Source organism: Nesoenas mayeri (genome assembly GCF_963082525.1).
Source record: "Nesoenas mayeri genome assembly, chromosome: 5".
NCBI lineage: Eukaryota > Metazoa > Chordata > Aves > Columbiformes > Columbidae > Nesoenas > Nesoenas mayeri.
The window spans coordinates 69,228,351-69,284,847 of record NC_137548.1 but is presented as its reverse complement, the minus strand read 5'-3'; the positions used below and the strand labels follow the sequence as shown (position 1 = coordinate 69,284,847).

The 56,497-nt window shown below is 57.8% G+C and overlaps 4 protein-coding genes across 8 annotated transcripts; 1 reads left to right on the top strand and 3 right to left on the bottom strand.

The window, feature by feature from the left end:
- Positions 1–9,496: 9,496 nt before the first annotated feature.
- On the bottom strand, positions 9,497–30,659 carry DTX4 (deltex E3 ubiquitin ligase 4). Of its 4 annotated transcripts, XM_080345545.1 has the most exons (12): positions 30,357–30,659; positions 26,408–27,122; positions 25,425–25,486; positions 25,115–25,276; positions 24,915–24,976; positions 24,440–24,592; positions 23,527–23,715; positions 23,080–23,169; positions 22,623–22,692; positions 11,140–11,207; positions 10,390–10,489; positions 9,497–9,587 (listed from the first exon to the last, which is right to left on the bottom strand). In XM_080345545.1, exons 1-11 carry the CDS (start codon positions 30,565–30,567, stop codon positions 10,439–10,441), a joined length of 1,833 nt encoding a protein of 610 aa, XP_080201671.1. In that variant the 5' UTR covers positions 30,568–30,659; the 3' UTR covers positions 9,497–9,587; positions 10,390–10,438. The 4 variants fall into 4 exon arrangements, with proteins under 4 accessions (XP_080201671.1, XP_080201672.1, XP_080201669.1 ...); XM_080345546.1 differs by lacking the exon at positions 10,390–10,489 and having other exon boundaries at positions 9,504–9,587; XM_080345543.1 differs by lacking the exons at positions 9,497–9,587; positions 10,390–10,489; positions 11,140–11,207 and having other exon boundaries at positions 21,731–22,692.
- MPEG1 (macrophage expressed 1) lies at positions 17,473–19,623 on the top strand (the record flags this gene model as incomplete). Its single annotated transcript, XM_080345131.1, has 1 exon — positions 17,473–19,623. The coding sequence occupies one exon, from the start codon at positions 17,473–17,475 to the stop codon at positions 19,621–19,623; it is 2,151 nt and encodes a 716-aa protein (XP_080201257.1).
- Positions 30,660–34,397: 3,738 nt separating the features above from the next.
- Positions 34,398–38,077, bottom strand: CNTF (ciliary neurotrophic factor; the record flags this gene model as incomplete). The annotated part of the gene is made up of 3 exons (XM_080344891.1): positions 38,009–38,077; positions 35,187–35,470; positions 34,398–34,871 (listed from the first exon to the last, which is right to left on the bottom strand). Exons 2-3 carry the CDS (start codon positions 35,298–35,300, stop codon positions 34,398–34,400), a joined length of 588 nt encoding a protein of 195 aa, XP_080201017.1. The 5' UTR covers positions 35,301–35,470; positions 38,009–38,077.
- Positions 35,894–54,968, bottom strand: ZFP91 (ZFP91 zinc finger protein, atypical E3 ubiquitin ligase). 2 transcript variants are annotated; one of them, XR_013922160.1, is made up of 12 exons: positions 54,567–54,968; positions 53,852–53,877; positions 44,957–45,163; positions 44,836–44,872; positions 44,317–44,403; positions 43,837–43,959; positions 41,663–41,713; positions 41,111–41,189; positions 40,740–40,854; positions 39,810–39,909; positions 38,333–39,474; positions 35,894–38,092 (listed from the first exon to the last, which is right to left on the bottom strand). XR_013922160.1 is itself a non-coding variant. In XM_080344890.1 (11 exons), exons 1-11 carry the CDS (start codon positions 54,899–54,901, stop codon positions 38,964–38,966), a joined length of 1,671 nt encoding a protein of 556 aa, XP_080201016.1. In that variant the 5' UTR covers positions 54,902–54,968; the 3' UTR covers positions 35,894–38,963. The 2 variants fall into 2 exon arrangements, 1 of the variants encoding a protein (XP_080201016.1); XM_080344890.1 differs by having other exon boundaries at positions 35,894–39,474.
- Between the last annotated feature and the right edge of the window lie 1,529 nt (positions 54,969–56,497).

The window sequence follows — 56,497 nt, the reverse complement described above, 5'->3', positions numbered from 1 at the left end:
CCTCGCAGCGGGGCTGCCCCGGGGGAGCCGGGGGCCTCTTTGTTTCCCGGCCGCTCATCCGACCGCTGCCCCCCCCGCTTTCTGACCGGCACGACTCCGCCCGCATCGGCAGCGCCCCCTCGTCCCCCCGGCACGGGCACAGGGCGCCGCTCCCCAGCTGCAGTACCGCGCTGTGGCCACCAGGCGGCAGCACCGAGCGCGGTCCCGCAGCGCCCCCCGGGCCCGCAGCGCGGGCGCTGTTTCCTGACCCGCGGGCAGCCGGGGTCCCTGAACGCGCTTTCCCGGAGCCGCGGGCACGGCAGACACGCTGATAAAAGATAAGACCCCGACGTTTATAAAGTATTATTTTTCCTCAAGATGTCTTCTGGCCTAATAAAATACATTGCCTCTGCCTGTGTCTCGTCTGCAGCAATAACTCGGCTCCTCCCCTGCGGCAGCTCTGGGGCTGTTACGGGGTCCGTTCCAGCCCTTCCCCACGGCTGAGCAGCAGCCGGGCAGGTGTTGCTGTTCTGGGCGCTTCGCATCCTTCAGGAACGGTTCTCAAACGACCCTGCGCAACGATGCCCAGCGCCGGGACAGCCCGCGGCGGCGGGACAGGAGGCACGGCCAGGGCCGTCCCGGCTCGGGCTGTTCCGTGAGCTGCAACCAGCCTCCTGGTGCCCCGGCCCCTTGTCCCCGGCTTTCCCGGGCAGCTCATGGGCTGGGTCACACAGACTGTTCTCTGCCGGCACCACCCACCGGGTCACCTGTGTCTGTGGTTCTGGGGACACCCCGCGGGCTCCCTGAAAACGGCCATCACAGCACTGAGAGGGGGCGTTCAGGAGCCTCTGCGCTTTGGGGTTGGTTTGTGTGGGGTTTTTTGCCTCTTTTGTTGTTTTTATCATTATCTTCTTGTTGTTGGTTGGTTTGTTTTTAAGCTGTTACTCTACATAGCTCATCGATGGTGCTTATAGAGTATGGATAAATCTACCCTGGTTCCCACAGGAGACGAGCATCTTGCTTTACAACAGGTGACTGAATCTGCTACAGAAAAGTTCAACCACCTCTTGCACAGCAAAGGATAAAAGAAAGTACGGATTTTTGTTGCATCTAATCCATAATGCAAGTACCAATTAACAATACTTTACCAGTGGGCTCCTTCAAATATTCACTGTGAAGGCAGTTCCTGGCACGATTATATCAGCGTTCTTACTATTTTACAGAGAAGCACAGGGCACGGCTGATTTTGCCCACGTGCAGCGCAATGATCACACGAGTGCGGTGAACCGGGGGAAAGGCCCTAGAGAAGGAAAATCAGGCTCCGTGTGCTACAAAGGGTATAAAGCAGAAAAAAGAGCGGTGAATGTGCATAATGACACAATTAGATGGTTTTTCAGTTCCATGATGTGCTCTTTTACCAACAGTGTCTGCTGCAGTGGGTATCCTGGACACGAACAGGCGGGTTCTGGTGCTGTGCCCGTGGTGATTCATCCGCTGTGGCCGTGGGTGTCAGGCCCTGATACAACAGACACAAAACCTTGGGAGGGAGGTGATCACAGTGAAACGCTTAAAGATAATGAGCTAGCAGACTTGATTTAGTCTTTATTTAAACATACACATGGCTGCTGTCTTTTCTCCAGTTTAGCTAGCATGGGCTTCAAGATCTCTATTAATTCTAATTACAATATGTGACAAAAATTAAGGGGGGAAAGCTTTATTTTTACAATGGTGTTTAAATCGCAATTTGGGAAACAGATAAAGGGGTGTAGCACAGACTCTCTTTAAGATGCAAAGAGACATTTAATACAAACTCAGGTTTGCATTTGAAACATCGCGGACCTCTGTCCCTGATGTACCGATCCTGTATCAATCCCTGTCCCTGATGTACCAATCCCGTATCAATCCCTGTCCCTGATGTACCGACCCCGTATCAGTCCCTCTGTCCCTGATGGTTCATGTCCCACACAGTCTTTGCTGCTTGTTGTTCCACCAGCGCTTGTTCTCACACTGTGACTCCTGCAGTTTCTCAGGCCTGATGTCACAACCCTGCCACATCTCCCCTTCTTGTTTAACAATTGCAGCCACAGCAGCGTGTAACTGCACAGCCATTGCACCATTAAAGCTTTTTCAACCATTTGTTGTGCACAAGAGAAGACACATGGTACACAATCAATAAGTACAGACTCCACATACAAACATTCTAAGCAGCGGGTTAAAGGGCCGTGTTTTGCAATTTTTGTGGCACCCATAAATGTTACAGAATCGCTACTTAATATTCCCTGCATAGTGTTTAACACAGAATAATGAGCTCCCAGTCAACTAAGAATTCTCATTCTCTGTTCTCCAAGTCAGGATCTATATTAATATATTACTGAGCTGTCGGTTTAAGACGGTGTAAAAACTCAGTGGGAGACTCCTCACGATCCTGTTTAATCTCAGAAGGTTTTGGTGTATTTACAGCTTTAGGTGCAGCGTGTCTAACCCCGTATAAAATGCACTGGCGATACCAATGGAGCCTGTGCCCCGATATAAGGATATCAGGATCCCACCCTGGACTGACCGAGGGACAATTCTGATCTCATGTTCTCTGTGTACTCTACACCAATAGCTGTTCTTCAACAAACCTTGTACTGGTTTCCATTTCTGATTATCCTTTTTCAAAACAAATGGATCTGACGGGGATAAATACAGTGCATATGTAACATTATGTATTGTGTAATACACATTATGTAATAAGCAATATATGATTTAAAATATATATCTTATTATATATTACATGTAGTGCAGTACTATACTACACATCCCAAAGTATACCCACCTAGACCTGTGCAGCATATAAATATTATTTACAGTGGGCACCATTAATTACAATATTTAATCAGATTCCCCCCGGTTGCTGTTCCCCAGAGAGTCAAACGATCCTTTTCCAATGTCACGAAATACAACCCGGGGGGGATTTCTTCCAAATCCCTCCTGTCAATTGTACCACCACCTACTTCACAATCACAGTAACAGACAATTGGTGAACCGTAAGTATTGGACTATAAAATCACCCAAGACACGAGTAACAACAACAACAGGTCACTGAAGACACAATCATACAATTGCTAAGGCAAAAACAGCAAAATCCCTAAAGGCAGCTTTACCAAATTCCTGTTCCCTCGTTTTTCTCTTTTATTTATTGTTTTCTCATTTTCCTCTTTAATTTTTCATTTCTTTTTAAGTTTCCCAGTTCACCAAAATGCGCAGACGCGAATGCGCAGACCCCACGCGCCGGTGTCGCCCACGTCTCGCGCAGGCAGCGTCACAACCCAGCCAGACAACGAAAGTGCCTGATCTCACTGATGGGGCTTTACCCGCGTCCCGAGCTGGTCCGAGGAGCTGTGGTCCCTTCCGGGAATTCCCCGGTGCCGGCACAAGGTCCCAGAGATCCTGGGATCCACGGGAGGTCAGGCAGATTATCCATCCTCGTTGCCAGAAAATTATACCAAAAAGTCGGCAAACAGACTCTAACACTGTTTAGAAAGTGTTAAACAGCAGGCACTTTTACTACAGCGCGCTGGGGGATCGCTCCTCTAATCGAGTGTGCGTTCCGCTTTCCTCTGGTTTTACAGACCGTGGAACTCCTCAAACAGCAAAACATGCCAACCAATGTTACAGACGTCTCGTGCTCTTTCACCAGCACGAGCAGCAGCAACGAGAAATCTGGAATGAGCGTCTACAGAAACACGTACGTATTTACCCAATTCAGAACAATGCGTTACATCCGCTGGCCGTACTTCATTGGCAGTAACCCCTCCTGGATTAACACCCTCTGTGGATGGCGCGGGTGCCAACTGTTGGCAATCGGGGCAGGACACAAGAACGCTCCTGGCCTGATCCACTGTCATTTGAAGTTGTCGTTTTAACGCCTTTGCACTCTGGTGAAAGAATTTATGTGATAATTTAGCTTGCTCCAAGGCTTTAGGCACAGTGAGCGGCACAGCTCGTGCATCGGCCCTCCTACTGCCTTCCGCAAGTGGTCCTGGAAGGGCCGTGCGAGAGCGAGTGTGCATTGCATAATAACCATGACGTCTACGATTTATTAGAAACCATAGCATTCTCAATTCAGCCATCGAAAAAGGATTATCCTCTTCCTTAAGAAGCTTCCAGGCGGTTAAGTATGCCAGCCGCATAATATGAGGCAGTGACAACATTCAAAGGTTTGTTACAGAACACCTCAAAGCGATCCTAACAGCTGGCAGCTCAATAACTTGTTTGACCCTTGGTCTCTTTTTCTACCTTGTGTTTGCAGCACTGGGTATCTGAGTTTAGCCACGTCATTACAACTTTACATGAGCGACCAGAGGCATCAGTAAATACAGTCTTGTTGCTTACTGGTCATTGCTGACAGCAGCATTTGCTGCACAACGGTAAATTACCAATTTCAGCCCACAGTTTATGTTGAGGGTAATAAACTGGTACGTTCCCTGCGTATGTTGCCAATGCAATCTGGAAATTCACATCCTCAGTTAATTACCATTGCGAATTCTCCTTTGTTGTAGGAATAAATATACCTTCAGGTCTATCCCATACATAGCATATAAACATCCTCTGCCTTTACTTATCGGTTTTGCATCCATTTCTTTTATTATCCAAACTGTTTTCATTGGTGTGTGAGCTAGAAAAACCCATATGGCCACAGTCACCTTTCTCCCTCCTTGAGCTCTCCTGACCTGCGGTTCCACCACCGGTGTCTTCCTCCCTGATCCCTCCTGCCTGGCAGGTGCGCTCCAACCCTCTTTATCCATCACTGTTCCTCATGGGTTCGCCTCCTTCCTTGCTTTTCCTTTGCACGCTGCTCCACCTGAAGAGAAACACACGGAGGACTGAGCTACACCAGCAGGGACAGATTATGATAGACAGAAGATGCGTTATTGGCAGTAACTTTGGTGGGAACACAAAATACTTCGCTTATGTAATGTCTAACTTAGCTAATCAGCAAATGCTTGAGCAAGCATCATAGCGAGTATAAATGCAAACCTGAGTTTGTAATTACTGCCTCTCACGGCACCTTACCGTGAGTCACGCCAGACTCGCTACACTCTTCCTCACAGGCTCACCACCTTCCTCTGCTTCCTTTTTCCTTTGCACGCTGCTCCACCTGAAGAGAAACACACGGAGGACTGAGCTACACCAGCCCAAGGGCACTACAGTCAGACAGGGGACAAGTCTGGGGGCTGACACCTCCCCACACCCCACAGCGCGCCCACCTTGCCTTGGCCCCGGCCCCTGCACATGCCTTAGAGATGTCACAGCTCAGTACAAATGCCCACGGTTCTCACCTGCTCTTTGGTACTTGCTGGACCCCAGTGTCACGGGTTAGAGATGTCACAGCTCAGTACAAATGCCCACGGTCCTCACCTGCTCTTTGGTACTTGCTGGACCCCAGTGTCACGGGTTAGAGATGTCACAGCTCAGTACAAATGCCCACGGTTCTCACCTGCTCTTTGGTACTTGCGGAGGGTCACGTCGCTGTGCCCCAGGGCACTGGCCTGCACGGCCCTGCCCGGCAGCGGGAGCGGCTGGAGCTGCCGGCTGGTTCTCCAGCTTTAGGGTCACCCGCAGCAGCCCGCTCTCCTCAGCTCTGCACACCCAGCCAGTTGCGCCGCCCAGGCAAAGTCAGCTTCACCCTCTGCCCTACACCTCACCTGCAAACAGCCAACTCTTCAGCTGACAACCGCCCAAAACCCACCGACAAACCCTCCAAATCTCAGCCTTTCGCTTTCAACTGCTGCCTCTAGTGCATCTCACAGACAAGCCTCCAAAATCCCCTCATCCTGCAATAATGCTCCAGCACTCATCGCCTGCGGGAACAACCGCCACAATACCATGCAAACACCAATCAGTTCTGGCACGGAAATATCGCTTTCTCCTCCAGATCCCACCTACACCAACTGCTGACAAACACACGCTGTCCTCACCAAAGCCAAACGCTGCAACAACCAGCGACAACTCAAATGTGCGTGTGCGGCGCAAAACCGCAGGTGTGAGCTAACGCAGAGCTGGGCTTGACAGCTGCACAGTGTGCACCCTGTGGCTTAACGTGGCCAGTCACTGCCATTCCGCCTTCTCCCTGGGAGAAGTGCATGAGCACAGGCTGCTTCAAGGCACGATGGGAACGGTTTGGATCTCCGGGTCTCTGAGGGCGAGAGCGATAAATGTGATCTGTGTGTGGCGCAGGAACTTCCCGTCCACTTGCTCCTCCATTCAGTCAGGTGCTGCAAGAGAGGGACAGAGAAAGAAACAGTTAGGACCGGATTAACAACCTCGTCATCCCTGTCCCCAAACCTGCAGGCGTCCTAGGAGGCCTGATCTAAGTTTGGCTCTTCTCCTGCTCTTTGCTGGAATACTTCACTGCACAAATTTCTGTCATGAACACTCTCTTAACCAGTCTGATGTGTTCATAGCTCCCAGCCCAGCGTCCATTCCTCAAGGTACCTCAGCATTTCCCTTTGAAACCAGACCTGAGTGCCATCCCGTCCTGAGCTCCCTCAGCATTGCCCCCTGCAGCCTCCCCGACGCCATCTCCTCCCCGAGCTCCCTCAGCCTTTCCCGCCAAAGCCTCCCCGATGTCACCCCCTCCCTGAGGTCCCTCAGCCTTTCCCGCCAAAGCCCCCCCCCGATGTCACCCCCCCCGAGCTCCCTCAGCCTTTCCCGCCAAAGCCCCCCCCGATGTCACCCCCTCCCCGAGGTCCCTCAGCCTTTCCCGCCAAAGCCCCCCCCGATGTCACCCCCTCCCCGAGGTCCCTCAGCCTTTCCCACCAAAGCCCCCCCGATGTCACCCCCTCCCCGAGGTCCCTCAGCCTTTCCCACCAAAGCCCCCCCGATGTCACCCCCTCCCTGAGGTCCCTCAGCCTTTCCCACCAAAGCCCCCCTGATGTCACCCCCTCCCCGAGGTCCCTCAGCCTTTCCCGCCAAAGCCCCCCCGATGTCACCCCCTCCCTGAGGTCCCTCAGCCTTTCCCGCCCAAGCTGCTTCCCCGCCGTCCCGCCCTCAGGCTCCTCCGCCGCTCCCCCCGTTCCCGGCCCCTCCCGACCCGGCTTTGCCCCCTCCCGCTCGCCTTCCTCCCTCTGCCCTGTGGCACCACGGGCTGCCCCCTCCGCCCCACGGCCCCGCCCGAGCCCCGCGCAGCGCTCAGCCCGGGGCTCCCTTCCCTCACAGCCCCCGCGTGTTTCCCCCTCGCCCCTTGCTCGGCCCGGGCCGGGGCCGCGCTGTTGCGGCTGCCTGCCCCTCGCCTTCCTCCTGCCCAAACCAGCCCGTCCCTCCCCCTCCAGCCTCCCCCCTCAGCCGGGACCGGGGCGGCCCCGTCCGGTCTCCCCGGTGTCCGCCCGCCCCTCGCTCACCGCCGGCCCCGCCGCTCCTCGCGCGCTCCTCCCGCCGCCGCACCGGCGGCACGCGCTCCTCCGCCCCCGCACTTACGCGGCGTGGCCCCGCCCATCCGGCGCAGGAGCCAATCCCGTCCGCGCCCGCCACCGGGCCCCGCCCCCCGGCCCGGCCCCGGCGGGTCAGCGGCAGCGGGGCCGGGAGCGCCCGCCCCGCCGAGGGACCGAGGGCTCCGCCGCCTGCCCGGGACGGCCCGGGACCGAGGGCTCCGCCGCTGCAGCCCGTTTCGTGCCGGTTGCACCCCCGGTTTACACGGCTGCAGCCTGCCTGCTGCTTTAGCTCACACATCTTTCTTCCTTCCAACTGCACAGCAGTTCACACTCAAAAACGTTCCGTGCTCGTTGGCATAAGAATATCTGCAGAAGAATTTACAAACATTACAAAGATAGACCACGGACCACAGCTTCCTGAGCTTTCAAGTTAAAGTTCCTGTAAATATCCATGTTTCAATAAAACAGGCGATACCAGTAGAGCTGCTGCCTCTGCCGTCTTTGTTCAGAAAGAAGTGACAACGCTAGAAAACACATTGGCAGCCGGTGCTTTGAACAGTGAAGGTGGGATCTACAAAAGTCTGATTAAACCAAACAGCCTGAGGTCTTTATCAAGCTGCAGATCTGCCAGGAATGCCAAAATGCAAGAGTTTACTCCTGCAATATTCCACAATGGAACAGCCACTTAATATCAAATATAATCTTAAAGTTCCAAACCAGTATATTAAAAAGCTACCACTAAGTATTAGAAGACCACTGCAAGGTCTTATTGCTTTTTGAGTTAAATAATAATTTCTCAATAAACCAAAGCCCAAACCATTTCTGCAGTCCATTGTTCATCCTCCTGTTCATTCATTAGCACTGCAGCAATCAGTTTTTATACAACATGTCAACAGAGGTGTTTAAAAAACCCCAAACAAAACTTATTCAAGTCCACGGACCCCCCCGCCCTCCCTGCCCCCCCCACCCTGAGCCCCACGATCAGCACTTGGTGCGGGACAGGAGCACAGCTCGACAGACAGAACCAGAAATCCCACTGCGGGGAGAAGGAAACACCAAGGTAGTTACAGCTTCCTTAACATCCCAAATCTGATGTCTTCCAAAACAAAGCACATAACCCTCTTCATTTAAAAGCCAAAGTTGCTTTGTACGTGTCTGATCCTCACACAGCTGAGCGATTCCCAAGTCCGCTGAGCTCCCTGTGCAGCCGCCCCCGCGTCTGTGTCCCCTTGTCTGAGTCCCCGGTCGCGGGACAGTGAGTGGGGTTGGGCTCCAGTCATAGAGAAAAACACAAAGAGTCAAACTGGAAAAGTAATTAAAACAGAAAACCTGAAAGCCAGTTTAATTTTAATAACTTATTTTTACACTGCTATAAGCACATGAAGTACAGGGGTCACGAACTCTGTTACTACCACATATGTGCCTTATTACATAAGCACAAGAAACAAGGAAGTAGCATTCCTTCTATTTTTGATGTAATGATGAGCTAATCCATCTCCTGAGATGGCTTCCAGACCTGATTTAGTATCTACACCGTGTTGTACTGCAGATAAATACCTCAGGTCAGCATTAATCGAAGACAATGTGCAGAAGGAGCAATATGCAGGGAAGCACGAGATCCTGGATTCCTTACACGAGTCTACTTCTAAAATCGTCTAAAAATGCTACAGAAATTGTAGCAGATAAACAACAGTAGCCACATTTTGTTCTATGGCATTTACATAATGTTGATCCACCTGTATTAACTTGTGCCCTTTCGGACCAGAGCTGTAAACTCAGTGTGTTCAAAGACTTCTTTCTTTGAATAGAACACACTTGAACTGGCTGTTTTGAAAAGAGCGGCTGTGCAGACCTGCAGCAGCTGAATGGAGGATGTAATTCCAGTGAACGGAGACAGAAAGAAGATCAGCACAAAACCAGCAATGACAGACCAGACACTCACCTAAAGCCTACGGAGACCAAAAAAAGAAGTTGTGTGGGCTTAGCAGTTGGGGAACCGGACCAAACAGCCTGGATGTTCTCCAACAGGAGGGTCTTTATCTGGCCATAATCATGTAATCAATGGAGAAACTTACCATGATCAGACAGTGCAGGCGTGGGCAATGAGAGCAGCAGATCCCGCACCGACAGAGTCAGAGCTTGTACAGACCATGAACACGCTCACGGGCCTTGTTCAGTAGTTTACACACTATTCTGAGATGAGACACCCATTTAATCGTTGCACAGTACATACTGTCACTTTACACAACTTGGAGAAATAAAGCAAGCTCATAATGTTCATACTCCATACATCAGGATAGGAAGCTACTCATAAAATGCAATAATCTCTGCCAGATACAAGCTAATGTATACATTTATTTGAAGCAAATTCCTATCTTATACTGTCATCTCAGGTCAAAATCTGCTATTAGACACAGGACACACAGCTCAAATGCCAACAGCTCATAAGAAAGCTGCACAAGAGAATGAACTAAAAATACAGCTATGGAATCAAGTGTGTTTTATCAATATGTCAATGCAATTTCCTTCTCTTTCTTTCCTTCTCTTTTCCTTTCCTATATCCCTCTTTCTTTGGCTCTCCCTCTATGAGCAGTATAACCTAAGGCTTACAGCCACAAAACTCCTTTCTGTAAATCCTTTTGCTGTTAAACTGTTCACCAATTTGGCTTAAGTAGTGTGAATCTTCCTGCAACCCTGGGCCAAGCTGCAAAATAAAAGGTGTTGGGGTTTGTTTGTTTACGGTCCTTGAGTACCCCATATACTCTTTTCTAAGGGGGCCGTGAATCTGGGTCACCTCCCCACACACAGCTCTGGCGGGACGTGACAGCTGGGGACGTTCTGCAATGAAAACTCGTCTGGACAGTGGAACATACTGAATAGGTCAATCCAGCATTTAATAAAAGCAACGGAGTTAGCACTTGAATTAACAGTCTGTTGCATGAATAACATGCTCTGCTGTATTGCGGCCAGTTGCGAGTGAAAACAGCGCAGTTACCAGTTTGGTGTGCACGGTCCTCTGTATACACGAAGACATCCAGCCAGCTTTAGTCACACACCTGATCCTCCCTTCGTGTTACAGATCTCTGCAGTGAAAGCTGGGAGCAACAAACACTCAGCTTTCTGACGTGTCATTAAAGAGATTTTTCTGCATTTACCACAATCCTGCTGGAGCCTGTACCTGGTCGCTTTAACTGGCATTACACAAATCATTTACTAAGCAGGTACATCAGCCTGCGAGGAGACACGGAGCGGTGACAGCTCTAAGTCCCTATGATGCTGGCACACCAGCATAAAAGCTAAAGAATTATTTAATTTCTAGTAAGAAAGATGCCTAATTTTCTTTTGGCTATTAAAAATTGTATTAACCTCCAAAAATAAGAGAGTAAATGTCTGTTAACACACTTTTTCCTTTTATGCTGATGTGAAGAAAATTCCTCTCTCATCCTGGTATTGTCAAACAGGATGAACATTTACAGAGAATGAGAGTGGGGAGTGATGAAAAAGTCAACAGGTTTTGCAGTCAGTTTGTATAAATTAAGATATACGTGATATTGAAGCAAACGCAAATGTTTCTAACGTTCTCCTATAGAATCCCCTGCTGCTGTACAATAAGATATACTCTCAGACTGACAACATTAGTCTGTGTCTTTGTAAGGCGCAGCCTTTTTCCTGCCATATCATGCATAGGTACCACATTTATATATAGCCAGGTAACTGCTCATCTAAGGTGCATTTCAAAACATACCGTATCCTGCTTGGGAACTTGTGCCGAAATGGAAAGTAGTTGTTCTGTATCCAGGAATTTTGAGATAACTGTAAAACAAAAGTAAAGAGATCAGAAATTGAATGGAAATTGTAACAAAATCTATTTTTTTTAATGAACACAATTACTTGGTGAAACTTTTGCTCATCTTTTTCATTCATTCTATCTCTACAAATTATTTACCAGGAAAAAAAACAGGTTAAAAATTGCTGCTATCTAAATTATGTTGTCATAACTACACAGACTGTACCGAAGCATGCAGTGATTATTTTACAGGTGGACATATATCAATTCAGCGATATTCTTTTAGTCTGATTGAATCACACGTCTCTTGTGATAAAGATCAAGATGACACGATCCGGCTCCAGGTGCACTGACTCACACTCTGCTATTGTGTTTTGTTGAGTTTGTCTGGACCACTATGAAGCAACAGGAAAAAATATCCATACACAACAAGTATAACATCAGTGATGCCTTTATTTGTTTTTAATGTATACATTATGTACACTCAAATACTTTCAACTAGTCATAGAGGTAGAGACAAACTCACATTCTTTGAAAAAGGTATTGGCTGACTTCTACCCATTTTATTTGAGAAATTCACTTTTCTTAGCAAAATCCTTGAGAAAAACATCACTATTATAATAAAGATTATTTCCACTACGTGTCACCTGGCAAATCGTTACAATTCAAACATACTGAGTCACATTGCATACTTTCACAGATTAGAAAAAAAAAGTTTTAAAATAAATTTAATACGATGCATTAAAAATAAACTACTACCTAGTTGAATACACTCAGAAAACCAAAGAGTAAATATCAAATGAGGTTTCTAGGTAAGAGTATCCTACAGATTTGAGGCGCGCTTTAGGGACACCCAGCGCCTCCTGTTCACTGTATATTATATGAACTACAGCAGTTGAGACCCTGGGATGTGTAACATGCAAAATCCATGAACATTAAAATAATACTTATAAATCACAAGCATGTTATTTGGCTCCTCTATTGACTTAAAGTGACAGGAGTGAAGCATCTAAATGTGATTTGTCCCACATTCGTTCTTCACCACTCTGCAGCTGTTGCAGCAGAAGCTTCACAGATGTTTTCCACCATTTAAGAGTTTAGATGCCAAAATATCCCAATAAGAACCATAATGCTTGTTTACGTCTAGAATTGTCTTAAATATACGCCCTCCTGTGCATGTTATAGAACACTGTAACTCTGCTTTGTGTATTAGCATGTAATGCACGCCACTAAAACCGTTTCAATTAACGGACTAGACAAAGTTTTCTGTGGAATTTAACACGTGCATTAAGCCCCCTCCAAACCGAAGCCCAGCTCTACCAGGCAGCCCCGCAAGCGCAGGGCTTGAGCTCCGGTTTGAGCCCGATGCCGCACGCCCCGCGCCGGGCTGCAGTACCGCGCTGCGGCCACCGGGCGGCAGCACCAGCGACAGCCGGCGGGCGGCGCACGGGGTAGCACCGGGGCGCCACCGCGCATGCGCGGAGCGGAAGCTGAACGGCATGTGCCGGAGTGTGTGCCGGGGCGTGTGCGGGGGTGACCTGCACCGGGGTGACCTGCACCGGGGTGACCTGCACTGGGGTGACCACCCGGGAACAGCCACAGCAAACGAGTCACCCGGGACAACCCGCAACAGAGAATTCGTTCTGGAGAACCACCCCACCCACAGAACCCTCCTCGGCGGAACCTCCCGGCAGCCCATTCGAGCTCCCTAGTGCTCCATTTGCGTACCCACTCCTCTGATTTGCATTTCCCCGCCCCATACTCGCCCCGCCTGTCGTGTCCATGCGCCCCGCCCCTCCTCTTACGTGTCGCAATCTGATTGGCAGGCTTCGAATCTCACTTTGCATTCTCTCCGCCCACCCGCCTCTCTGCCCAAGCCCCGAGGAGATTCGCGTATCCGGCACGGCGCTCCGTTCTGTTCTATTTCTATTCGACCTCATCTGTTTCTATCTATTATTTCTATTAATTCTCGTTCTATTTCTTTTCCTCTTTTCTGTTTCTTTCCCTGCGAAGTACAAACCACACCTGATCTCACAGATGTTCAGTGTAACCTGTAGCTGCTTTTGGTAAATATGAGCAGAACTTCACAGCGCACGGCTTTCCCAGCGACAGGAAGCAGAGAGTGTATATAAAACAAAAAAGAAGACACACAGCCTTATAAGTCTATGTGATTAATTCTATTGAGTACGCTTTTACTTAAGTTAGACTACATGAAAACTAAATTGGGCTCATGCAGTGACCTGTGAGCAGTAAAGCCATCACCGCACGGTCACTCAGCAGCCCCGCAGCAGCTCCCCCGGCTGCCGCAGGTACGGAACAGAGCGTTTGGCTCGCACACGGACCACAGCAGCCCCGCAGCAGCTCCCCCGGCTGCCGCAGGTACGGAACAGAGCGTTTGGCTCGCACACGGACCACAGCAGCCCCGCAGCAGCTCCCCCGGCTGCCGCAGGTACGGAACAGAGCGTTTGGCTCGCACACGGACCACAGCAGCCCCGCTCCCACCGCGGACCGGGCGCGGGGGCCGTTCTGCTCCCCGGGGGCAGCTCAGGCCTTTCCCTCCTGCGGAGCCTGAACCGCTGCTGCTTTGGCTGGGGGGGTCGAGTGCACCCGCCAGAGACATTTCCAGGTGAGGATGAGTTTCTTAATCCTTTCTATAAACAGGATTTCTTTGCATTTCAAAAACCTTATACATCACTGACATTTACTCCTATGTCTCTTTTTACACATACATATGTATTTAGGGAATATACTTGTTTCATATATATCATCTATTTCCACTGTAATATATATCTACTTAGACATCTACACACTTGCATACGTATTTACACATATATATATACTTAAACTTATACAGAATATCTGTTTATATATCAACACATTTATATATCTGCTTATATATCAACACATTACCTAGAATATCTCTTTATACTTATGCACCTGTTTAGCCTTTTCTTTGGACACAAATATATTTTTAGACTTGCAAATGTTGGCACATTATTACAATCATAGTATTACAATTATGTATATTTAGACAGAGATATCGATTCACACTTGGCGTGTGACACGACGAGCAGTGACACGTGGCCAGCTGCACGGCCCAAGCAAGAGGAACAGCCCTGACCTGCCAGGGAAACGCGCCACTGAAACCAGACAGAAATAAAGTACGTCAGAGCACTCTGCCGAATCTTGGGAAAAAGAACTCGCAGCATTCAGTTGCCTGTCTTTTTAAGTGTCTAGAACAAATACCCATCTGCTCAAGGACACCTAAGAAATTATATGCTGCACCTACTCAGCAATTACACTTTTAACTATGGAAGTCAACATGTAAATTAGACCATTTTATTTTTTTAAGTTTCATTTATGATAGGAAAATCAGTGAGACAGAAGACATGGGTTTACTTAAAAATAAATAAATATCCCCATTCCTGCCGTACAGCACAAGGCTGCGAAAAAGGAGTGTCAGACTCGCTGACACTTTTGGCTGCACTGCAGCACACAGGGGGACACGTTTCTGTGACAGCTCGACTGCCACAACCGGGAACCCAAAGCCCAGCGGTGCCACCAACCTTTGCCAGGCCTGCTGTGCTGGGCTCTCTGGAAGGAAATGGACTTGGGTTGGTTGTTTCAAAGAAAATGAACAGTCCTGTTGCTGATGAGGCCACTGCCGATTACATCACCTGGGATGATCCACTCGGAGGGCAGGTTCACAAAACGCAACTTATTGGAATGAGGAATACTGCCGTTTTGGACGATTTCTTACCAACTGAAGTCAGAACTACACATTGTACGTTAAGAAAAACAAGTCATTATTGAAACAATAACTCACCCAAACCACACCAGGACTCACTGCCACTAGTTACGAGGCTGAAAGTGCTTCTTGGGAACACCTGGCAAACACGCAGAACAAAACCGATCTGCCCAGGTGCCTGTATCTCAGTCAGCTTTTTGAGTACTGTTCTAAGCTATTTTAAAAACCTGTTGACTGAAAAAGCACGAAGCATTTGTCATTGAAGCAGGCTGTTTCTGCCGGACACCTGAGCTCTTACAAACACCTCCTTCCCTCTTTTAGTACAGAGTCATTCCCACTGTATCATTTAACAGTAAGCTCACAGAAACAGAAGATTACGCTTTCAGGAAGAGAAAATAAACGGAGGGAGGTGAGCTCTGCACTGGCGTACCATGCTCCAGAACAGACCTTATTTCTAGTATTTGTGATAAAACATTTCGTATTAGAGACACAGAAGGGGAGTCAGTGCATTCTTAACGTTAAAGTCCACTCCACAAGTGCCTCAGGAAAAGCGCAGACGCACCTTGTACGGGCAGAGCCCTCGGGACTCCCCCCGCCTCCGTTTTCAGGGTAGAAAAATCCTTCCATGATTCTTTCCTGGTGGAAGAAAGGGCGACCACAACGAAATGGTGGGAGCCAACGTCGCCGCACTTCGCGCCCACGGCCCCGCACCGCCCGGTGCGGCTGCGCCCCGCTCGGAACACCGCCCCGCCGCCCGGCCGGCGTCACGCATGCGCCCCGCGCCCGGCCCCGCCCACGCCCGCTCCCGGCCCCGCCCACGCCCGCCCCGGCCCCGCCCACGCCCGCTCCCCACTAAAATTCAATGAAGTGATGGGGAACAAGAGAGAGGGCTACAAAGAGAAATATAAGACAAGGGAGAAGACTGAGGATCTGAGAGAGAAAGGTCGAAAGAAAAGGTGAGAGAGGTGGAGGAAAACAATCGGGGTGAAGAGCCTGCAGAGAGATGCAGCAAGAAAACAGAGTCAGGGAGCAGGACGGAGGGAGAGCAGGACGGACGGAAGGAGGACCACATTAAAGACTGTTTTCTACACCTTCGGTGACAGAGGTTGCACGGGCAACATGGGACAGAAAGAGGAAAAAAACAGTGGGTTTAAATGATATTAATTGAAGAGCAACTCAAAGCACCGGCCAGCATCAGATGAGGCAGGGAAGAGGAATAACCAAAGCTGGCTTTGAGTGCGCAGAGGTCAGGCAGGATGCGCTTGCTCCTCCCGTCCAGCCTTGTCATCTCTGAGCGTGTGGTGGCCATCGCCGGTCCGGTGGTGCAGTGTAACTGTCTCCAGGGCCCCCCTGGGCTCCTCGCTGTGCTGGTGAATGAGCTGGCCCTGTCAAGATGGTTTACAGAGCCCTAAAAACTTCAGGTCATCCTTTCCCACCCCACTCCCAGCATTACCCTGGCAAAATCACACACACATATCTATAGTTGTCCCCCCTCCATCGCAGCTCTCACTTCAGCCTTCTCATCTGCCAGAACCATCCTGGGAGGAGGAACTAACCAGCAAAAATAGGGGAAGTGATCCCATCCATATGGAAAGAGTCACAGCTTTCACAGCAGAAGCTGCTTTAATGGTTTATTCCCCAAAACACACAGCAGCTGCCCTGTGCCACTGAACGTGGGTCCAGCCGCACACCAGCATCCCTAGGCTCGGTGCCACCAGAACCACCGATCCTGAGCAGGAGGCACTTTCTTGGCTGGGGGAAGGACAGTGATGGGCTAGAGGAGGCTGTGGAGGTCCCTAATGCAGGGGAAGGACAGTGATGGGCTAGAGGAGGCTGTGGAGGTCCCTAATGCAGATGGTGCTGCATGGGGGACACCTGTGCCATGGGCTGCCCCCCATGGGGGAACTTCCAAAGCCACTAGTACCTGCCCAAGTGTCTCGGGCAGCCTCCTCCCCAAGGGAGAAGGGACACAAGCATTGCACTGTCCCCCACACTGAAACCACAGGGCACCGCTCCTCCTCACCTCTGCCACAAAGGAAAGCCTTGGGGTCAGCAGCAAAGCCTGTGGGACCAGGGCCAGATCTCACCCCATCATGTGAGTGGAACCCCAAGGCTGCGGGGCAGGGGACAGGTCCCTTGCGTGGCATGCAGGAGCCAGAGTCACCCAGGGGCACAGAGGATTCACCTGGGGAGCCACCCATGCACTAGCTGAGGGAGGTTCACACAGCGACATTCCCTGGGCACAGTGAAGAGCTGAGGGTGAGATTTCTCTGTCCCATCCCCAGCAGAGCAGCTTTCATGGGGAGAAGGAACTCTCTCAACAGGGAGGCAACAGGCAGGCACCTCTGCTTTCTGCTCCCCACCCGCTTGTCTCGGTGGCACTACGTGTTTTCTCACATTCATCAGTTCTCACTTCTCCTTTCCCTTTTGTTAATTCAGCCCCCAAAAGGAGGAACCACCCGGCAGCTGCACCCCAGCCAGCTCATTTCCCAGCTCCAGCCTCGCCGCTCGGACGTCTGGTGAGGTCCCTGCACCGGGTCAACATGGGCCGGGTGCTGTGGGGGGTCCTGCTCGCCTGGGTGTCAGCGGCTTGGGCAAGAGGGGCTGAGCTGCCCTCCTCTGCGGGCTCTCCGGACTGCAAGGCGGCCCTGAACCTCCCAACTCTGGAAGTCCTGCCGGGGGGGGGCTGGGATAACCTCAGGAATGTGGATATGGGCAGAGTCATCAACCTGGGCTACTCACTGTGCAAGACCACAGAAGATGGATCTTACATCATCCCTGATGAGGTCTTCACTATCCCTCGCAAGCAGAGCAACCTGGACATGAACTCTGAGATCATCGAGTCCTGGAAAGATTACCAAAGCCTCACCTCCGCCTCCATCAACCTGGAGCTGTCCCTCTTCTCCTCCATCAATGGCAAGTTCTCCTATGACTTCCACCGGACCAAGACCCACCAAGTGAGAGACCGTGCTGTCACCACCCGAGTGCAAATCAGGAACGTGGTCTACACCGCCAAGGTCGACCCCGCAGCAGTCCTGGACAAGGGCTTCAAGAAGCAGCTGCTGACTATTGCCAGCCACCTGGAGAACAACCAGACGCGGATGGCCGATTTTCTGGCAGAGGTGCTGGTGCTTAACTACGGCACCCACACCATCACCTCCGTGGATGCCGGAGCCAGCTTGGTGCAAGAGGATCAGATCAAGGCAACCTTCCTGAAGGACAGCTGGGCCACACGGAATGCTGTCACTACCTCGGCTGGCGTGGTCTTCCACAGCATCATCAGCCTGAAAAACCAGGCGTCCCTGAACAGCAGCTCCGGCTTCACCAGGCAGTATCTGGGTAATCGCACCAACTCCAGGGTAGAGAGCGTTGGCGGGGCCCCCTTCTACCCAGGCATCACCCTCAAGACCTGGCAGGAGGGGACCAGAAACCAGCTGGTGGCTCTTGACCGCTCAGGGCTGCCCCTGTACTTCTTCATCAGCCCCGGCACCCTGCCAGAGCTGCCCACCCCCACGGTGAAGAAGCTGGCCAGGCGAGTGGAGATGGCAATCCGCCGCTACTACACCTTCAACACCTACCCGGGCTGCACAGACGCCACTTCATCCAACTTCAACTTTCACGCCAATGCCGACGATGGCTCCTGCAAGGGCACCATGACCAACTTCACCTTTGGGGGAGTCTTCCAGGAGTGTGCTGGGCTGGCCGGCCCTGACACCAGGACATTGTGCCAGGCACTAGAGCAGAGGAACCCCCTCACTGGGGCCTTCTCTTGCCCCACCGCCTACACTCCGGTGCTGCTGGGCGTGCAGGAGCGGGAGGAAGGCCACAGCCACCTGGAGTGCCACAACAAGTGCATCCTGGGCATCTTCTGCCACCGTGAGTGCCGGGACGTCTTTTGGCTCTCCCGGGTGCAATTCAGTGCCTACTGGTGTGCGACGAGCGGGCCGGTGGGCCCAGACTCAGGATACCTCTTTGGAGGGCTGTTCAGCACCCACAGTGCCAACGCCATCACCGGTGCGCAGTCCTGCCCCTCGGGGTACTTCCCACTGAAGCTCTTTGACGAGCTCAGGGTGTGCGTGAGCCAGGACTACGAGGTCGGCGGCCAGTATGCGGTGCCTTTCGGGGGCTTCTTCAGCTGCCAGGCAGGGAACCCCTTGGTGGGGCGGCACCAGGGCACTGCCAAAGACCCCCAGGCCAAGAGCTGCCCCCCAGGCTTCAGCCAGCACTTGGCGCTCATCAGCGATAGCTGCCAGGTGCAGTACTGTGTCCAGGCCGGCATCTTCACAGGGGGCTCGCTGCCGCCCGCACGCCTGCCGCCCTTCACCCGACCCCCCAGCAACCTGCCGGCCATCGACACGGTGCTGGTGAGCAGCGGGGATGGGGACAGCGCCTGGGTCCGGGACGGGCAGAGCCAGGCGTGGCGGCTGGCCCGGCCAGAGGAGGTGCATCACGCGGCAGAGATGCTGAAGGGCCAGGGGCTGACAGGGGGCGAGGTGGCTGGCGTGATCGCCGCAGTTCTGGCAGGGCTGGCCACCATCCTGGCAACAGTCTGGTACAGCCGCCGGAGGTACAGGGCAAGGGGGTACAGCACAATGGGCACAGGGGACAGCCAGGCATCCGCGAGCCCCGAGGACAGCACTGTGCTGAGCGTGGGTGAGGGGTACCAGCAAGAGACAGAGGGGCTGATGGCATAAGCATCATCCTGCCCCGCAGCTCCCAGGTGCTGCCTTGTGCCCCAAACCCCAGCAAAGCCCCCTGCCCACCCTCCTTCCCAGGGTCAAAGCTGTGCCATGCCCCCAGCCACCTTGGCCCGAGGGTCCCTGTCCGCACAGAGGTCCCAGGCTCACCCCTCCACAGAGCGACACAAGCTCTCACCCTCCGCCAGACCCCCCGGCTCCAGCCTTGAGCCCCTGGGAGGCTCCAGGGCCCTGCAGACATCCCTGCCCGCTGAGTGTGGGGGCCGCCCCTCAGGGCCAGCCCGTCTGTGACCCCGGCACCGCTGCGGCTGCATTCCCCGCTGCAACCAGGCCCAGGGCTCTGCCCCTCCAGAGATAACCGAGTTTCTGCTGCAAGTCACGTCCCAGCTGTGACCCCACCCCAAAAACAAAAAAAGGGGACCCATGGCCCTTCGACAGGTCACTGGGGACACTGGGCCATACAAGAAAGAAACCCTGATCACAGTCATCCTCATCGCCCCAGGCTGCACTCAAAACACCGGGGAAGCTGTGCAGCCCCCTACCCTCCGCCGGCACACGAGAGCGCCGGCAGGGCTCCGGTTCAGGCCCAGCGGAGACTTGCTGCCTGTAAAAACCCTGGGCCAGGGTGTGCGCCACAGCCAGCTCTGGGAACGGCCCCCCCCCGGCGCAGAGCCCCCCGGCGCAGAGCCCCCCCGGCGCAGAGCCCCCCGGCTGCTGCCGGCACCAGGGCCGGCACACACGCGTTGGCAACGCTTCGCGAGTCGCCCACCGATTGCTGCCCGCCGCAAACAGGGGGCAACCCGTCTCCATGTATATCTATCGGGATAGATATACACACGCATGCAGAGAGGCACCGGTCAGCTTTATTTCAGCCAGCAACTAACTGCGCAGGCAACGTGGCATTAAAACAGGAAAATAAGTCATGTGGTGAAAAGACTGAATCATGTTAAGAGCCACTGGGCCAGCACCCGGGGAGGATGGGGAACCCCGTTTCCTCCCCTAGATCACAGGAGGGTTTTGCATAGCTGCAGCCAGGGCTTTCTGCGGTGGGGAAGACCTGGGGCTTGGGTGGAGGAGAAATCGCAGCGCTGCAGAGCTGCCCAAAAAGGGGTTTTCCTGGGGAAAGGGGTTTCCTCCCTTGAGGTAGAAGATAACATTCCATGCTAAGGACGGCTGGGGTCAGACCCAGGCAAAGGAGCACTGGGGAGATGAGGGGTGCCTGGCCCTCCCCACGGTGCCCCCTCGCTCACCTGGCCACACAGACGACGGACAGAAGACAACAGAGAGGCCAGGCCGTGCAGGGACAGCGAGCATCCCCTGCCATCCGCTTTATTGACCCCCCCACCGGCTCCATGGGGTGGGCAGCTGAGGGTGACACACCCCCCCGGCCACGGAGAGGAAAAACGGTGATGACAACAGAACCACGCACAGCAGGATGGGTACGGGCACCCCTCCCAACCAGAGTCCCCTGGGGCGCGGGAAAACCAGGAGGGGAATGCAACAAGACAGGCTGGGAGGCCCAAGCCCCTGGCAGCAGCGGTGCAGGGCTGGGACAGCCTGGGCAGCAGCGGCTGCTGCCCCCGCTCCGCTCCCCAACCCTGGGGGCGTTGCAGGTCCGGGGCATGAGCACAGCCAGTCCCCACGAATGGGGAGAGCACCTCCGGGACAGTCGCCAAAGCCATGGTACCCCCCAGCACTGCATCACAGGTGGCTCTGAGAGGCCCTATAAAGTCCCCGGGGGTTGGCAGTGTGAACCCCATGCAACCCCCCCACCCCCAACACCCACACTCCCCACGCCAACCCCCCGGCCACAGCCCAAAACTGCTGTGCCAACGCACCGCCAGCTATCTGCCCGCCCCGGGACCCGCGAGGTGGTGCTGGGACCCAGCGGGAAGGGCAGCAGCTCCCACGCACACTGTGCCTGGTTCCACCGGGACCCACTGGCGACAGCCCCACTGTGGGGCACTAACTGCCTTCGGGGTGGGTGTCCCGGATGCGGGGGAGTGGTGCTGCCCCCACCCCATCCCCCCCGAGTGCCAGTGGGCTCAGCCCCCTGGCTGGCCACAGCATGACGTTCCCCCAGCGCCCCTCCCAAAACGCCACCAACTATACGTACATATATACGACAAACCCCAAAACACGAGGTATATAAAAATTCAACACGGGGACACCCCCATACAAACAGTTCAAGGAACCCACTAGTGGGGGGTGGGAGCCAGGCCAGGAAATGTGCCTCCCCCCGCCCCCCACCCTCCCCAGCGCATGGTGGGGGGGCAGCCCAGACAAGGGGATCCTGCAGGGCACAGCTCAGACACAGCCAAGAGAAGGGGGCACGGGGCTGGGGGCCAGCTGAGGCAGACTGGGCCCCCCTCAGCCTCCGTGGACACAGGAGACCAGCGGGGAGGTACCGGACAGGACAAACGAACAAACAGACGGCTGAGGGACGAGGCAGAGCGAGGGGGACTCCCATGGCCGCCCTTTCACCCAGGCCAGGTCCCAGCACCAGGTGGGTGCCAGAGGTGTCCAACGGACAAAGAAGTGGGGGAGCCTGGCACCCCAAAGCCCTCAGCATGGCGGCAGTGGGGACCGGACAGCCAGACCAGCACAGAGCCCCGTGGCTCGGTGCGGCTCAGCTCCCTCCTTGTGGGAGGGAAGGGGACAGCCAAAAGGACCTTCTCCCATGTTCCCAGCCAGCCTGGGGCTACTCCCCTGGGTGCGTGCCACCAGCAGCAGGGTGCTCCAGGTGGCCCCCGCAAAGCCCCGAGACAGGTTTCTCCAGCAGCTTCATCCTTGCGGGGGCGCACGGGCACCCCTTCCCTCCCTGCCGCGGTCTCAGTCCTTCTCCTGCGTCAGGCTCTCCTCTGTGATGCCCTGGGCCGCCAGCTCAGCCAGGACATTGTCCAGGTAGTTGATGTCAGGGTAGCCGTGGCCAGTGAGGTTGGAGCCAAACTCTGTCTTGTGGTGGATCTCATTCCAGATCACTGTGTCTGACTCACCTGTGGTGCTGGAGGTCCCGATTGCAAAAATTAAGCGCCGGTCCCAGGCTACCAGCAGCAACTTCAGTACCTGTCAAGGGGAGAGGTGGGACAGGCAACAAGGTAAATGCGTGGGTGACGCAGCCATTTCTGCTCATTTCTGCATGCCTGAGCACCCTGGTGTGCCCCAGCAACACTGGCAACCCACAGCCAAGCCCTACCAAGGAGCTTGGGATCCCAGCCCAACCATCACTAAACAGTGGGACCACGCTGCAAAGCTCCCCCAGCACATGGGAACATTACCGGGCATCTACAGAGTACGCTGGATGGGATACAGGCAAAACCTCCACCCAGCATCTGCCTGCATAAGCCCCATCTGCTTTTCCCCGTGCTCCAAACAGCTGCTCGCTCCCTCCCCACCTCACTATGCCCTTGAGCATGCCTTGGCCAGCTGGAGCTGCCTGGGTGAGCCCCTCACCTTTCTGCCCTTCTCGCTGTCTGGCAGATAGCAGTGCCGGGGGAAGCCGCGGGCAGTGAAGCTCTTCCCAGGATTCGGATGCTCTGGTCCCTGCAGTGTGTGGAGTGGGAGAGGAACAAAACCCTTTCAGAGCTCGGAATGATGCTCTGGGCACAAGGTAACCCCCCAGCCTCAGCGGAGGCAGAGCTGCTCGCGGCTGTGCTGGGCGGCCGCCCTCCAGCACGGTGGCCCTCAACACCACGGTCCCCTGGCCACCAGGCAGACTGGGTCAGCACTTGAATGCAGGGGTAGCTGGGACTTCCCACAACATCCTTATGGTCATGGTCGCAGAGCTCCTGAGACACCGTTGAACGCAGAGCCGTGAGGCAAGGCATGAGCTGCAGCATGACCCAGGGGTGACGGAGCAGTGACAAGGGCCACCAGCCCCACAAGGGACCACTCACGTACCCCGCTGTGCATAGGGCCGGGCCGCACCTGCACTCCTGGCGGGATGTTGTAGATGATGCGGATGGTTTTGCAGTCAGAGTGGCCCGGCAGCGCGTGAGGGATGAGGTGATACTCCATCTTTCCTGGCGGCTGCGTCCCCGTCTTCACCCCATAGATGGTTTTGCAGGTGGGACACTGCAGGCTCCCATCCTGAGCAGGAAAAGATGGGAACGTAATGGAACTGGTATCCCCCAGCACTGAGCCAGACCGGACACTTTGTCCCTGAGCAGCACCGAGCGACATTTTCATCATGAAAACAGTGATTTCAAACACGTTCAGGGAACAGGGCTGGGAGAATTTGCTACAGTGACCCAACTTCAACCAAAAACCTGAGGTCTGCATTCTCTTCCTCATCATTTTACGGTCCTTCTTACTTTCCCCACCTCTGTTTTGGGTTTGTTAGTTTTTTGTTTGTTTTTTTGTTTTTTGTTTTTTTTCAAAGAGGGAAGGATAATAAACATTTTAAAACCCCAAACCACGTGAAACGCATTTTCCTGGGAATGCTGAGCACAAGGGCCACTTGCAGGGGGCTCAGGAAAGCCCACCTGCGGCTGGAAAAGCTCTGCCCGGCACCAGAGGCCAGGGAGCTCTGCTCAAACAGGCAGGGATCAGAGTTCAGTGCCACTGGCCCTGGGGAAGAAAACAAGGACATAAAGCTGGGCATAGTGGGGGAAAAAACACGCACACAATCCTACTTTCTGATTTAGCAGTCCCAAAGTGCTTGCTGCCGCTAAAAACAGAACTCCCCGTCAGGGCGGGGGGTCAGAGCCCTGCGGGCAGCAGGACTCGAGCACCATCCCACCGAGGACAGGTGGGGCTCAGCACGGGTCACTGGGCCAGGAGCTTGGGCACCCTCCGGGCTGCAGCCTTGCACCTTGTTGCCGTTGTTGTACATGGCGACCAGGCAGTGGAGGTGGAAGATGTGGCCACATTTCACCAGCTTCCCCACCAGGTCAGGCTTGACGGCCGGCTGGGGCCCCTTGTAGCCGGAGGGGGCAGAGAGGCGCTCCATGCAGATGGTGCAGTCCTGCGCCGGAGGAAGGAGAGGGTCAGACGGGTGGATGCAGCCGGAGCCTCGCCGAGGACACGGGGCTGATGAGCTGCCCCGCTCGTGCCCAGGGACCAGCACTCATCCCTGGTGCTGTGCTGTCACCCCGGGCCACCGCAGGGCCCGGCCAACACGTACATGCAGCATGCAGCCCCTCTTTGGAGGGGGACGGGGACAGGGCAGAGCCACGGGGGTGGTGGGAGACCTCTGTGTGGCACAGGGGCATCGCCCGTGTCCCCAGTCCCCCTTCCCAGAGCAAAGCGCCCCGGCGACATCCCAGCACAACCCCTGCTGCTCTCACCTCATCCGGCGGATGCCGCACCTTCTGCAGGTATTTTTTCAGTACCTCCTCCGGGGTTTTACCTGAGGGGGAGCAGGAGTCAGAGGGGCTGGAGGGCAGCACGGGGGACACGCACTGCTAGGGGCAGTGGGAGGGGACACAGGGGACAGGTGAAGCAGTTAGGGAAGGGCAAACAAGAACAGGAGTCAAGTGCCTCTCACCCTTCTTGGCCTGTTTCTTGGTGGTCTTGCGACAGGTGTGGGAGATACCAGGGATGGACTGGATCTCGCTTTTGCTGACGGGCGGGGGATGCAGCACCAGCTTGGGAGGACGTGTCAGGCAGACCGGCAGCCCAGCTGCGCTCATCAGGATCCCGGTGATCCCTGGATGAAGGGGTTAGAAATGACACTGAGGAACAAGCATCACCCCAAACCCAAGATGTTCCCCCGAAAACCACCCCGCTGGAGCGGGTTCCCCCCAGGAGGCCAGCACCTGTGGGCGTCGGGTGCCCCACTGCAGCCCCCTCCTCACCTGCCAGTGCTGGGTTGACAGGGCTGGAGCCAGTGAGGTTCTTCACGGGCACAGTGGGGACCCTGCAAGGAGCCAGCAGAGACCACGTCAGGGCCAGCGACAGGCACCCACCTCCCTGCAGCGCCCAGGGCCAGTGGGGGCTGGACAACGGTTGCCTGAGCAACTGCACGGGCTCTGGCTGGAAACAGAGACTCCCCCGACGGGGCAACCTGCCCCCCCTTGCCCCACTGCTGCCTTTTCTCTCACTCTTTAGAAACCCTGCCTGTGTTTCCATTCATGGCCCCTTTTTGTCACCACTCCCTGAGCCTGTCTGTTGTTTATTTCCCTCTGTTCTCCTACGGCCGCTGTGTCTGTGTCGCTGCCGCAGCTCTTTCCACCCCCGCCCCTTGAGGCTCTCTTCCATGGGAAAGTTTCCCAGCACGTCAGGAGCGCAGGGAAGGGGGAGAACGGAGAGGGAGAGGAAAGGGGCCAGGCTGCAACAGAAGGCTGATGGCGGAGCCAGACAAAGGGGAGAAACAGGCTCATTAAATGCCCACCCATTTCAACAAATGTGTCTTGGGAGGGTGGGGGTCTGGAGGCACCCCTTTTCAAGGGGCCTGAATGGCTTTTCTTCAGGCCTTTCACTGTCCCCCACCCATGCCCTGCCACCAAGAGAAAGAGCAGCCTCAGCCTACTCATTGAGATGCACAAGCCACCCTGTCCCCACTCCCATCCTGGGGAACTCGCGGGGAAGGCGAGGGGCCCCACAGAGACCTCCAGCTGTGGGAGGCTGGGGACCGCTGAGGTTAATCTCCCACCAGGCTCAGGGGTGGCAGCACCCCTGCAGTGGGGAGGGTCCACAGGGCTGCAGTCCCTGTGCCCTGAGGAGGGGAAAATAAAATTAATTAATTTAAAAAAAAAAAAAAAATATATATATATAAAAATACCACACTGCCCCTGTTCTCCCCCCAGCTGCCCTCTCGCTCCCACACGGTGGGACTCACCCAGAGGCGATGAGCACCCGTGACTGGGCGATGGCCAGACGCTGGAGGTGGCTGCGGTTCAGGGTGCCGAGGCCAGGGTGCGCCGCCTTGCTGCTGCCTGTGCTGGGGGGGCTGGCGGCAGAGCTCAGGGCCGGCGCGCTGGCCGCCTGCCGCCGGGCACCCTGCGCTGCGGGCGGCTTCAGTGAGCCACGCGCCGCTGCCACGCTGTCGGGCGCCTTGGCCCCTGGGGCCGGTGCGGGGGCTTTGAGGGCAGTGGGTGGCGCAGGGGGGGCTTTGCGGGGCTGCAGGGTGGCGGTGCCAGGGCCGGTGGCTGACACGGTGGCTTTGACGCTCATGACCAGGAGGCACTGGGGACAGGTGCAGGTGGGGGTCAGGGGGGCTGCCGCTGCCCCAGGGCTTGCCGGCCAGGACTGCGACTTGGGCAGGGTGCCCGACACCAGCGGGTAGACCATGTCGAGGCGGCGGCGGACACGGCGCTTGCGCTGGGTCTGCCGGTTGATCTGGCCCATGGTGGCAAAGTCAATGACGTAGCAGAAGCCAATGGCGCTCAGGTCCACCCACGGGTGCTGCTTCTCGTAGGCGCGCTGGATGGTAATGCCCACGTCCATGTCGTACGGCGTCCAGGACCCGCTGTCATTCTCCCACTCCCACACGACACCCTTGCCTGGCGCTGACGATGGGTCGTAGTAGCTGCGCCGGACGGGACGGATAGTGCCTGGGGAAGGGTGAGAGATGCTGTCTGACCCTGGCGCCGGCACCCACCCGCAGGTAGGGAGCAAAACCACCCCAACCTGCCCCACCGGTGACGTTCGGCACGGGGACACAACACCGAACAGGACGGCTCTCTGGCTTGGCTGTTGTCCCCGCCCTGCCAGGGGACTGGTGTACCGTGGTCCCCCAGGCCGCTGCCCGCAGGCCACCCCGCCACCAGCACACCCACGGGGCAGGGAGCCCCTGGGCTGCACGTGCACTCCCAGTGCGACCTGCGTGAGGGAAGGGCCAGTCTCACCCCCATCAGTTCATGGTGGCGGCTGCTCCCCCAGCCAACACCGTGCAGCCACTCAGCCCTGATGGGGAAACACAGAACCACAAACTTGGCTGCTCCAACCCGCTCCCGGGACCTGCCGCGGGAGCCTCATGAAGCCAGACGCCAGGCAGGACCAGGTTCCTGCAGTGCCCACCATGGCCCCGTCTCCCTCTAAGCTACGGACTGGGATGGGAGAATAAAAGATTTAAGGAGGCAGGTCTGAGCTCTGCAGCAGCGACGCACACGCACCCACACGCGCGGGGGGCATGGCTTGTGCCAGCCCCACTGTCTGCAGCTGCGACAAAAACCCAGCCCGTGGCAGAGCGAAAATCCCCACGAGGCTGAGCACAGGAGTGGGAGTAGCGCCTCGTGCCCGGCTCCTGCTCCCCCGTAAGTAAGCATTAAGAGTGGGATGAGAGGGCAAAGCACGAAGGCTTTGTGGCTTGCATCCTCATTTTCCCTAGGTGTTTCCTTTGTCACCGCTCCCAGGTGACTAGGACACATTCAAAGCACGGATGCAAATTTTGGAAACTCCTAGAATGAGGAGAAAGTCCTCCTCTTTGGGATGTTTCACAGCACGGCAGGGCAGGCTGAACACGGCCAGGCTCGGGCAAGGGATCCCATCCTGAGCGTGCTACTAGTGCCCAGAGTTTTTTGATTAACAGGTGGAATGGGCTGCTGAGCATTGCTGCCCCCGCGCCCTTCTGCGAAACGCCATGGCTCAGCCCCACTGCCAGGGGCAGGAACAAGAAAGCTCGAAGAGAAGAAATAAAGAGCCTGCTTCTTCGGCTTTTCACCACGTGTCTTGCAAAGCCTGCAAGAATTTCAGTCCCTTTTCACCCCCCTCCTCCGCTGGGAGCAGCCGTCACCGTCAGCCCCCACACAGGACCACTTCCCACGAAAAACTGGGTTCAAAAGGAAAAGTTGCTTATCAGCACTAACGACAGGCACCCCGCTATGGGAAGGGGGTGCAGCTGCACCCCAGGCAAGCGAGGCCACCCATCCCCGTCCTGCACAGGGCTGCCGGGGGGGCGAAGAATCGCTGGCGTCAGCAGCACAAAGCGGGGCCGAGGGGAGCGGGGCGGTGATTTATCCTAATCCGGCGCCAGGCGGGGAGGGCAGCGGCGGCACGCAGCAGCATCTGGCAGTCCCCAGGCAGCGGTGTGGGAACGCGGCCGTCCCCCCAGCCCTGCGCAGCCAGCCGGCCTCCCATTCAGCAGGGGAAGAAAAGGGACAATAGCTATTCATGGCCTGCCAGGGTCGCGACCCCCCCAAATCAGGGCTGTTTAATGACCCAAAATACCAACATCCCCAGCAACCCAGCCAGAGACAGAACAATCCCCCTTTCAGGCCTCCTCCCCAGGCACAATAGCCCTGAGAGGCTGCCCCCAGCGCACCGAGGTCTCCCTTCCCCACAGCCCGGGCAGGGGAGGGTCACTGCCAGCCCCCCGGGCCGTGGGCGGAGGGAGGACAGTGCGGGGTGTCGGGCAGTCCACTGCCCCCAGCAGCCCCTGTCCCAGGGACAACAGACGTTGGCTGGTCCCCTTCCCATGGCCACCGCTGGGGTGCTGGGGGTCACAAATACCCTGTGCCAACCTGTCCCCGACATGTGCCTGTGCCCCACAGCCCAGCTCCCCCGGGACGACACGTGTCCCACCACCCTAGGGACCCCCACGGCTGGTCGGTGCCCCCACCATGCCCCCCAAATACCTCCCTTTACCTGTTAAAGCCCCCACCCTGGGGATTCCCCACCTGCCTGTGCCCTCCCTGAGCATTCCCCCACCTGCTTGCGCCCCCACCCTAGGCACATTTGTGGGCTGCTGTGACCCAGGCCAGGATTTGGCCCCCAGGCACCATACAGCATCAGGCCTTCGGGGCTAATAGCAGCACAGAGGGAGCTGGGCATGGCAGGGCAGGGCCCTGGGAAGGGTCTGCAGGGGACGGGCTCCACGCACAAAGGGACTGTGGGACGGGAAAGGAAAAGGCTGTAGCAGGCAATAGAGCCCGGGGAGGTGCAGCAGGGAGGAGGGGGGACAGCACAACTCCACAAGGGACCAGGAATGCACGGGCAGGGCCGCGCGGCACGGGGTACAGCAAGCACCTGGGGAGGAGGTGGGATGGCCTAACGCAGGCTGGCAGCCCTGGGTGGCACAGCTGGGGCGGCAGCGAGCAGGGCTGGGCAGCGGCATGGGACGAGGCAGCAAGGAGCAGAGCTGTGGGCAGGCAGAGCCGGGCAACGCGGGGTAAATCCAGATACCCCATGGCACAGGGCAACGCAATCCGGGATCGGGTAGCATAACGCGGCACGGCACCCAGCACAGCGCAGCACAGCCAGCAACACGACGGCAGAGCAGGCGATGGGACAAAACACAGGGCAACGCAGCACGGTGCAACGTGGGACTGGGAAAAGCAGCGCAGCACGAGCCAGCTCCGGCTCAGCAGTGCAATGCAGCACGGACCCAGCAGCACAGCATTGTGCAACACCGCGCAATGCAATTCCAGGTCAGGCAGCGCTGCACAACACCGGACCTGGCAGCACGGTGAACTCCACACCAACCCGTGCAACGCAACGGGGGACCTCACAGAGCAAACCCAGCTGAGCCGTGTCAGGCAGGAAAGCGCCTGACCGCGCCGGCAGCGCGGGGCCGGGCAGCACAGCCCGGCGGCGGCCGGGACAGGGCAGCGCTGGCGGGGGCCGGCGGCTCGGTGCGCTGCAATGCAGCTGCAGAGCAGGGAGCACGGACTGGAGCGAGAGCGGGCGGTGCTGGAGCGCGCAGCGCGGCGCAGCTCCCGAGCACGGAGCGCCCCGCGAGCCAGGCCGGCAGCCCCGGCACCGGGCAGCGCTGCGCGGCGCAGAGCGGGGCGAGGCCAGAACGGGCCGCCCGGGGCAGACACGGCGGGGCAGGGGCCCAGCTGACTCACCCGTGTCCTGGCGGAACTGGTGCATGGACTGCAGGTCGATGATGTAGGGCGCCAGGCGGCTGTCGGCCTGGCCCAGCACGACGCTGCCGCCCGCCCGTGGCCCGCCGCGGGCCACCGCCTCGATGTGGTGGCTGACGGCCGGGCTGTAGGGCCGCCAGCGCCCGTGCTCGTTCAGCCATTCCCACACCACCACGGCCGAGGCCAGCAGCATGGCGCCGCCGCCTCCCCCGGCTCCGGCCGGCCGCTGCAGCCCGCCCCGCCGGCACTCGCATGCTCGGCGCGGCGTCCGCCAGCGGCGCGGGCCGGGGCCGCCCCTCCGCGCAGCGCCGCGCCCCGCCGCCAGGAGGCGGCCCGCCCACAGCGAGCGCGAGGGGCGGCCCCGCCCCTGACGTCACCGCGCCCGGCCCGGCGGCACGGACCATCCGTCCGGGGCGGGGGGAGTGAGGGGGCGCGGTCAGGACAAACCATTCCCGGCCCGGGGTGGGGGGCGCGACCGCGCGCGCCCCGCGGATCCCGGTGTCCCCGCACCCGGCGCCCCGGGAACCCGGCCCGGCGCACGCTGTTCACCCGCAGCCGAGGACCCCCGGTGCTCCCCACGCCCCCAACCGGGACAGCAGCCCCGACGCCGAAGGGAGACCCCGCTGTGCCCCCAGCCCCCCAGCAACGGCAACCGGTCCGGGGGTCACACCCCGAGCCGCCGGGGCAGGACCCCGCTCGGTGTGCCGTGACAGTGACACGCGGTCTGAGAGCGCGGAGCGCCCCCTTCCCTGGCCTGCAGCTGTCCCGGCCGCGGGCCCCGAGCAGCAAACACGGGTCCAAAGCCCAGAACCGCCACGTTTCCCCGCGGGCGCTGGGCTGTAACCTCAGCCGTCCCTGCTGCAAGTCAGCCTCCCTGGGAAGTGCTTTCTGGGGAGATTTCACACAGCTTCGGCCTGGCACGAGACTGCAAATCCTTCAGGAAGCTCCTCCAACCTACCCGCGCCTTGGCTTTGCTGTGCACGTGGAACCGGTGCAACCAAACCCCGTGTGGCCCTGCTGGCAGCGCCACCGGGCAGCTCTGCTTCACAGTGGCCACCTGGACCCAGGGCAGGCAGTGCTGGCCCTTCCCTGCAGCACGATGAAAAGCTCATCCTGAGCTTATTCTTCTGCTGAGCCCCATGAACAGCGTCACAGGGACACCCTGCACAGCAGGATGTCACCAACAGGCAGGTGCAGCCATCAGGTCTCACCTCATTTAGCGCTCCTGTGTTCAGACACAAAACCCACTAGTTTTCCTGGACATTGAACAAAACACCCACCATTGCCTGTTTTGGGGAGAACTGTACAAACTGCATCTGTGTTCCGTGTGCACGGGTTTACCAGCACTAGCAAGTGCCCTGGTCCATAGTCCACGTGGGCTCGAAGGGCGACCCGTCCCCAGGACACGGGGCCCCACGGCGCTGCCGCTCGACACTGCCCAGCTCCCGGCAGCCACGCAGCCCCTCTCCTGACAGACGCGTGTCCCGGCACCGCCGAGCCCGCGGAGCAGCCGCCAGCAGCGCTCGCGGTGAGAAACCATCAGCAAGATCTTTATACAGGAAAGAACGGAAGAAAAAATAAGGGGCGAAGAAGCAGGTGGGAACTAACGGCAGCGATGCCAGCTGGCTAGCACTGTGGTGAGAGAGGAGGCCAACTGCAGAAGTCCAAGTAAATCTGTCCTTCTTCCAGCTTGCCCTCGACGCAAGTGCAAAGGGGCTGCCAGCAGCAGGAGCTCTGCCGGCCAGCGCCCCGCTCCCGCCAAATCAGCGTGCGAGCGCTTCCCTTTGGGGTTGCGGCTGAAAAACAGCATTAAAACCCAGCAGGCTTGGACCTGGCCACATCTCTACTGCACGGTGGGCACTTGCTAGCAGGAAAAGCTCAGGACCTGGTGCCTCTCACTCAGCCAGACCACGGAGGTTTGGGTTCTGGTTTGTTGTTTCACGCTGGTTGCGGTGCCCAAAGCATTGCGGGTGCTTTGCAAACAGACGTGCCCAGTACTGCTGGCGCGGTGGCAAGGAAGGAATAAGGAAGGTTGCAAAAATGGTGATTCGTGCGGTGGGCACGGCCTGTGGAAGCCCCTGGAGCCAGATCCTCCTCCACCTTCAATCCCCTGTGCTGCTCCAGCTCCGCAGCGGCCAAGCTCAGCTGGCAGCACGGCCACAGCCCATCCGGGGGATCGAGTGTCTGGGGCTGCTGCAGCGCCAGGGCCGGCTCCCTGGAGGCGAAGGTCACCGCGGGTGCCGGGTGAGGGAAGAGGGGGCTGCTCCTGCCCGCGCGGGCCGCTCGGTTCGGAGACGGACGTGTCTGCGATCGCCCGGCCCGCTGCGGGCAGCGGGGCGCGACGGGGAAGAGCGGACGGCTTCACGGGCACAAGGCCGACTAGACTGGGGGAGAGAAATACTCGCTGGGAAAGGGACGCACTTTGGCTAATACTGGAAAAAAAAAAGGCCAGAAATTGTCATTCCCGAGTGCAGGGACACAGAAGCATTTCAAATAAGCCAGTCAAACCTGCAAAGCTGAGGCTAGGCAGCAAGCAGCGACTGAAGAAGGTGCACATTCTTCCTCTTGGGCGTCACGCACAAAACCACAGGCACCATCGAACCCCCCTCGCCCCGATGCCACAGGGCAGCCCCAGCCCTGCGGCCCCGCTTGCCCTGATGCAGCCAGAGTGGCGGGCAGGGTGGGCGCGGGGGTCCCTGCTTCACCGTTGCCCTTCGTCCTCCCGCAGCGCCCAGGGCCCCCATGCCCACAGAGACACTGGTGTTGGGACAGGCGCGGCGCCTGGTGCCCCCACCGCCCGCCGGGACAAAGCCGCTCTGTGCAGGGCCAGCCAGGCACGTCCCCAGCCTCCTCCCCGCGCTGTGCCGCCAGCGTCCCTCCGTGCTGCCTTCTCTCCCGCAGGGCCACACCAGCACGGGGAACAACTCCAGCGACCCTCCCCACCTCCTCCTGATCCTCCTGCCGCCTCAGCCTCCTCCCTCGCCAGCTCCTTCACCTTTGCCCTGGCCTCCCAGCAGGTCCCATCCCCTGCAAACCCCACTGAGACCAGCCCTTCCCTGGGGTGGGAATAGGCAGCCCAGGCTCTCCAGTGAGGCTGAGCCCCACTGTCCCACCTCCCCCAAGAAGTCACATCACCACAGTAGATCTCCCAGCCCTTTTATTCACTCGGCAGCTAGAAGCCATCGCATCCATTCGGCAAGAAAACACGGCCCAGGCAGCTGCACAAGCTCGCAGCATTCCGCTCCACAGGGCGAGCGATGCGCTTGGGGCTGTTTGACCCTCTGCGCTGTCTTCAGTCCCAAAACAACACCTGGAGACACAAACCTCCTTGCAGAGGGTCTTCTGAATCACGGCCTTCAGTTACAAGCTCCTCTCTGTTACCTTGGACAGGCGGTTGATGTGTCCCCTCCTGATTGTAACCCCACACTCCCTCCCTCTCAAAAAAGCCCCAGGCAGTTAGAGCAGAAATTCAAAGCACAGAAAAAGCGAGCTGGGCAGGAGAAGAGAGAGCTGTGTTGCAGCCAGGGGACAGGTCCCAAGCCTCCCTTCATTAGGTGATATTCTTCTGCCCTTTTGCTACTGCCTCGCGTCCACCACAAGAGTCCCGAAGCATCTTCTGTGCGCCGGAGGCAGCGCCTGGCCACGGCGAGCCGGCAGCGGCCGAATCCCAAAGAAAAGGCCACACCGGCACAGCCTGCTGACGGTCACGGCCTCCGGGCCCGCGAGTAAGTGGCAAAGCTGCTCCCTGGGGGACAACGTCAACCCCCAGCAGGCAGAGCCCAAGCCCCCCCGGGCTCACCCCGCCAGGGACCCCCGCTCCCCGGGCACAGCGCAGCCCACGGCTCCGCCTCCCCACAGGGAAAGGGCTCGCAGAGAGGAGAGTGGCACCCCAGGATTAATGACACTGTCCCTCCGGCCGTCCCCTCCCCCGAACAGCCCCGGTCGCTGTCAGCAGCCCTCTGCAGGGACGGCGAGGAGCCCGCCACGGCCCAGCGAACCCCAGCCCCCCGCCCCGTGCCCGCCTCAAGGGCTCTCAGCTGGGCTGGGGGCCGAGCTGCTGCCCGGGCTGGGCTTGGCGAGCTGCCGCAGGTCCCGCGTGGACCTGACAGCCCACTGGGCCAGCTCCCGCAGCACGCCCAGGCCCCGCAGCTTCCTCTCGAAGAGGCTGAGGTGAGAGGCCGGGGGGGGCCCGGCCGGCTCCTCGCTGGGCGGCCCGCGGCTCTCCAGCCGCAGCAGCTCCTCGAGGTGGTAGGTGAAGGCCGAGACCTGCAGCAGCACGGCCGCCAGCGCCCGGCCCAGCGCGGCGTCCGCCTCGCCCAGCTGCTCCCGCTGCTCCTCCAGCATCTGCGCCAGCAGCGCGCGGAAGGCGCGGTACGCCGCCAGGTTCTCCAGCAACCGCTGCGTCCCCGTCTGCTCGTCCCAGCGCTCCGCTGCCGCCGCCGGCACCCCGTCCACTGCCGCCACGCTGGCCGAGGCGTCCAAGCCCTGACGTTCCACCTGCGGGCGAGAGCGGCCGGGTCAGCACTGGCAGGAGAAACGGGGGGCTTCCCGCACCCCCAGCACCGGCTCCAGGGGACCCCAGTTCAGCTTCAACACTGGCCAGGAGACGCTCGGGGCATCGCAAGGCCAGGGGCTCAGGGTTTGTCCAAGCATCGGCTCAGAGCACCAGGGCCCAGATACCAGCAGCGTTTCGTCCCTCATCTCTGCTGTGCGCCAGAGCCCTTGTGCTCCAGCACCGGCTGCCTGGAGCCCCCCAGGCCCTGGTAGCAGCGGCCACCCCACCAGCACTCCCAGCCCCACGGGCAAACTCACGTAGGCGTCCAGGAGGTCAACGACGTCCGAGCGCATCTTCCCAGCCAGGCGGATGCCTCGGCTGCACAGGTCACGGCGCTGGAGGGCGGCTGAGGGGCTGTCTGGGGCCGCCATGGCCTGGGCAGCCGTCGCAGGCTCAGGGCGCAGCGCCTGCCCGGCCCCGGGAGGACAATCCCCTGCTGAGCTGGTGCATTCCAGCCGGGAGCTCTGCTCACACGTCCGCTGGCCGGGCTCTCCCCCTCTTCCGCGCCTGGGGCCTGGCACGATGCTGCAAATTCCCGCCTCTGGGATCAACAGCGACAGATTATTTCCCTAATTCTCCCATGCTTCACTGCTCCGAGCGCCCTGCCCGGAACAGTCTTGCCCAGAGGCCATGGGCTCCCAGCCCCGCTCTGACCCACTCCTCCCTGCCAGACACACAGCGAGCAGCGGGACACTAATCCCCAGCTCATGCCGGAGTGCGGGAAGCTGCCGCTGGGAGGAGGCGAGCGCCCCGGACCTCGCTCAGCACCGCAGCCCGGGCCGGGCCTGGGCCGTGCCGGGCGCCGCGGGTCCGCCTGCGAGGGCCGGACGGAGCCCTCGGGCTGCAGACCCGGCACCAGCTGCAGCCCAGACCCTGGCAGAAAGCCAGGCCTGGCCCAGCTGCCTCCGGCCCTCTCGTCCCCACGGCTGCACGGGGCTGGATCTCCCAGCTCCCACCCCCTTCCCGAGGGGCTGCAGACAAGGAAGCAGGTCCCCCCACCTGCCGCGGGTGAGCTGCACGCACCCAGACAAAAACAGCCCTTTCGGTTGGTTTGTTTTTTCCTCAGCATGTTTATTTTGGTTACGTATTACCCAGATTAAGAGAAAAAACAGGAGTTGAAAAGCAGTTTCCCTTGGGTATCACAGTACCCGAGCCTTGCCCCAACCCGGCTGGGGCCTCCCGGGCCGGTGGCCAGCCCAGCGGCGCCGTTGCCACCTGGTGGCTACTGCAGAAAGCGCCGCTGGCAGCCCAGAGCCCCGGGCTGGGGCTGCACAGCCCCGGCCCAAACCTGCACCCTGGGCGGGGGAAGGGCCCTGCACCCCTCCCGGGGGAGAAAAAATAAATACAGGGAAAAAAATACAAAAAAGTTTATTGCAAACTACTACAATAATTTATTGAAGCAAACTGCATGCGGGTGAAGGAGACAGCGGGGAGCAGGAGCTGCAGGACGGCTGCGGCGGCGCGGGGCGGCAAACGGCGCGGGAGGCAGCGGCAGCGGCCGCGGCAGGAGAGGGAAAGAGCCTCGAGGAGCGCGCGGGGACACGGCGGGACCGGGGCTGGGAGGCAGAGGAGCCACGGCTGCGCTCGCTCAGGCCGGGGGGACCAGGCGGCCCCCCCCGCCTTGTGTCACCAGGGGAGCGGGTCCCTGACCCAAAAGCTTTGAGTGCCATCCCTCCGAAAACAACCCCCCAACTCTCCATTTAGTGTTCTGTGCCGTGCTCTGCCGCTCCGCAGCGCCCGGGGCACCAGGAACAGCTCCGGCCCCCGCATGGCCAGCTCGGCCTCCCCGGGCTCCCAGACAGCAGATCCGGCGAGAAACCACCAGCGCGGGGCTGAGCGGCTCGGGGTGCTGATCACTTTGCAAGGGGAGGGGACCGGCTGACCACCCGAAAGCTTCCTGCTGCAAATCACAATGCTGTGATCCAAGTAAGAACCTGGATCACCTCAACTGAAGAATGTGGCTTAATTTCACACGGTACCACCCTGGACCCGACGTGCAGGGTCCCAGAGACGTGCGTTCGGGGACGCAGGGCCCCGTCCTTGTCCCCAGAGCAGCTCGTGGCCGGACACGTCTCCGGTGGCACCAGAGCTATGCTGCTGCCACAGCAAGAACGTGGGGTGCCCACACCCAGGGCGTGAAACACCAGGGCGCAAACTGTTCCGCCACGAACCACCCCAGCACCAGAAGTGTTTCAACTTGCTCTGGCAGGGAGCAGCGTCACAGGGGGAGGGGGCAAATCGGGACATGCAGCCCAACACAAGCTGTGGGGCTGGGGCCACAGCTGGATTTCCAGGCAGCACAGGGGACAGAGTGGGTGTTCAGGGTCAGTTTTCAATTGAATTCCATGTTTTATTGCCATTCTCAGACTCCAGGTACCTGACTCAGCCCAGCTGCCGTGTGCCGCACACCAGTGTAGCTGACCTTGTGCTCAGACAAGATCCTTCAGCTCTGCCCCCAACCACATAAACCCAACTGAAAAAAAAACAAGCAAATGAACAAAAAGCCCAGGTTATCCTTCACCTTTTCCAAAAACACTACCAATTCAAGGCCACTGAATCTTCACACAAAGTTTCAGATAAGAGCAAAAAGATCCACGTTTCCGTAGGCGACACATCGTATCCTATGTAAACGTTTCCAATGGCTGTCCTAACTACACCGGCCGGCGACGCTTGAGCCGCCACGTCTCACGGACAGCAGGGCTGTTTGCGCAGAAGGGAGCAGCTTTGAGAACATGGCTGCACAGCAACCCCCCGACGGGGTCAGGGAGAGGCGCTGACAGCCCCTTAGTCCCACGTCAGTCTGCTGCCTTGGAGAAACAAGCCTGAGACAACCACATGCAGTCCCTGCTTCTGTATCTGCCTAGACCTGGAGAGGCACAGCTGGATGAGAAGCACAATATCCCCCAGCAGCAAGCAGCTCACAACTGTCCTAAGTCCCCAGAACAAGCCCCTGGCTAATGACGCTCTTTCCTGAAAGCCCGGGGGCGAAGGGGAAGAAAAAAGAGCATTTAATGCGAGGAGCTCACCCCAGGCTGGGAGGGAGGGAGGGAGGGAGACAACAGCGCCGTCCGTCACTCACCTCATCCTCCCGCTAGAACACCGCTGCAGAGCCTGCCCCGCGCACCGGCGCCTCTCCAGGGGCTCTCCCTCTACTCTGGAAAAGCTGCGAGACACATCTGACCGCAGAACCTTCACCCCGGCTGTCCCAGCCGCCGTTCCGACGGCACGACGCGCTCCCCGCAGCTCGCGAGCGCGAGGGAGCCTACTGGGAAACAGCTCGAGCCCGTTCCATCCCCACCCCCTAAGAACATAACTAAAAAATACCGACCCTTTTTAAATCAATAAATAAGGAATCTTGTTACCACAACACAAAAACGAAACATATGTTCAAAGTGCAAATTACTGTCGTCAGACTGGGATGCTCCTCCTCGCCTCTCCCACGCAGGGCTCCCGCGGCCCCCGGGCCTCTCCGAGCAAACAGGATCTCCGCGCCAGGGCGTTCCCGCGCTCCGCGCCGCGCTGGGGACGGGCCGCGCCGCGGCTCGCGCTGCCGAGGGGCCGGAAGAGCCGACCGGGCTCCCAGCCCCGCGGAGGGAGAGCGAGACTGCAAGGACCGGAGCGCAGCGATGCATAGACGTTGGGACCGGGGCGAGAGGGAGTCCTAAAAACTCACCCAGAGCACACCAAAGGCTTTCTAGTCTGCGAGCGGGGCCACGCCAAGGAGCCAGAAAGGCACCTGCTCTGGGGCAGAGTGAAGGGTGTCAGTAGGGCCCCTCCCTCGGAGAAATCCGCCGCTCTGCCCAGCTTGCTCTGGTAATGGCAGCACATGCCCCCTTCTACAAAGGAGCAGCGGGAGAGAGAAGTGGTTGGGAGAAAGAAGATGTGCTGTGATCCAGGCTGGGGGAGCAGACCCTTCGGTTATTTACTAGTATTGTAAGTTTTCTTTGCTCTCTTTCAGTAAGTGTTTGTTTGTTTTGTTTTTCCTTTTAAATACAGAGTCCAAACTGTCCCAGCACCCACGAGCTCCCTGCCCACTAGGGCCCTGCAGAGCCTGAATCTTCGATGAGCACCTCGGTGGCGGTGCCCAGGATCTCCGTGTTCACCACCAGCCCCTCCGGGGTCGCGCTGCTGCCGCTGCCCACAAACAGCTTCCCGTCCGCCACCAGGCTGACGCGCTCGGCCGCGCCGCAGAACGGCTTGGGCACGGCGTCGGGGCCCAGCAGCAGGCAGTCCGCCGGGGCCGCGCTGCCCAGCGCGTCGGGAAGCAGCGGGAGGCCCTGCCCGTCGGTGGGCGGCGCGATGGCCTCGGGGTTCGTGCCCAGGATGTCAGTGCTGGTGATCAGGGCGCCCGCGTTGGCCGCCAGTGCTTCAGCAATGAGCACTTCGGGGTGACTCTTGGCTTTGTGGGCCACAACGCTGTCCTTCTTCTCAAATTTCTTGCCACAAATGTTGCAGGAGAACTGGTAGAAGGAGTCTGCATCGTGTTTCTTCATGTGCCAGTTGAGGGAAGCCTTCTGTCGGCAGGTGAATCCACAGATCTCACACCTGAGAGGGGAGAACGGGGAGGTCACAACTAATGGACACTTGTGGGGACAGGAGAACAGCAGGGGTTCACTAAAACGGGATGGCACCACAGCTCCAGCTCTTCCAGTTTTACTGGCAGAGGGCTTATGCTCCTCACATCGCCACTGGGACACGGCCTCGAGGAGCAGGTGGGGCAAGGGGCAGCCCGAACGCTCCTGCCGGTGTGCGTTTGGACAGAGCTGCGACGCCACAAGCGCGCTCCAGCCCCGACTCCAGAGCCGCTCTCGGTGCGGTCCAAGGGCGGGTGTCTGCGGGGTCCCCAAAGCCGAGAGCAAGAGGCAGGCACGGGTACTCACTGCAAGGGCTTCTCGCCCGTGTGGATCATGCGGTGCACCGCCAGGTTATGAGAACTCTTGAAGGCCCGGGCACAGTACTCACAGATGTAATCCCTCTGATCTGAAAAGCAACACCAGTGGACCATCACTCTCCTGCAGAACCTGCTCCCTTCCCCAGCTCCCACATGTCACCAGTAAAGCTGCCCAAGAAGCAGCAGAACTGGAAGTGTGGGGAGGCCAGCAGGCGCAGCAAGGAGGGGCTGTCCCACAACACACCGCAGCAGCTGATCTGGAGAGTTAAGGAATTATTAAGACTCTCCTAAGAGCTACTTATCCATTCCAACCAATACTGAAGACCTCATTCATGTTTACAGATATATAAAGGGGCAGTGTCAGGAGGATGGAGCCAGGCTCTTCTCGGTGACAACCAGGGACAGCACAAGGGGCAATGGGTTCAAACTGGAACACAGGAGGTTCCACTGAAAGAGAAGAAACTTGTTGGGGTGAGGGTGGCAGAGCCTGGCCCAGGCTGCCCAGGGGGTTGTGGAGTCTCCTTCTGTGCAGACATTCCAACCCGCCTGGACACCTTCCTGTGTAACCTCATCTGGGTGTTCCTGCTCCATGGGGGGATTGCACTGGATGAGCTTTCCAGGGCCCTTCAACCCCTGACATCCTGGGATTCTCTGAAATTAGGATAAAGCTTGGCTTTGTTTATTCCTTTACAGAACCCCTGAGTCATACTTGCCGCGGGGCGATTACATACTCTATAGCCTATTTCTTTTATTTCCTTAAAAGATGGTAAACCAGAAGGAAATAATACCCTGCTGCTGCTGCAAATCTATGCCACCTGCCTTGGCTTCACTCTCCTAGAAGCTCTGGAGGCTGTTCCATTTTTTAACTCCCCTGCCCACTGCCCTGAGGAGCCTGTAACTCTGTCCCCGCTCCCCGTACCTGTGTGGTGCTTGGCGTGTCGCAGGAGCTGCTTCTGCAGTCGGAACAGTCGACCGCAGGAGGGGTGAGGACACACGTATTTCTTCTTCAGCAAGTGCTGGTACTTTATGTGATGCTATAAAGGAAGAGTGAAGAGTTGTAGGCTCTTTCAGTGGCTACACCATGAACACAAACACCTTGGTCTCCATTGAGAGAAGGAAGCCAAACAAAAGTGGACATCTAACAACAGGACACATACAGAGACACATGCGGCCACAATTGATTAAGTCTACCAGGAAGACTTAGAAAGGAGAGCTTCAGTGTTAGCGGAGGATTAGCTGCCGTTCCCTGCCCTCACACGTGCCATACAGAAGTAAAAAATCCCCACCCACCTGCAGGTAACGCGGGTGAGCCAGGACCGTGCCGCAGCCTTCCATCTCGCAGCGCACGTACTGTATCGGGGGCTTCTTCCTGAGTCAGAGAGCACACGGGCAGAGTTGGCTGCTGCCCTGCGGCCGGGGCGGCGCGACACGAGCGAGCGCGAGTGCAGCCCGGCCAGGCCGGAGCAGAGGACCTGCGGCTCCAGCGCGCCCGGCTGGGCCGTGCCCACAGACGCTGCCCACGAGCTGCCTCCGCCCAGCGCTGCCTGGGGGTCTCCCCAGAGACACAGAGTTCCCAGAAGCTGCTTGCAAGGCAATGCCAGGTGAGGGACCAACTCAGAAATGGGGGAGAGGGGGGCAGGTTCAGCTGGAAGAAATCACACCTATGTGGAGAAGGGGGAAGCAAAGGAAGTCAAGGCATGCTGCTATTTTCTTTTTGTTGTTGTTTCCCTTTAAGGCAGACTCCTATACGATGCGAGAGAGGTAGGTGGCTTTGAGACAATCGACATCTCTGTGCAGAACACAAGGGGAGCAGGTCAGAACAGACTTGAGAAAACCACTCACCTTCTCTTGGGCAGCCTTGGGCTCTTGTCATCCTTTCTCCTCCTCCCCCTCCTGTAACAGGGTTACAGAAACAGAGCTGAAAGAGGCTTCTTTACACTCGTGGCAGGCAGACTTTTCAAAGGGCATGCTATAAAGCTGGAGCACACTACAAGAAATACTACAGAACACTTCTGCACTTTTAGGCTGAAGAGTAACACTGTGCCCAGCACGTCTGCCGCTCCACAAGCGACCCACCCGCTCTCCATCAAAACCAATGGGTTTCTAAGGAAACGCTCCTGTGATGGCCGGGCAGGTCCCTGAAGACGTTGGGTAACCAGGTCTCCAAGCAAACTGTCCCCGCGTTCTGCAGACCTGCCACACGGCGCAGACAGCCCCCCCGGAGCCGCGGCCCCCGTGCTCCCGGCACCCTGTGACAGGTTTCCTGCACACCAGGTGGCGCATGCAGACCTCAGCTCCCCCGCCAGCTGCGCCCCCGCCAGCTGCGCCCCCGCCAGCTGCGCCCCCGCCAGGGCCCGCGTGCCGCGCTCCCAACACGCTCCCGCCAGGTGTCGCAGCCGCCGCTCGCAGCCGCGCGGGCGCCCGCCGGCACGGGCCCGCAGCCAGTGAGGAAGGGCTGCTTTACCAAACCCTCTTTTCTTTTAAACCTGCAACTGTCCAAACAACTTGCAACCTTATAGTTAAGTTTATCCACTTCCAGGCTGCACATCAGCACACAGGATCCTGCTCTCACAGGCTTCTGCTGCAGGCAGTTCGCAAGGTATTGCCTCATTAACTGCGAGCTCTACAAAAGTCAGCCTGGTGGGAGTTGGAGGCAGAGCCAGAGGCTGCAACACTCTTGAGAAACACAGGCTTTAGGTGGCTTGCTCTCATCACCCCTCCCATTTCCTAACACACTTTTTATAAACATGTCATTTTGCCAACACAGTCCAGAATTGATGCTTCACCTTATTTCCTCTGCTCTGTTGGGTAACATTTCATACCATGTGAAAAACATTCATCTGCATGACTAGGAATAATGGGATTAACGATCTAGCAGCTATTCTACAGCCCTCTGAATTAACTATAGCAGCTTATACACCTGTCAAGACAAAAAAATCTATGCTCTGTCTGAGCAGACCTATGTGCTCACATGTAGAGTTCATCGTCCCAAGCAACAGCTCTGCCCAAACGTTGTGCCTGCTTGATCCTATCGCTGCAGAGACACTTACTTGCTGCTGGAAGCACTTCCCAGCCTGTACTGAGACGTCTTTATTGACAGCGAAACCACGCCTGTCCCATGCTGAACAGACACAGCGTTCAAGCCAAGGCTTCAGAAGAGGCACAGGTTTTACTGCGCACAAAAACAGCGTCTGATCCAAGCAACCACGAGCCTCAGAGAGCCATCTCCAGCAGAAAAAGAAAAGCTCTCAAACCGTCAGCGTCCTCACTCCAATGACACCAGCTCTGCAGCAGCTCGGAGCGGCAAGGGAGAGCCAAGCGAAGGCGCGGAGCCCAGGCTGCAGCCCAGCAGAGGGAGCCGTTCGCTCCCACTGCTCAGGGCGGAGCTGAAGCACAAAGGCCCTTCCACCCCCGCGCTGTCCCAGGGAGCGGTTCGGACCCGCAAACCCAGCTGCTCGGCTGCCGGTGAAGGTCCGGTGACAGTGAACCCAAAGGTCCTCAGTCCTCACTGACTAGGTAGCGACAATTTGTTCTTTCTTCTCCAAAACAAGGGAGAACTCGGCTGTTTCTCCTGAGCTCTGGTACGTAAGTCCCAAACCTGAAGAAAACGCTTACGCAGTATTCCCCTGCCAGCCTCCAGCACACAGCAGAAGAGATGCTGCCTCTCAGACCGGCTTTCTAATGCAGCCCAATCCACCTCAGACATCACAACAGACACCAGTTTTAAGAACGCTCTGAAGTATTTCACACCGTGTGGCCACATCCAGGCAGGCCAACTAACCACAGAACAAACTCCCCAACTTGAACTCACTGAAAAAAACAACTCTTATTTTTCCTCGCTGAACACGCACAAGATCCTAGAAACCAAGATGCCGCCAGAACAAAAGGTTCTGCCCTGCCGCCCTTCCGCCCCAGAGCAGCGGGGAAGCCAGCAGCAGCACCACACTCTTGCACACCAGCGAGAACGCAAAACACGCAACGCACACTGCGACACGCAACCGCAGAGCGCTACTCACTTCCTTGGCGGTTCTTCATCTTCCCGAAACTCACTCTCTTCTTTCACTTCCACTTTAATCTCTTTCTGTTTCACTTTTTCTTCCTTTCCCTTGCTAGCTTTTCTCCTTTGCTTTGGTGCCTCCCTGCAAAGACACACAAATACAACATATTATTCCAATATTCTTTCCACTGTCTGCTTTTTACAAAGATTTAAGCAAAAACTGGATTCAAGTTCAGGTCTACTTATCAATTCCCATTTCTAAGCAGAAGTATGACCAAGAATTAAGGAAGAATCTGGCAGCCAGCAGGGTTCTAAAGGCTTTAATCCGTTAGAGAAGACGAGTCCTGATAGCTGTGTCCAAGAGGAGCCATTCCACCTTGGCAGCTGTGTGCACCCGCACAGCAAACAGCACACATCCTCTGGGGTGCATTAAGCTCATCCGACTAAGGTATCACAGGTTTTTGGTCTAAAACCACAATAAGTATGTAATCCAACATACTTCTCTAGATGGGGCTTGTAGGTTTCATCTCTTGGATCATCTTTGAAGGGAACTTCTTCCTCGCTGATGAGCATCTCCTCGTCATCGCTGCTGGGACAAACAGAGAACAGAGGCCTGCAGCCGCAGCCGCCGAAGCGCCACCGCAGGAGCCTCCGCGCGGGCTCCCGGGGGGGAGGCGCTGCTACCGAGCACCGCTGCTCCGGCACGGCCGGGGAGCGCGATGACAGCGCAAACACAGCCCTCTCCTCCTGAGCCCAAACGGCAGCAGCTCCTGAGGGAATAAAGCTACCCGCTGGAATGCCCAGGTCAGATCCTGCTGTCCCTTTCTGCACGATATCTCCTGACATCTGCAGTCCGTCCAGACTGAAAACGCAAAGGCTCAGGACTGAATGAAATCAAAGGTATCTATCCCACAGATCCTTTCACAGAACCATTTATTTTGAAGAAAACTCAGGCCCCTCTTCTCCCTTCTTGAGACACTAAATAGGAAGAAGTACCACAAATTAAGAAGTTTCCTACCTGATTCCAGCGGGAGACTGGTGCTGTTCTGTGACCTCTGAAAGGAAAAGTCGCCGTTAGGTTTCAGTACGTGTTGGCCGCAGCGAGCTCACGTCTCGCAGCGCCGGCGCTGCCCACGTACCGTACTCCAGCTGGTCCGCGTTGGGCTCTGCCTTGCAGACGAGCTGCAGGGAGCCGGTCCTGGCGCGGGAGGCGCGCGCGCCGTCGGGGTCGCGCTGGCGGGCGGCCCTGCTGCTGCGCCAGCCCCGGCCCGGCCGGCCCGTGCCCACCGGGGAGCCGCGGCCCAGGACGCTGCAGATCTCCTCTTCCTCCTTCTCTTCTTTGGGATCTGAAACACCCGTTGCAACCGCATTAAATACATCATAAACAATACAATAATAAATAAACAAACAATGAAAAGCATCAATCGGACTCCTCTCTTGCGCGACGCCGAACAGCACGGCTGCCCCGCCTGCTGACGGGAAGCGCAGCGCCTCGGGCCGAGCGTGCTCTGCCCGGCCCCACCTCCGCAAACCTTCGCTTCAAACTCCGCACGTTCCTTGCTGCCTCCGAGACACAAACATCTAAAAACCCTCTGATAAAGACTTACGAGTACTTGCTGGCTCTGACGTCCCCTAAGCACTTCGAGACAGACACTCAGAAACCTCAGCAGCTGCTTTACGACAGACCGGCTTCAAAATCGAACCCCATCAAGAGTCATGTTTGGAGAACCCCCAAACGGCTGTTTAATCAGGACTGTACACCTGGCAATAACCCTGAGGAACCTGAGCGAGATGTTTCTGCAAAAAGCATCACAACACCACCAGCCTGACGTCTTCATGCCCATTTATAGCTTCTACAGGTGGTTTCTTTTTGCCTGATCTCCAGATATGTTTTGGCAAGATAACAGCACTGGCTAAAATGTCTATGTGAGCAAGTTCATCCCTTAAAAACTGAAATTGCCAGGTACAGTTCATCTAAATCTCCCCTCTATATCAGTTTAAAGCCATCACCCCTCGTCCTGTCACTACCCTTGTAAAAAGCGTGTCCTCATCTTCCCTGTGAGCCTCCTTTGGGCACCGGAGGCTGCTCCAAGCTCTCCCGGAGCTTCTCCTCTGCAGCTGCACACCCCAGCTGTCTCACCTGCCCCAGCAGAGCTGTTCCAGCTCGGGTCACTCCCGGGGCTGCTCTGGCCCCTCTGCAGCGGGTCCGTGTGTGTCCTGTGCTGAGGACCCGGAGCTGGACCAGCACTGCAGGGGGTCTCAGCAGAGCGGGGCAGAGGGGCAGGATCCCCAAACCCACTGCCCAGGCTGCGGGTGACGCAGCCCAGGACACGGGTGGTCTCTGGGCTGTGGGTGCACATTGTGGGTCACGTTGAGCTTCTCATCAGCCAGCACCCCAAGTCCTTCTCCTGGGGCTGCTCCCCAGCCCGCGCTGGCACCAGGGCTGCCCCAGCCCGGGCGCAGGATCCTGCACTTGGCCCTGTTGCACCTCAGGTGGTCCACATGGCCCCACTTCTCCAGCCCGAGCAGCACAGTGTGAACCCCGTGTTGAACCCGTGCCCCACGGCAGGTGGGACCAGAGATCCTGAGCTCCCTCCCAACCTGAAATCTCTGATTTTGCATCAGGTCTTTTGAACCAAATGATCCTTTCACTTCTAGCATGTAGTTTGCTTTGCAGGTCTAATTCCCCAATCACTGATTTAACAGGGCGGGAGCAACCAACATCGAGTGAAAAAATCCCACCTGGATACAGGCCGTGAGGCAGCACAGTTTTGCTGTCCAACAGCAACCAAGCCTGATGTGTCCCACGTACAAATCCCTGTTCATCAGAGCGGGAATTACGCCTTTTCTGGCCTCCTGGTTCAGCAGATCTCAAGGCGAACTCTGACTGCTTTATGGTTTTAATCCTAATTGTGAACACCCTTAGTATGTTAGCATGCTAAACTGAACCCAAAGACACCTGAAGCCGTTCTCCAGAAGTTCCCCCTCACAGGCCGCCAGCACGCGCTGCGGCTCCTCAAAGAGCTCTGTTTCTATTCCCTGCCAAGACCAGGCATCGGCCGATTTCTTAGCAAGAGCCGGTATTTTAGAGACCAGACTTGTGGAACCGAAACCGACTCCCTCGGAACACACTTCTACAGAGCGCGCCGCTCGCCCGCAATTCCCCTTCGCTTCTCTGAAGTGAAGGTGTTTAATAAGCCTTTCCCGATGACTTTTCCTGTTTACTTCTTCCTCTGCTTCAGCATGCTCGTTTAACACATTCACAGCACTTCCACACGCCGTGAATACCTATGCGCCTCCAAAAAGGCCCACAGTTAAGAGAAGCATCAAGTATTTACTTTATAGTAGAACTTGTAAAGCAATATAGGGCTATTAGTTGAGAATTCTTATAATTCTAGACCGTCCCAACAGCGCACAGAGATCCCTGTGCAGGGAGGAAGGCTGTGTCTGCGCCGCCCCGGCAGCCGCAGCCAGTGTGCGCCGCGGCCCGCGCGAGGCTGCAGCTGCGGAAGAGAAGTCGGAGTTCTTAACGAATTTTATGTCTCCTTCCCACACCTAAATGTCCCTTTCCCTTCGCAAGTGTGGCCTTTTGACGGATCCAGACTGCTTCTCAACAAACAAACACAAAACAAGAACCAAACTGAAATAAATAAATAAAAACAACCCCACAAACAAGCTACAAACCACCCAGTAAATACAGAGACAGCGACTGGCTCAGAAAGAGAAGCAGCAAAGCAGCACGTCCCCCGGCGTCCCAGGGGACCGCGCGCTTCTCACCGGAGCTGCTGTGATTGTAACTGCACTCGGGGATCCCTCCCAAACCTCTGACGCTGGGCAGGCAGCGCCAGCAGCCACATCTGCATTCGGGCGAGGAACACGGCTGTCCCTGGGCAGGGACGCGGCTGCCCCGGCTCTGCACCGCTGCTGGGAGGTGCTGGAGGTGCCCAGGTCTCTCAGGTGATGACGCCAGGACCTCGCAGTCATTTCTGGCCCTGCCCTGGGTACCACACTTGGCCTGGTTAAACCCCGGCCCTGTGGCTGAACGCTGTCACCCCCTTCCCTCACACATGTTTGCACAGAGAGCCGCACTCCTGGGTTACCAAGGTTTGGCTCATGGCACAAAGCAGCAAGAGAAACAAGACAGAGGGAATAAACATTGCTATTACAGACAACCAGGCTCTGCTCTTCCAACAAAAATAAGTGCTGCTTGAATCTCTTGAGACCGGAACATAGGAAAGTTTTAACTTAGAAAGGCTGCAGTCATTCCTGAATTTAAAACTCGGTGAACTTGCCAACACCACCAGCTCTGGCTAGCCACCGTTTCTCTGGAAGGTTCCCGTCCTCCCACAAGACACACGACTAGTGGGTTATCAGCCAGCATCCTGCTGTTTCACTGCAAGCGTCAGCAGTGGCGATGGGCACCAGGTCACCACCAGGACTCAGGGTCCGGAAGGACAAAACACGGACACAACAGCTGCCGAGGTACCTCAGTGCGACGCGACAAGAGGCGCCGAGCACCTGCTTTTCCCATCAGCCGCTGCAAACGGGTCCCACAGCCGGCACCGCTGAGCCGCGCTCCACGGAGCGGGCAATGGAGGCTGTAACTTGGCCAGGCGACACCCCCGCGACCCTCCAGCGCCAGCACCCAGCACCGGCCCCTCGCCCCGCGGCTCTGCGGTCCGCGCGGGAGCCGCTCCGGAGATGGAAAACCTGCTCTCTGAACTCCTACCAATCCTTTTGGAGTTTCGGCTCATGGGGCTCCTCCTACATTGAACTTGCCCTTAAGTTACCTAATGATAAACAGCTTTCAGTCTGAGGAACTTTCTCCATTCTGCTAATTCTTCCCCAACAGCCTTTAAACTGAACAGTGTCTGAGGCAGAAACACTTACAGATCTCAGTGACGGTGCCCAAGAGGTACCAAACATCCTTTACATCTTAAAGAAAACATCCGTCACTCGGAGAAGGGACAAGACAAGGAAGGCTGGGAGGAAAGGACTATAATGTTGTGCTATTTTAGTTGTTTAGACAGCCAGAAGACACTGAGCACCGCTCACCCTGCACAGCACGCCAGCCAGCACAGGTCCCCATCTCACTGTGCAGCAGAAACGCGTTCCCATTCGCACTAATTCTGTCCCAGGAGCACAGCACGCAGGGTTACTGAACCAGCGAAAGCTTCTCTATGGCAGAACCTGTATCGTATTTTTCTACATATACCAGCTTTGCCACAAACTGAAGCAAAAGGGATAAATACCCAGGTTTGCCCACTGCCTCCCAGACCAGGAGATAAACTCACCCTCGCGGTTCTCGGTTCCTCCCTACACCATAAATCCACTCTGCGGGCAGGATCTGCACAGGAAGACAGCGACTGGCACCTGCTCGTGCTTTGTCTCTCGCTTCAGCTACAGACACATCGCTCTCCAGGCCCACGGCTTTCTCCTTACACGAGAGCGTTCAGGCACAGCGCGCTCGCTGCCGCTTTTCTGCATCACTGGAGGCAGCAAGTGTGAAGAGTGACAAGGGCCGAGCAGCGGACCCGGGCACCGAGGGAACACACCAATTACTCACTGCACAACGCAGAGGGAAAGCCCGAACCACTGCGTTTACTTCCCGAAGCAGCAGCAGTTCCTTCATCGCAGGACCTGCAGATCGCACTCTGTTCGCTGCTCTCCTGCCTCGATCCCTGGGAACTCGCAGGTGCAGCGGCCACGCGCTGCTCCGTACGCTGGGAAAGAGAAGCAGGTTTCCAGAGCACGGGCGCAGCCGCCACCCCTGCCGAGGGGCGCGCGGAGGCTTCCCCAGCGCAGGTGTCGTCCTGCAAGGCAGCAGCTGCCGGGGGTCCCGCTGGGCACAACCTGTCCCTTCGGCACCGCTGTGCGCCGTCCTGCTGCACCGCAGCTGAAACCCGCCCGGGCACTCGGACCTGGGAGCTGTTTGCTGCCCCACACCCGCTTGTACCAGCTGCACTTGTCCGGATGTTCACGTTTTTATTCACCAGCCCACCTCCAGCCTCACTGCAATAACAGGTTCTTCTCTTTCTGACATACAACAGTAACAAACACCCATGCCACTTTATCCTCCATGCAGAGAAAAACGAGACTTTCAACTGTTAAAAATCAGCAGTTTGTTGATTGCTAACAAGATGTTTCCTAAACTTTGGTTTATAAAGCATTTGCAAGCATCTTACTAACCCTGCAAAGTAGACACTTTCAGAAAATATCCATGTAAGGAAAAATAAACTACAAGTTAAGTTACAAAACTATTATGTAAATAAATGCACCACAACATATATGCACCTCAGACTGCAACTTAGATTTAATGTAAAAGAGATAAGGCAGTAAACATATAACCTTATAATGGAACAGGCAAAACTGAAACTCGAGAAAAAAATCCTACTGTAAACCTCTCTCCAAATGGCTCCCCACCCTGAAGAGCTGTGAAATAAGCATGAAGCTTTGCGAATACAAATAACGAGGTATAAAGCGAATTATTTATGCTACAGAACTGTTTTGTACAACCACAGCCTTAAAGTTTTCCACATTTTTAATCTGTGGAGCCTCACGGTTCTCCCATCAGTTCACAGCGGGCTGCCACGGAGCAGACGTGCACCTCCAGCCCCGAGGAGCCGGCGTGGGGCTCCCCGCGCCCGCAGGCTGGGAGAGCAGCGCCAGACGCCGCGCAGCAGCGCCGAGACGCTGCCGAGCGCCTAACACGGGCATCCCAGCCGGGCCTGCCCAACGCGCGGCTCCTGCGGCCGCGTGCTGCAGAAACACACGAGTCCTGCTGGCAGCACCCGCGGTGCAAAATCCTCTGCTTTGAGACCGGACTCCCGAGGAGGTGGCTCCACGTCGCCTTTGATCCCAGCTTTAAACACGGGCTTCCCACGGCCCCGTTTCACCTCTCCAACAAACTCTTCTGCTGCACTGCTGTGTACCTACGTGCACTTAAGGCATTACATCGGATCTCGTTCTTATCGTCACAAAGAAGGATCAATACCAGTGTAAAGTTGCAAGACAAAAACACGCAAACAAAATAACTTGCACAAACAAGGGTCCGCACGGAGCACATTTCAGCCACGTGACACAGAAGAGCAACATTAGAGACAGGGATTCATTAGCGCAAGCGCTCATCCACAGCACCTCGTGCTTGTGCAAACGCTTCCAACCGCGGCCCCGTCCCCCCCCGCAGCCACCTCCCCGCAGCCACCTCCCCGCAGCGCGGCTCAGCACCCCGCAGCGCGGCTCAGCACCCCGCAGACCAGGCGCCGCGGGATCAGCACGGGGGGCTGGGCCGGAGCACGAACCAACCGCCCGCGCTGCCCGCGGCCGCTGGCGGGAAGACGCCACCCGACCCCATCGGGAGGCTCCTAAGCAGCAGGGGCACAACCTCACCAGAGGCAGGTGAGAGTCAGAAACTGGTTTGGGTGTAAAATGAAACGGGGGCAGCAGGTTTTGTTTGACTGCTGACCTGACTTCAGGAGTCACAGTAAGCACCGAGTTTTCAGTTCAGTGATGGAAGGACACGAAGCGTATTCACTAAATCTATATTCCAGTAACTAAAATTATTCTGGTCTAACTAAAATGAAAATTATTTCCACAAGAACATACAGCGTCGTGGCAAGTCAAACGTGAATTATACTACATAGTCTGGCTCTAGCTATATTAATTCATTTATAAGCTGAGATTAAATGTTCTACTTACGTAACTAATATTTCTACCAAAACACATTAGGGAAATACTGTAATTGCATGACTAAGCAAACGAGATAGGAAATACAATCAGTCGCGCTGACTGTGCAGCCGCCGTGGTAACTCTGACACAGCGCGCGCCTTCGGCTCCATCGCCCGCCGGCCCGGCGCAGCCAGACCTTTGCGCCGGCTCCCGAGTCCGACCCCGCGCACCGCACAGGAGCGCGAAACGCGGCCAGGCGCTGCTCCTGGTGCGGCACCTCCCACAGCCCACAGCGCAAACCCACCCGCGATCACGCCCATCGCCTCTCAGCCCTCTCTACCAACAGCACCGCCGGTGATTTCACTTCAAAATAGAATCTCAAACATAAAGCAACAAAACTCACTGAACAAACGTGGGCGCGGCGCGTGTTTCGCCTGCTCGACAGACGCGGGGCCGCGTCACAGAACACGCCGCTCCGCGGGCCGCTCGCCCTGCGCACAGAGTAACAGCTACGGCCGAGCTCACGAAAACTCTGTGTTCTGAACTGGATTGGGTATTTCACAGCAAAGGACAGTAGTATAATGCAAATCGCCACGCAGAATTAAATTCTACGTCAGAACCAATGCCAGTAAACGCCCGCACTAAGAACCACTCAGCAGACTTACTGGATTTCTTCCTCAACCCAGCTCCACCCAGGGGTGAAGCGCCAAACGGCGTTTCACCTTCCAGAATCAGGGAGGACGCCTGGCTACCGAAAACCCTGCGGTGCCAGGAAAGCTGCAGCTCACCAGCCCCTGATGAGGCGACCTCACACACTTTATGCTGACGGCCACAGGGAGGGAGCGGCAGGGAAGGGTCCCTCCTGCGTGACCCAAGACACGTTATTCAGTCTGTTTCTGTATCTTCCCCAACAAGCGCAAGCGCGCGGCCAGGGCGGCACCAGTGCTCATCGCCAGTTTTCACGTCGATGTTCACGCCATCCATTTTGGTTGCGGGTCTAATCACAAGAAAGAGCCCAAAAAATTTAATAAATACTTTTTCCGCTCTCACATTCAAGGACAGCTGAACCTCTCAGAGCCCAAAGTTAAAGTCTAAAGCAGCTAGAGTGCAGGGAGTCATCCCATCTGGGAAAGTTCAGAGTGACCTTTGCCGATTCCAAGCATATCCCAATAAAGTGCAGTAAAAATGGGACTATTCTGCCTGTTTTCCACCACTAGCACATCAATGTTTCTGCTTAAGGGTATCCAAAACACTGAGAATCACCACTAAAACATGAGGTTAACACTATACATCTATCAAGTGACAATGTCATGCCTTTTCACGTATTTCAGCAGCTTTGCTTTGACCTCAAAGGTTGAAGCTCCCACAACACTCTGCTGACCCTTCACGCAGCAAGAGGCGAACGCACACAGCGGGGTCGGTGATAAAACACACATTGGTTAATGCTGCTTCGGTCTGCACAAATACACCTTGCCAGGCAGAACTGTGATGGATTTCAACACCCAGATGGAATAAAGCTATAGACCTGTAGAAACGAAGTTACAGAATTACAAGGATAAAGGCAGCCTTTAAGACACGAACGCCTGCAAACAAGAACAGCTCCAGCAGAAAGGAGGATCCGTTTGCACAGGTGTATGACCTTTCCTCACCATCTCGTTCTGTGACAGTCCACTAGTGCCAGACCAAAACCAACACGACACAAAGCCTTTCACTCGGAACCGTTTCGAAAGTCGGCACCGGGCAAGGAGCAGAGCCTTTTAACTTTTTTTTGCGCAAGCTGTTCGATGGATGCACAGAGTTCACAGAGGAAGAACAGAAGTTCTGCTCCTGGTCACAGTTCTCTGCAGTTGGGGCTGTCTTGATTACACCCACTGAGCTACTCTCTCCTTCCAAACTTTTATCTTTCCTCTCTGAAGACACAAGCATAAAAAAAGAAATAAATCACCATCTACTAAAGCTAGAAAAGGACAAGAGTAAATATTTGAATACTCTTTATTCCACATATCTTTCCCGTGCCTCTTAAGGACCCACACCTGCTGCCAAAGCCGCGGCACAGCCGCGAGCCCAGGTTCTGCCGGCCAGTCGGGACCAGCAAACAGGAGCTGTCACCCTGTATGGCCGTCACTTCTGACAGCGAAGCACAGCCCTAGCGGTTGTTGGGAAGAAGAAGTCTTTGCACGTGCAAACATCAGCAGCAGCTTATCAAACTTCCAGTGTTGAGAGAGACCTTGGAAAGAAGCTGCATGTCATCAAGCAACAGAATGTTCTTTAAAAGGAAGATCCAACAGATGCTTGGCTGCCTTTGTGGGGAAGCCCTGACTTTCTGGATGGAATATAACAGTAGGAGTGAGTAATTGAGCTCTTACCTTTACCAGCTGCTTTATCTGTGCACCTGAAAAAAATACAAAGGGCAAGCATAAGAGACAGCTTCTATGGTCTAGCGGCAGAAGCGAGAAACTGAACGATGTAGAGAATAAGCCCTAATTCCCAGCTGTGGACAGATCCACTGTCTTGTTCATAAATCACTGGTTTCAACCCCTTAAAACAACATGGATTATTTGATCTGGAGAAAGTTTACACGAACTACAACAGCACATCAGGCAAAGCCTGGTCTCACCCACGGCAGCTGTGGGTAAGTCAGAGGGACTCTGCCGTTAGACCAAGGCAGATCAGCTCCGGTACCGAGTGTCCAAGCACACGTGTGCACGTGGCCGGACTCCCGCTCCCAGATCCGCAGCAGCAAGATGCAGCCAGGGCCAGTCCGGCCGCCTCCCCCACCCGGACCCGGCACCGGAGCGAACGCGGGCTGGGAAAGGCAGCAGCGGCCCCGGGGCGCTGCCCGGGCGGCTCACACAGGCGCGCTGGTTCTGCTCCCGGCCCGCGGGCTGCACGGCCGGGGCCGCTGCCTTCCCGGGCAGAGACCGGCCGGGCCCCAGCGCGGCCCGGAACAAAGAGGCGGAGGCGCGGGGCGCCCCGCGGCGGGAGGCGGCCCCGGGGCGCAGGCGCCGCTCCAGCGGGACGCGAAGAGGCCGCCCGGCCGGGGCCCCCGCCAGCGCCCCCCCAGCCCCGCGGAGCACTCACCCGGACCGGGGAGCCTTCTTGGCAGCGGGCGGCGTCTCGGCGGCGCGCTGCTCGGCGGCGGGCCTGGCCCCGGGGCTGCTCCGCCGGCGGCGGGGATACTCAGCTTTACGGCGACGGGAGGCGGCAGCTGCAGCGGCTCCCGCTGCGGCCGAGACGGCGGCGGCCGCGGCCCGGCCCCGCTCCCGGCCGCCCCTCAGCACCCGGCTACCGCCGGACTCCTCCCCCTGCTCGGCGGCGGGCAGCGGCGGGCGGCGGCGGCCCGAGGACGGCGGCCTCTCGGCCACTGCGGGCGGCTGCTCCTCGGCGCCCCCCGGCTGCTCCGTGCCCGCCGGCATCAGGGCAGCGAGCGGCGGGGCCGCTGCGCGCTCCTCCCTCCGGCCCGCCAAACCTCCCCCGCCCGCCTCAGCCGCGCCCAATCACCGCCCACCCCCGCGTGCACCAGCCAATCCGCGAGCGCGCGGAAAGTGACGGTCCCGCCCCGAGCCCCGACTCCCCAGCCCGAGGCCCTCCCGCCTTTCTCCGCCGCTCGCGCGCCGCCCGGCCAATGAGCGGCCCGGCTACGTCGGGGCCCGCCCCCTGCTGCCGCGCGGCCAACCGACGGCACGCTCCCCGCGCGCCCCGCGCGTGCGCCACGCCGCGCAGGCGCCGCTCGGGCCGCCGCGCTCGCGCTCCCGCTCCCCCCCCGGCCGGCCCCGCCGCGGCGCCCGCCTGAGCGCGGCCCCTCCGGCCGCCGGCCCGCCGCCCGGCCCGCCCGCCCGCCGCCCGCCCGCCGCACGGCCCGCGGCACCGCCGAGCTCCCTACCGCCGCCGCTGCCTGCGCCCCGCCGGCTGCCCCCGAGTCCCTTCGCCCCGCGGGCGCGGCCTGGCAGGGGAAGCCGCTCGCCCCCCGCCCCGCGCGGCCGCTCCGTGCCGCGGCGTGCCGCGGCGCTCGCGGTCCCGGCGGGCCCGGCGGCCGGCCCGGCTTTCGGCTGCCGCTTCGCCTTTAAGAAAAAAAAAACGCCCCGTCGGGCGGCGGGTGAAAGTCGGTGACAAAATGGCGGCCGGCGCAAAGGGGGCGGGGCCTGCGGTGGGCGCCCCGCCCACTTCCGCCCGGCCGCTGCGCATGCGCGCCGCCTGCCGGGAGCTGTAGTTCCGCGGGCGGCGGGCCGGGGGTGCCGCGGGGCACGCCGGGAGCGGGGCCGGGCCGGGCCTGCGGGTCCCGTGAGCGCGGCCGCCGCGCTGCCCCCCGGAGCCGCCGCGCTGCCGGGCGGGGGCCGCGGGGCTCCGGCAGCAGCTCCCGCGCCCCGCGCCGGGGTCTCCCCAAGCGCAGCTCCCGCGCTGCCCGAGCCCCGCGGGCCCGGGTCCTCCCGCCGCGCTGCCGGAGGTGCCGGCCGGAGCAGCTGCGCGCGCGGCCCCGGTCCGCACGGCGCGCCAGGCCCGGCCGGGTCCCCCCGCCCGCACCCCCGGAGCGCACACGGCCCCTCGGGGAGCCGCGGCGCCCCCGGCGCTGTCCCCGTGGCTGCCCCGCGCACCGGCCGCGGGCCGTGACCGGCCGGGCCGCAGGGGAGGCTGTTGCTGAGGATCGCCTGGGGAGGGCTCGGCTGGTCCTGCTCGCCGTGTCGGGCCGTGTCGGGCCGTGTCGGTCTGGCGACGGCAGAAAACCACCTTTCCCACAGCTCTCGAGCAGACTGGCTGAGCTGGCGGGATTTTATTCAACCCCATTCCAGGGGTGAACAGGGAGCCTCGTTGGGGGGTGTCTGGATCAAAGCCCTCCCGCGGTGGGGGCGCCCAGCCCCTATGCTCTGTCTTGCACAGGCTGGTCCGGACAGACAGACAGACACACTCTGCTCCCTCTGCGACGCAGGACCCAGGGACAAACCCCATCCTCCCCGAGGCGGGGGTGGTCGCGTCCCTGAGCCGGCACGCGGGAGCACGGCGCTCGGGGCAGCAGC

Bases quoted from the DNA above. Each gene is read 5' to 3' on its own strand.
- DTX4 (XM_080345543.1), bottom strand. From the start codon at position 30,567: ATGCTGCTGGCCTCGGCCGTGGTGGTGTGGGAATGGCTGAACGAGCAC. The intron at 23,170-23,526 runs GTACGTGAGTGG...CACACACTGCAG, and splicing joins CCGGCCCTATGCACAGCGGG to GGACCAGAGCATCCGAATCC. The intron at 22,693-23,079 runs GTGAGGGGCTCA...TCCCCTTGACAG, and splicing joins ACAGCGAGAAGGGCAGAAAG to GTACTGAAGTTGCTGCTGGT.
- ZFP91 (XM_080344890.1), bottom strand. From the start codon at position 54,901: ATGCCGGCGGGCACGGAGCAGCCGGGGGGCGCCGAGGAGCAGCCGCCC. The intron at 44,873-44,956 runs GTACGTGGGCAG...TTTTCCTTTCAG, and splicing joins CGCGGACCAGCTGGAGTACG to AGGTCACAGAACAGCACCAG. The intron at 40,855-41,110 runs GTGGGTGGGGAT...CTTCCTTTATAG, and splicing joins CTCACCCGCGTTACCTGCAG to CATCACATAAAGTACCAGCA.